We start from the raw sequence: 72,089 nt of genomic DNA, 5'->3' as shown, positions 1-72,089 counted from the left end.
ATGACCCAGTAAGCTATATAAGACCCATTCCCCTCTTCCATTCCTTCTCCCCTGATCCAGTTTCCACTTGTCTCAGACAGTTCCCTCATCTTGAATGGTGCATCTCCATTCCTTGGTATTGGCTATCAATCCCAGTCATACTTGTCAGAATAGCCACATTCACTCTCCCTCTTGTTCTCTCCACTTGGCTATACCACATCTAAGCTCCAAGCCTTCCCAGGATCCCACATCCTGTGGCCAGGTCCAGTATGGTGAATTCCTTCAACCTAATCCACCTGCACTCCCTTCAATCCTCATTCCTAGCCAGGAATCCACACCCTTTCCACAGGCTCATTCTGATTAGTACTGTCTTGACTGTTCCCAAACCCCCATCTTGTCCCTGGACTCACATACTATATGCCAGCCCATCCTGAGAAGACTTCCTGTCCTTAGCCCACCCATGCCACATTCAACCAACAAACCTAGCACCAGTGGCACAGCTTGCACTTGTTCGTACAGGAAAAGACTTTCTGCAGATGATACCAAGAGCACAGACACTAAGTCTTAACAACTAATAAGTGGGACCGCATAAAACTGAAAAGTTTCCACATGGTAAAGGACACTGTCATTGTATGGCTAGAGGGAACTAGCATTAACATACATAACAAAAGCTATGTAGGAGAAATCCACAGGCAGCATCATCCTAAATGGAAGGAATGAGATAGTGGTGTCCACTATCCCCACCCCATTTCAATGTTGTGCTTGTAGATTGGAGCAATAAGGCAAAAGGAGGAAATTAGAGGGATACAAACAGGGAGAGAAAAGTCAAACCATCCGTATTTGCAGATAACATGATATTATACATCAGCGATCACAAAAATTCTATCATCAGAAAACTCCTGGAAATGATAAACAAGTGTAATAATGTGAAAGGATACAGGATCATCTTCCACAAATAAGCAGCTTTTCAATACCTAGGCAACAAACTTCCAAAGGATATTATGGACACAATCCCACTCACGATATCCTCAAAGAAAATAAAATATCTAGGAATAAGCCTAGCCAAGGAAACACAGGACATCTACCATGAAACCTCTAAGGAAAGAGATGGATAAAGATAGCAGAAAATGGAAAGTTATCCAACACATCCTCATGTATTGGCAGATGTGGGGATGACCATTCTTTTTCTTTTCTTTTTTTTCTTTTTTCTTTTCAAATAAGACTAAATTTATTCAATACCCTAGAGTAAAAGTTTTGATTACAAGTATCCAACAGCATAAAAAGTACAAAATAATCCTGCCCCGGACTTCCCTTCTGGACAAGAGGTGAGTGCCTGGGCTCAGCCTAGATCCCATCCCTGGGCACCAGCCACTCCGGGGAAGACCTGCCCAACTTGGCCCCAGATTCTGGCCACCGGGAAGGTTCCCTTCTACCCCTACCGGGAAGACTCCCCTTCTCCAAGACCCCCGGCAGACCCTGCAATCATGCCCTGCCCCCATGCCCATCATCACCCAAGACCCCAGCCACTTCCTGAGACTTAGAGACCAGCCCCCAGCACCCATTCTGCCCCGGACTTCCCTTCTGGACAAGATGTGAGTGCCTGGGCTCAACCTAGATCCCTTCCCTGGGCACCAGCCACTCCGAGAAAGACCTGCCCAACTTGGCCCCAGGTTCTGGCCACCGGGCAGGATCCCTGCTACCCCCAACCCTACTGAGAAGGCTCCGCTTCTCCAAGACCCACAGCAGACCCTGCAATCTCCACGCCCTGCCCCCACACCCATCATTGCATGAGACCCCAGCTACTTCCTGAGACTTAGAGACCAGCCCCCAGCACCCATCCTGCCCCAGACTTCCCATCTGGACAAGAGAGGTCCCATCTGGACAAGAGAGAGAGACTTCCTGAATCTGTCAGCTCTGTCTGGACCAAGTGTGCTGATAAGACCAAGAACGAACCACAAGGAGATGGGCAGACGTCAAGGCAGAAGTACATACAACAAAATGAAGAGCAATACAGCATCACCAGAACCTAGCCCTCTTCCACCATCTAGACCTGAACATCAAAAATTGGAAGAAGCAGAAGAAAACAGTCTTATGAATAACATCATGAAGAAGGTAGAGGCTTATATAGAGGAAAAGACAAACAAAAAATGGGAAGAATGCTATAAAAAAACTAGAGGAAAGGACAAATAAAGTAGAAGAAAACAATAAAGCCCTGGAAGAAAACAATAAAGCCCTGAAAGAAAATCATGAAAAAGCAATGAAACAGATGAAGGAAACACTCCAAGACCTGAAAAGGGAAAGAGAAAAAATGAAGAAGACACAAACAGAGGGAATGCTGGAAATAGAAAATCTGAGTAAACGAACGGGAACTTCAGATGAAAGTATAACCAACAGAATGCAAGAGATGGAAGAGAGGATCTTCAGCATTGAAGATACAGTAGAAGAAACAGATTCATCAGTCAAAGAAAACACTAAAGCCAACAAAGTCATGACCCAAATTGTCCAAGAAATTTGGGACACTGTGAAAAGACCAAACCTACAAATAATAGGGATAGAAGAAGGAGAAGAATACCAACTCAAAGGCACAGAAAATATATTCAACAAGATCATAGAAGAAAACTTTCCCAACTTAAAAAAGGAAATGCCTATGAAGATACAAGAAGCTTACAGAACACCAAACAGATTAGACCCCCAAAAAAAGTCCCCTCGCCACATAATAATTAAACAACTAAACATACAGAATAAAGAAAGAATATTAAGAGCAGCAAAGGAAAAAGGCCAAGTGACATATAAAGGCAAACCCATTAGAATAACACCTGATTTCTCAATGGAGACTTTGAAAGCCAGAAGGACCTAGACACATGTAATGCAGACACTAAGAGACCATGGATGCCAGCCTAGACTAATATACCCAGCAAAACTTTCAATCACCATAGACGGAGTGAACAAGACATTCCAAGAAAAAGCCAGGTTTAAACAATACTTATCCACAAACCCAGCCCTACAGAAATCACTAGAAGGAAAATTCCAACCTAAGGAAGTCAGATGCACCCTTGAAAACACAGACAATAGATAAAGCCACAGCAGTAAACCCCAAAGAAGAGAAGCACGCACACACACACACACTACCACCAAAAAAATAACAGGAATGAACAATCACTGGTCATTAATATCCCTTAATGTCAATGGACTTAATTCACCTATAAAAAGACATAGGCTTACAGAATGGATATGAAAGCAGGACCCATCTTTCTACTGCATACAAGAAACACACCTCTAATTCAAAGATAGACACTACCTAAGAATAAAAGGCTGGGAAAAGACTTTCCAATCAAACGGTCTTAAGAAACAAGCGGGTATAGCCATCCTGATATCCAGCAAAATAGACTTCAAACTAAAATCAATCAAAAGAGATCAAGAAGGGCATTACACACTCATCACAGGAAAGATCCACCAAGATGAAGTTTCAATTCTGAACATTTATGCCCCAAACACAAGGGCACCCACATATGTAAAAGAAACATTACTAAAGCTTAAACCACATATAAAACCCCACACATTAATAGTGGGAGACTTCAACACCCCATTTTCACCACTGGACAGATCTCCCAAATCAAAACTTAACAGAGAAATAAAGGACTTAATTGATGTCATGACTCAAATGGACTTAATTGATATTCCATCCTAACAAAAAACATTCCATCCTAACAAAAAAGAATATATCTTCTTCTCAGCACCCCATGGAACCTTCTCTAAAATCGACCACATACTTGGCCACAAAACAAATCTCAACAGATACAAAACAATTGGAATAATCTCCTGTGTTTTATCAGACCACCATGGTTTAAAGTTAGATTTCAACAACAACAAAAACTACAGAAAACCTACAATCTCATGGAAACTGAATAATGCTCAACTGAATCACCAACGGGTTAAGGAAGAAATAAAGAAAGAAATTAAAGACTTCCTAGTGATCAACGAAAATGAAGACACCACATACTCAAACTTATGGGACACATCCTCCAAAACTAAAAATGATCTGATTCTTCACAGCAATACCCAACTCCTGGTACCAAAACCTGTATTCATTACGTTTCTGTTTCTGGGTCCTCAGTTCCTCTCTCCATCTCACTCTCACTCTTCTCTCTCTTCAGGGATTTAAAGTGTTCATTGTAGAGGTCTTTCACCTCCTTGGTTAGGTTTATTTCTAAATGTTGTATTTTTTTTGAGACTGTTGTGAATGAGAGTGTATCCATGATCTCTTTATTAGCATGTGTTGTTGTTATATAGAAAGGCTACTGATTTTTGTAAGTTTATTTTAAAGCCCCTAAAGCTCAGAGGACATCTCAGAAGAGGGAGAAGAAAGATTGTAAAAGCCAGAAGAACAATATGTCTGCTGTTAGAGTGTGTCTTCTGTATTAGGCAGGGAAGGTAAAACCATGGAATCTTAATAATAAAGTCACCTAAACAGAACCTACAGAATGGAAATGCCAGTACACATGCCGATGTGCATGCATAAAATTATCAACAAGGCCCCATGTCTAGATGAAAGCTATAAGCAATTAATGATTGCTGAGAGAGGGAAAATCAGTCTTCCTCAAAGGTGAGCCCCCCAACTAGTTATCCAAAACCAAGTGGTCATCCTAAAAAAAAATCCATATAAGTAACACTAATAGACTCAGTAGATTGTATTTATATATTCATATATATGTATATAGGTAACAATAATAATTTAAGGAAAATATAGGTAGGGATGTAAAGATAGATCTGGAAGGAAGTATGGGAAGGAGTGGGGCATGGGTGAATATGATAAAATAAAAATATTAAATTCTCAAATAATTAGTAAAAAATATTGCATTCTTTGAAAAGAAAATAGAACAGGTTGCCTTAGTGTCAGACAAGCACCAACAAATCTGAAGCCCATCTGTGAGTGTTAAATGAATGCAATTTTTCCTTTCAAGGTGGAAGGATTTTTTTCATTGACTATATAAGAAGCACACTTACAGGAGTTAGAAACAGTGTTGTTAGATGACTAATCAACCAATCATTAGATTATTCATTTGTTTTTAATTAAACTTCTGTAAGATGCTTGAAATACACAAAATATATCACCTTGTACACACACACACACACACACACACACACACACACACACACACACAAACACACACACACAAAAAGAAGAAGCAGAAATTAAGGCACGACCCTAAGGAAAGTAAGTAACAAGCATAGAGCTGTCCCCTGACACCTCTCTTCAAGAATCAGTAAATGGATCCTCGAGGACCTGGAGAAATGATCAACAGACAGGTTCTGCTTATAACTCTGCACCCCCAGAGAAGAAGCTTCAGCGTCCTCCTCACCATTGCCATATCTCCCTCTTCTCTGGTTATTACCAAAACAAAGAAGAAGAAAAAGAAAAAAATCATTCCCATACTCTAAGAAATAGGAATAAAAAGGCAAACGTCTAAGACACTTCCACTTGGATTCCCTTTTCTGATACAGGTAATAAGATAATATAGGCTTAGAAAAATAAAATAGTAATACAGTTGTAGAATCTAATAGCCTCTATCCATGGCTTTCTGAATTGCAGATATACAACCAATGTTCCTTAAGCTTCTATTGGTCATGAATCTGGTCAAGATGCTTCCATAGCCCTTCAGATTGGCATAATTATGCCAATGTCATAGCTAAAGACACTGACAGCATTGTTTTCTTTTGGCCAGTAAAGAAAACCTTTAACTTCAAGGTTTTTTTCTACTAAATACAACTGTGTACTATTTGTCTCAATATGAATAATCATCCTTTTTAAACATCATTTTTACAAATAGATACCCAGTATTACAGACATGGTATCCCCTGTGGTATCTGTACAAATGAACATGAGGACAGCATTATTATTCTGTGACATGATTCTGGACTGGCTGTGGAGACAATAGACTTTGGCACTAAGACTTTGAAACAAATTAAAATATCCGGGCAATGTCTTTCCTTTACACTGTGTGACAGCCTGACTCACTCATTCAGACTTCACTTCTTTTCTGTGGTTGACTAATTAACAAAGAAATAAATCCCCCAAAGAAATACCTAATGTTCCAAATACCCTGGGTTCTTAAACATGATGTCATATCTGTGCTCACAGCATCTACAGTTGGTGGACGGGAATCTGCTAGACTTGTGAGAAGAGTGGGGGAGCATTTGTGTGTCTCTCTCTCTCTCTCTCTCTCTCTCTGTCTCTCTCTGTCTCTGTCTCTCTCTGTCTCTCTCTCTGTGTCTCTCTGTCTCTCTGTCTCTCTCTCTGTCTCTCTCTCTGTCTGTCTCTCTCTCTCTCTCTCTCTCTCTCTCTCTCTCTCTCTCTCTCTCTCTCTCTCTCTCTCTCTCAGTTTATGTGTGTGTGTGTGTATGTTGCTAAGGATGCAGACCAGTGCCTTGCATAACCTAGGCAGGTACCCTCCACCAAGCTAATCTTCCCCAACCCTAGTCTTTTTTTTTAATTAGTTCAACATGTATTTGATTACTCCAGCTCAGATCTGTGGTGAGTAAACATCTTCTTCATAGAAAACCTAAGCAATACAAGGTGGGTAACAATGCAGGCTGGCTGAATGTGATACTCTGAGTAAAATCAGTGTTAACTAATACAGAATCACTTTCACATCCCATTTTTAAGAAATCTCTGTGAGAACTAACAGTCTTGTTCTGAAACGGCATGCTTTTACGCGAAGTTCTAACATGTTTGAGCTTTGGGTTTTTAAATATTGTGATGTTATTTAGAAAAATGAAATACAGAAAGGCAAACACAGAAGTAAGGGTGCTACTGAAGAAACTTGAGTGAAGGGTGAGAATGAGTTTAGGAGATGACAGAGGGGAAAAAAGAGAAGTACATGAGTGTGTTTTCACAGCAGGGCATTGACAGATTTGCTGTGAGAGTCAATATGGAGAAAGATGTGCAACGTTAAAATAAGCATGGAAACGGGGTTCTTGACCACTAAACTATTAAAAGAAATACTGAAAATATTTTTAAAGAGTTAGCAAAGCAATCCACAAAACTACAACTTTTAGAATATGCTGGAAAAATATGCTGCAAGTTCCTTGACTAAATATCCAATCATTTGACTTTCAAAGTATTGAATGACTTGTTTCTGAATTAATGTTAAACCTGTAAGCTTAAGAAAAATTTTGTTTTAACCTTATGAAATTCAAAATCAGGAAGTCCTCTTCATACGTTATAGCAAGTTTCCTCTTAAATCAGTTCTCTGTTCATTAACAGTCCCATGAAAGGAGCAGAGTGTGCTACTTAAATTTAATAGCTTAAAAAATAGCTACAATTTTAATATTTTTCATCCTGGATAAAAATGGTGTAATACAAAATATATTAGAAATTTTATGCCTATTTTAAATTTACCTTCAAAAGTGATACATTTTGACAGCTGAACCGTTATCTCAGTCCCTAGTTATGTGTCCTTAAAATCTGAATGAAAAAGACATTTACCAAATGTAACGTTATGATACAAGGAACAGAATCTGTTTTCCCCACAACAAAAGCATTAAAATGATTAAAGACATAAATTAGGATACAAACTAATAAAATATTGGAAAATTTTATTAGCCACAGGAGTCCCACTGTCACTGAAGTCAGATAAAATCTGGAAGTGGATAAAGATCAGAGAAAGAAGCTTTCATGCTAATTTTATAAGTTCCAAAGTATTGATAAGCTTACTAATCCCATTTTCAAAAATTACATTGACTTCCTGATACTCTGCCTTTCATCTGAAAAGGCTTACTGTTTTGAAAATTTCATATAGATTATTGTCAGACTCCTTGTCAACATTATATCAACATTCAAAGAAAACTTAAGATTAGATGATATTATATGACAGACGATCAAAAAGAAAGAGGTATTTTCATATTCCTTATGCATGTTCTATTTACAAAGGATTACAAAAACTAAGTTCAGTATCTAAGTATAGTATTACTAGGCAAAGAGAGTTGAAGTCATTTAATTGATAAAACCATAAAGCCATTTTGTGGAAGTATAACCATCCATAGTCATTCTGCCTTGAGGTACTCCCAAGCACTGAGTGGGAGAGAAAGAAGGAAGGGGAAGATGAAGAAGAGAAGAAAGAGGAGGAGGAGAGGAAGAAGAGGAAGAAGACACCTTTTCAAGTTTCCTTCCAAAATTACTTAATCTAATATTATACCAACAATTAAAGAATCCACCTTTCACATGACTGGATTGGGAGCTAGAACTTTGGTGACTTGTATTCATAACACAGAGTCAAATATCTACTTCAGAAAATATAACTAATGTTGATTCTATACTTCAGTTACATCTACTCTTGATGGTTGGAAGCATGCTTAACAGAAGTAAAATACTGCTATTTTGCACAATTAATCTAAATGTCTTACTCCCAAAATTGATTGATTGCATTATCATATAGCATGAATCAACATACCAGAAAAGAATATTCCTCAAAAAGTTTCTGTTCCACATCCACACAATGTCAATCACTGTGAATTGTGTTCTCTCTCTCTCTCTCTCTCTCTCTCTCTCTCTCTCTCTCTCTCTCTCTCTCTCTCTGTCTCTCTCTCTCTCTGTCTCTCTCTCTCTCTCTTTCTCTCTCTCTCTCTCTCTGTCTCTCTCTCTCTGTCTCTCTCTCTCTCTCTCTCTCTCTCTCTCTCTCTCTCTCTCTCTCTCTCTCTCTCTCTCACACACACACACACACACACACACACACACACACACACACACACACATTGATTCATTTTCTGAGTTCCTGTTGGAGGTTTTTTACAGGCAAAAGGTAGATGATTCCCAATGACTTAGAAACAAGTAACTTCTCAAGGAAACTGATAAAAAACATGACAAAGGAATCTATCTCTTGGATATATGCCCTTAAGTAATCTTCTTTGCAGAGAAGCATATGGGAAAGCAAGATGTTGAGTTAAGCGGCATCTACTTTAATAAACAGGTACATATGAGCTCACAGATGATGAAGAAGCAAGCACAGGGCCTACATGGGGACCCTCTGTGTATATATTATAGCTATAAGCTTAGTATTATTATGAGATTCCTGAGTTTGAGAATGAGTAGGACTCTGACTCTTTTGCCTGCTCTTGGGACACTTTTCCTCCAGTTGGGTTGCTGTGACAGTTTTTGTTTCATCTTATTACATTTTATTTTGTACTGTTTGGTTGTTGCCTACTAGAAGCCTGTTCTTTTCTAATGAAAGACAGAAAGAGAGAGGGTCTGGAGGGGAGGAAAGGTGGGAGGAATTGAGAAGAAGAGGAAACTATAATCAGGATGTATTATATGAGAAAAGAATCTATTTTTCAATAAAAGAAAAATATTTTAAAGAAATTTTTTAAAAACCTAGTTTAAACCATAATACTACTCACAGGTTGATCTCCATAGATACTGAACTTCCCTAAGAGGCTGTAAGATTTAATCTGCACTAAAGTGGTCCTCTAAAATAGCTTGTGGACAGTTTATTTAGTGAATATTCTCTGTTGAAAGCAAAACATGTTTAATGTGTCCATTTACTCTGAAAAAAAAAAGTATTGCCAAAAGGAGAGCCCCAATGTGACAAAGAAAGAAAAAGAAAAGGTGTTAAAATACATCTATCATTGCTCAGGCTGAGGAAAAGGCCTTCACACTAGAGAAGGACATTGATAGAATTCATATACACCAGTGGGAGTGGTAGAATATCAGTTCAGTGATGAACACTCTATAGATGTATGATAAAAGAGTCATTGGTCCTGGAACTGAACCAATATATTTATCCACAATAGAATGGTGAAAAGTGGGGTTTTATTTCTATAACATATAGATCCATAAAAATACCATAAAGTTACTACTGAGCAAAAGATACCATCCAAATGGGCCAACGGGGTGATTTCATTTGTGGGAAGTACAGAAACAGGAAAAACCAAGAACAATTGTTAAGAAGTACATAATGGCTTTTAATTAACATTAAATTACAAGGAAAGAGGAAGCAATTGTCATAAATAAAGGTGAATGTGATAGTCTGCATACTTAGAGTTGTGTTTTCTTTATGATTTATTAAACAATATACTTACATATTATACTTAATTTCACTCATTACACAAAAAGAAAACTTTTGTGTCTTTGTATTGATCTTCTCTGACATTGGTATTCTACAGAACAAAACTATGCCCAGCATGAGGTTTCAAGATTAAACAAAATAGTGACAATTAATATATAAATGTTTGCATTTCCCGAAGATGACTTAAAAACCTTTCTTGGTTCTAATTTCTCTTTAAACTGTCATTTGACAGGTTCTGGTGCTTTTACAGCTCACAGACAGATGAAAACCCTCAGCAGACCCAGCAACTCCAGCACCATCACTGGCTTCATACTCCTGGGATTCCCCTGCTCCAGGGAAGGGCAGATCCTCCTCTTTGTGCTCTTCTTCATTGTCTACCTCCTCACACTCATGGGCAATGCTTCCATCATCTGTGCTGTGCACTGGGATCAGAGATTGCACACCCCTATGTACCTCCTGCTGGCCAACTTCTCCTTCCTGGAGATATGGTATGTCACCTCCACAGTTCCCAACATGCTGGCCAACTTCCTCTCTGACACCAAGGTCATCTCCTTCTCTGGCTGCTTCCTGCAGTTCTATTTCTTCTTCTCCTTGGGGTCTACAGAATGCTTTTTCCTGGCAATTATGGCCTTTGACCGCTACCTTGCCATCTGCAGACCTCTACACTATCCTGCTCTTATGACTAGGCGCCTCTGTAACATCCTTGTGATCAGTTGCTGGGTGCTTGGTTTCCTCTGGTTCCCTGTCCCCATCATCATCATCTCCCAGATGTCCTTCTGTGGATCCAGGATTATAGACCATTTCCTATGTGACCCAGGCCCTCTGCTGGCCCTCAGCTGTGTGAGAGATCCTTTAATAGAGTTGACTAGTTCCACCTTAAGTTCTCTTCTTTTATTTGTTCCATTTTTCTTTATCATGGGGTCTTACGCTCTGGTTATGAGAGCTGTGTTGAGGGTCCCTTCAGCAACTGGACGAAGAAAGGCCTTCTCCACCTGTGGGTCCCATTTGACTGTGGTTTCTCTTTTCTATGGCTCAGTGATGGTCATGTATGTGAGCCCAACCTCTGAGCATACAGCTGGAATGCAGAAGGTTGTGACTCTGTTTTATTCTGTAGTTACTCCACTCATTAATCCTGTAATCTACAGCCTGAGGAACAAAGATATGAAACATGCAATGAAGAAATTACTGAAAATATAAAACTTGCATTCTTGTTTTAAAAAAGAACCTCATCTTGCTTTATTGACTAAAAAGAAAACTCACCAGTCATGGTGGTACAGATCTGTAATTCCAGCACTCCAGAGACTGAGGTATGCAGACTGCCAGTTTGAGGCCAGTCTGAGGTTTGTAATATAAACTTATCTCAAAAACAAAGCAAACAGGATGAAAAGTGAAAAGAAAAGAAGCTAACTGATTTCACTTGGGAAATTGTTCCTTTTTTAGTATTTTCTAGAATATGTAGAACTATAAGGGGTCACTAGGATGTCCTCCATCTCCATGATTATTAATGATAGAACTATCAATTTTTAAAGCCTGGTGATTTGTTGGGAAAATTAATATATATATATAAATACATAATAATAATATTAATACATATATATGTGTATATGTACATATATATATATATATAAATCATATGACACAGAAAATCTCTCCACAAAGGCAGAAAGAAAATAAAACAATTTTGTTTCCAAATAAGCATTAAACTATAATGTGTGTCACAAACAACTCACTAAATGATTGTAAATGTAGAAGGAATTCTGTACTTTCATATAGCAAGAAGAAATCAATACATTGCATACATATTATCAAGACAAGCAATAATTAGTCCTCGAAGGGATTCGAGAGCACAGTCTGTGAGCAGAGATCAACCTATAGTTAGCTGCAGTAAGGGAGACATCTGTATTTGCTAACTGACTTCATACAAAGGAAACATCAAACCCTCTGTGACAAATTAAGATCCTGCATACACAGAAGCTGAGGGTGATGGCACTATTTTCCTTAATGGCTGTATCTCAAAAACATCTCCCCACAAAAGGGGGATTACAAGTTCTCTAAAGTAAATGTTCTGAGAGAAGAGAGATAAGAAATTCCTCTCCTTCGTTTTCAGTAAGGACAGTTAAGTATACTACCTTTTCCAGTATTTGCCTTTTCCAGTAACTGTAGAACATAACCTTCAGACAAAAACCTCAAGTTTTCCACCACCTTTTCTACATCAGCAATTACTGTTACACCTTTAGTTAAACTTGTATTTCTGTCCTTCAAAAAAACTATCACAATAACATTAAATAATAAACAAAAGATTAATATCTTTGAAATATGTAAATGACCAGAAAAGTAAGAAAAAACAGCACTGGTGCAATGGAAAAACTGCTCAATGTATTAAATACAGCAACAGAAAACATTTATATATCTAAAATGATATTCTATTTTAGTTAAAAGAAAAAGTTAAAAATAAAAACAATAAACTTACCACAGAGCCATAGTAACAAGAATAGCATGGTGCTGGCACAAAGATAGCCTTGGAGATGAATGGCACAAAACAGAATCCAGGTTTGACCTTGAGCCTACAGTCACAATTTTTTTTTCAAATAAGTCAGAAAAGACAGTCTCTTCAACAAATGGTGCTGGGGAAACTGGATTTCCATGTAGGATAATAAAATTGGATCCTATTTTTCACCCTGTATAAAAACCAACTCAAAATCAAAGACCTTAATGTATGTATGACCCAACCCTCTGAAGCAAAGGAAAACATAGGGAAACATTTCACAGTGAAGAAATCGGAAAGGGTTTCCTGGATAAGATTCCAAGAACTCAGGAGACAATGTCAAGAGTTCACCATGTCCCAACCTCCCTATCAAAGCAGATATCAAGTTAGCATTAATCAGAAAAGACAAAATGCTGCTACGTGCTAGTAACAAGGACAATACAATAAAGGTTGGCATACCCAGTATCATAATAGAAACTTTCTAAGCTCATTCTCTGAGGCCTGATACCAAAGCAAGATGGAAAAGAACGCACAAAATGAAGAAAATCACAAACGAATTTCCTTACTGATCATAGACACACCCCCCCAAGCTCATAAACCTGTACTTCAAAAGCTGAAGTTCCATTAGAAAGCTTTTACATCTAAAAAACATTTAAAGTACAGTATCAAGATGCAAAAATGAATACACAGAAATTACTATCTTTTCTGCACACCAACAAATTTGATGAGAAAGAAAATAATAATAATAATAATAATGATAAAATAATTCCATTCACAATATCCTCCCTCAAAAGTACCGTGGAATGAATCTAACCAAAGAGGTGAAAGACCTCTCTAATAAAAATTATAAAATAGTGAAGAAAATATTGAAGAGGATATTATACAAAGAAAAATGTTCTATCTATATGGATAGACAGAATTAATATTATTAAAATTGTAGGATAAAAAGTGGTCTACAGGGTCAGTAAAATCTCCACCAAAATTACAATGACATTTTTCTTTTTTTATTTAACATAATTCTTTTGTTGAATCTTTTGGAATTTCACATTGTACAGCCCAATTCTGCCAACATCTCCGTCCCTCCAGATCCTCCCCAACCCTGCAGTGCCCTCCCAAAAACAAAATTTTTTGAACAAGTAAACAAACAAAGACAAAACAAAAATGAAAAAACAAAACAATAACAAAAAAAAGCACTTTTCACTCCTCCATCTTTCCCACCTCTCCAACACCTCCTCATTCTTTCTAGTGGTATTGGGAGTCATGGTGTGTCACAGTATACCCTTTTGTCCAATCAGCTTTACTTGCAAATGTTCATTGTGATGAGTTACTGGTTCAAGGCCTCTGGTTTCTGGTACACCATCACCACTGGATCCTCACTGAAACTCCTCTTGGATATCCTGCCACCACCCTGAGTAATGGAGATCCTGCAGGTATCGTTCCACAGGAACAGTCCCTTCACAACCTTCAGCAGGTCCTAGATGGGGTAGATGCTAGGGTATGCAAACCCAAGGCCCAGCTGTGGGCCTGGGTGGTAGCTGAGCTGGTCAGTCCAGTTCACTGGGACCACCCTCCTCAGGTAAGGGGGAGAGCCAGCTCCCCTATGCCCATGCCCTCAGGGTCAGTTCTCCCTTGTCTGTGGTGAGAGGTGGAGCCAGCTCTCCCATGAGGGTTGGTTGTTGCAAATATTTGTTTACACTCTAAAGATGTGTCCCTGCCTAAGTTGCCTTCTAATTGGTTTAATAAAGAGCTGAATGATCAATAACTAGGCAGGAGAGAATAGGCAGGACTTCCAGGGAAAGAGAGGAACTGGGAAGAAAGCAGAATGCAGGAGATGCCAGGGAGACACTAAAGAGGTCAGATATATGGTACAGAGTAGAGATAACTGAGCCATGTAGTAGAATGTCGATTAATAAAAGCAGGTTAATTTAAGTTATAAGAGCTGGTGGGACAAGCCTACGCTATTGGCCAAGCTTTCATAATTAATAAGAAGCCTCTGTGTCATTTGTGAGCTGGCAGCTGATAAATAAGCTTACAACCATTGGGGACAGCTCTCTTGCTGCAGTGTCCAGCAAGGGACAGGGCCAGCTATCCCAGGGCCAGTGTAGGGCAGGATCAGATCAGCATAGCCCTCCGATTTCATCATGCATGATTCCTATGGCACCCTGAGGTGACATGGACCACAGGCATTAACACAGACCCCAACCAAGGCAGGACCACAGACCCAGACATGGCCCTTAGTAGCAGCTTGGGCCCAGATGATGTGCTGGCTTCAGGTAGAACAACAGGCCATTCAGATTAGGATTACTTTAGTGGCAGTATGGCCCCCAGACACCAGCAAGGCCACAAGTTGCAGCCCAGACCCTGGGCTTCCACATGGCCCCCAGTGGCAACACGTGCCTTGGACTTCAACCCCAGCTTTGGTAGGACCACAGACCCAAACCTGGTCCTCAGCAGCAGCCCGGTTCTGGATGTTACCATGGCCCCAGGTGGTGGCACAGGCCATCCAGATTAGCATGGCCCCAGCAGCAGCACCGCCCTCAGACAACAACACAGCCCAGGTAACAGGCCCAGACCCTGGGAATCTGCATGGCCCTCATGGCAACAGGAACCACCACAGACATCAGCACAGACCCTAGCTGCAGTATGGCCATGGAAACATTTTCAAATTAATAGCAAAACTAATCCCAAAATTCACATGGAAATACAAAAACATGAGTAACCTAAGCAAGTATGGATAGAAGAGCAATACTGGAGATACCACATTACCTGACTTAAAATTATACTGCAAAACCACAATAACAAAAACAGTATGGAACGTTCAAAAACTAAAGAGACCACTGGAATAGACTAGAAGACACAAAAGTAAATCTTACCAGCTCCGGTGATCTGATTCTCAACAAGAGAGCCCAAAAATTATGCTGCGAAAAGACAAATGATGCTGGGTGACTTGTTCATGTACACATAGAAGAATGGAGCTATATTCCCATCTCCAGTGATCCGCTAAAAACTCAGGGTGGACTAGAGATCTGAAATGTTGAGACCACTAGAGGAGAAAACATGGAAAATTTGCCAGTGTGTAGTCATGAGCCACGGCTTTCTAACCAGAACTCTGACAGTTCAAGAGAAATATCAAGAATTGACAAGTCGGATAACATTGAATTTTAAAAGGTTTGCACAGGAACAAAAGCAGTCAGTAGAATGAAAAAGGCATTCTAGAGAACTGGAAAAAAATCCTGTATAGACATTCATCTAACGAAAGCTTATTAATCAGAATATATACAAAACTCAAAACAAATTAAACAAATATTGAATATAAATTCAATCAACATCTTTCTGTATCTTGTTGTCCTGTTGACTGTCATCTCTAGGAGACCTTTTCTGAAGAGGAAAGAGGCGAAATGGATCTGGGGGAAAGGGGAGGTAGGGGGATACTTGGGAAGGGGGGAGGGAGGGGGAGCTGTGGTCGGGATGTATCGTATGAGCGAAGAATCTATTTTCAATAATAAATAAATAATAGGCATTTTTCAAAATAGGAATACAAATATCCCATAAATACATGAAAAAATGTTGAATTCCTTTAACCCTTGGGAAATGCAAATCAAACTGCATTGAAATTTCATCTTACCCCAATTCAGAATGACTATCATCAAGAAAACAAAAAGTTAAATGTGTGAGTGCAGGCATTTATGTCATATTATCATCTGGGAGTCAGAGACATCTTATGGGAGCTGACTCAGTTCTCCCACTGTGGGCTCCAGGGATGGGACCCAGGTCATCAGGTTTGCATGCTAATTGCTTTTATCTACTGGGCAATCTTCTTGACACAACCTTGTTTTTTTTTTTTAAGTCAATGTCCTTCTCTATAGCTTAGGAACTGTTGATTAGGCTGACTGGCCAGTGAGGTCCCAAAGATCCACTTGCCTTCACCCCTTCAGCACTGGGATTATAGGCATGCTACACCATGCTCACCAGACTGAACTCAGGTTCTCACGCCGGCATTTTTTCAGCCTCCTATTTAAAAAAAAAAAAAACTAGTATATATCATTGATAATAATTATAGGTTTATTATGACATTTGATATGTGTACATCATGTACTTTGTGCTTATACACATCATATCCCCTCTTCTTGCTTCCCTTCATTCTCCTGCTGGCCCCTTTAGTCCCCTGAAATAGTTCCACTTCTACCCCCATGACATATAGAGGTATACATGTATTAACTCTGGATTGCAAATTTTGGAGAAAAAAATGTAAAATTTGTTTGCCTGATTCTGGATAATTTTGTTTAACATTATGATGGTTAGTTCCTTTACTATTTTTCTGTAAATGATTTGATGTTACTCTTATTAATGAGTAAATATGCTCGGGGGTGTGTGTGTGTGTGTGTGTGTGTGTGTGTGTGTGTGTGTGTGTGTCCTTCCCTACCTATGATGGGATGTCAATGGTCCCAGTCCTCCAGTCCTATTCAGGTTTTGTGTAGGTAGCTACTGCTGCTGGGAATTCACAGATACAGAATCCATATCGTGTCTGAAGAAAGTGCATCATTGCATTCCCATTCTCTGGTTCTCTGCCTGGTGTTCCCTGAGCCTTGGAAGGGGGAATATAAATGTTCCACTATGGTAGTTTGACTGATATTGGCTTCAATAGACTCATATGTTATAATACTTGGTCCCAAGTTGATGGAACTGTTTGAGCATGGTTAAGAGGGAAGGCCTTGTCTGAGGAGCTATTTCACAAGGGCCAGATTAGAGGTTTCAAAAGCCCATGTTATTCCCAATTAGCTCTCTCTACCTCAGGACTATGTCACAAAATGTGAGCTCTCAGTTACTTCTCCAGCACTCTGCCTGCCTGCTACCATGCTCCCTGCCATGATTGTTATGGATTCTAACCCTCTGAAACTGTAAGCTCCAAATAAACTTTTACTTATGTAAGTTTCCTTGATCATGGTGTCATATCACAGCAATAGAAAAGTAACTAAGGTAGAAATTGGTGCCAGGGCATGGGCTACTTCTGTGGCAGGATTGGCCATGCTGCTTTTTGATGAATGTGGAAGACTTTCCTACTTTGGACTAGAGAACTGATTAAATGAAGCAAGCGTGGCTTAATGGTCCAACTTAGTAGAAGTTTGGAAGACAGTAGTGTTGATAGCCATATGGACTACGGAGCCCTGGCTCAAGAGGTTCCAAAGGAGAACAATATCAGAAACGGGGCTAGAGACCATTCTTAGGATATATTGGCAAAGAACAGCAAAAACAGAGGCCACAAATTTGAAAAAAAAATATATCAAGAAAGGGTGTGTGGGAGGGTTTGGAGGAAGGAAAGGAATAGAGAGATAATATAACTGTAGTCACAAATAAAAAAAAATGATTTTTTTCTTGTTTGTTTTTTATTTTTAAAAAGTTTTTTTTTCATTTTACATACCAGTCTGGTGAACTTAACAATTGCCTCTCAAAAGACCTCTAAGAGATTAAGACCCAGCAAAATGAATGACTTCCTCTACTCCTGGGAGAAAATAAGAATCAGAAATTAAAACACAATGCCCTGAGGACAGAAGTGAGCAAGGGAATAAGTAGTAGAGAGCTGTGTCCTGACACTGTTCTCTAGAAGAAAAGAATCTTCAAAGAGCAAAGAACATGTGCTGCTTAAAATCCCAGGATCCCACAGAAAAAACTCCACTGATCTTCATGACAACATATTTTTGCACTTTCTCTTCAAGTTGGGTGTTACGAAGTCAGCTACCTCTGCCCTCAGAAAATCCCAGAAGAAGCTGTTTAGGATGCTTCTCTTGATAGTCTCTCTTCTGATTCAAGAAAAAAGGTAACATAGTGGTTAGTTAAGGAAAACGGTAAAATAGAGTTGATGAATCTACGCCCCTAAAATAAGTTCACGCTTCACTTTATCAGAGTGTCTATGATGTGTCAGATACAGACACAGTGCCTCCACCTTGTCTATCCACTTTCTCTCTCAGCACCCTTCATAGTAACCCTTTCTGGAAGGCATTATTATTTCTGCTTGATATTAGAAGAAATTAAGAGAAGTAAATATGTGGTTTGTAGAATTTTCCTTAATTGTGCTACTTAAGTGTCATAATCCACACTGGCTTCTCATCTTCCAAAATATCACAGCTTTTAGAGTACACAGATGGACACTCCTGGGAGTTTAACCTCATGTAAATATAATAGAGAGCACTAACTTACCAGGCACTTGACGTGTGGTATTTACCTACATGGGCAGGACTTCCGCTCTCCATCTTCCTGAAGGGGAAACGAGTGTATGAAGAAATAACAACTTGTCTAGCACGTACAGCACAGAGGCTGGCCTCAAACTCAAATGGTCTAGCTTTCGAAGTTGCGCCTTTTCACACATCCTTCTCAGGCCAGTGGGACCATGGAATATGCTGACATATTTTGTTGTCTGGACTGGCTGGGAAGTTAACTAGTGAAAATGCAAAACTTGATGTTCTACTTTGTTTCTGTGACTTAGCATTAAGGTGAAAGAAAGCAATCATGAAAAACACTCAGGATATTAAATTATCATCCAGAAGTCCACACAGCCCTAAAATCCTGCTTTCATGTCCCGTTTCTTAGGTCACAACACAAAGTGGCTAAGACCAGATGGAACTGGTCCGTTTACAACAATATGTTAGCAGAGGAGATACTTTCTATATTTAAACACTAACAAAAATTAAGTAACAACAGTCTAATGAAAACATTCTTTCCTCAACTCACATCTAATTTTATTAACATTAAAAGCTTTCACAAATTTTCTATTTCCCAGGACAGTTTCTTAAGGTTTTTCCATGGGAAATACCCTGAGAGGGATCTGCTCATACTGCATATTGTCAACATAAAAACAGGGCTCCCAACCTCAATGAAGATAAGAAATAGTCTACTCTACATGGACACCCATAGCCTACAAACACAAATGCAAGTTTCCCAAAACAACATGTTACAATATGAAAACACTTACATGATGTTTTATTGATTGTATCATAAAGAAAGTTATAAATTAAATCATTTACCAAACACATTTTATCAGATGCTATGTGCATGTAAAAGCGAATATATATATTTTTTGTCCCATAGCATTAGAAAATCTCATTCCTAGTGTCTGGTAAATACAAGGCTGAGAAGACAGGAAAACAGTCTTTAGGAGAGAGAAATAAATCCCTTAAGGAATTAGTCCTTCAATTATATCAAATTCACCAGCCTTTTCCATCTGGTTTCGACTTCTCTTTTATTCCACAATGTGAACTTGACATAAAATTTACATGTGACATAATGGGAATATTATATCTAAAGTTAAAATAGTCAAAACATAGTATGGCCTGAAGCAGTAAAGCTAGCAGTGGGGAAAACAGACGTTTTGGCTGACCAATCAGATTCTTTGCTTAGATCGTATATTTTCCCCTTTGTCTACAGTCATCTGCACTGTGTGAAATACTTGGATGTTTAGAGTTTGAAATAATTTGTTATCCTCTAGTTCTAGTTTGCCTTATGAAAAAATTAATCCCATATTTATAAACTCATGAAGAGTGGCCAGTTCTAAGGGAGATTTACAATAATATCTAAATTATTACAATTCTCATTTGCTATTGATAATTTTAAGGATCCTATTATGTCGGTATTATATGAGGTATTAGGGGATATTTCAGAAGACTTCAGATAATAATACACTACAACTTTAAAATACTTGTTAACAAAATTATCTTAACCCATAAAAGAAGGATAGAAACAAAAACAGACATATAAATCATGAATCCATAGGCTTTTGTAACATACTCAAATCTTACTATTTTCTAACTGGAAAAGGAAATTGGACTATAATAGGGGTCATTTTGTATTATTGCTCATTTGCCCATACTAGCAAACATTATTTTTAAAGTTTTTAATAACAAAATTATTAAGTATTTACTTAATCAAGAAATATAGGCTCTTGAGTTATGAACATTGTCAATGAAGACTGCTTTGTACAATTTGTATAGAAAAGAGTCAAGCAAACCTTTGAGTATTTCTAAGAGTCGAAGTTCCTCTGAGATGGCAGAAGTCTGAGTGTGTCACAGTGTTTCTCAGAGCCTTGACTCTGCTGCGTATCTGCTGCATTTATCTCAGACACTTTTAATTCACCTTTCTTGTTTTTAATTATGTGCATGTTGGGAGATGTGCATACAAGTGCAGGTATCTACAGAGGCTAGAAGTGCTGGCTCTTCCTGAAGCTAGAGGTGATGCTGAGCCATCTCTCCTACCCCCACAAATTAACATTTATGACAGTAGTCTAATTGATGGGGCTTAGTTAATATTCTTCCTTCCTTCTTTCTTAATAGGAAGTTTATTTGGTTTTATCTCTAAGAATTTGGATATAAGAAAGAGGTACCCCCAAACTGGATGATATAAGAAAGAGGTACCCCCAAACTGGATGCCTTTTTGGAAGATTTTAAAGTCTTTGTCAATTTTTGTTTGTTTGTTTGTTTGTTTGTTTGTTTGTTTTCCAAGACAGGGTTTCTCTGTGTAGTTTTGGTGCCTGTCCTGGATCTCACTCTGTAAACCAGGCTGGCCTCAAACTCACAGAGATCCACCTGGCTCTGCCTCCCAAGTGTTGGGATTAAAGGCATGCACCACCACTGCCTGGCTGTCTTTGTCAATTTAAAACTAGACTTTTACTCAAGTTATTATGATTAATAAGAGTAGGTAGTGAAAAACTTGAACCTTTTAAAATATTGAAATGGGTTAGGTAGGAGAAAGCACATAATTATGACAAAATATGATTAGTGAAAGAACATTATATCCTCATTTGTAGATTTATTAAATATGAGGTCATATAGGGCTGGTAAGATGGTTCCATGGGAAAAGGTGCTTGCTGCCAAGCCTGGTGACCTGAGTCGGATCCCTGCTGACCTAAATGGTGGAAGGAGAGAGCCAACTCATGTAAGTTGTCCTCTGATCTCCACATGTGCACTGTGGCACGTATGTACTCACACATGAACACATGAATGCACATATGTGTACACACTCATTAAGTAAAAACATAAATGTAAATTTGAAAACAAAATTAGCATCATTTTTAATATTTAGAAGCATGTCAAAGAAAATTCAAAATATTTTAGACAATTTTTGAAAATATAAATATAAGAGTATTTAACAAATGAGAGTCAGTAGAAATGTTGCAAGAGGGGTTTTGACTTTAGCTCCTTGGGATATTGTAATTGTATTAGCTCCTTGTTGGTGTAATTGACGATGAATATCACCCAGCTTTTCAGAAGTTTATGTGTATATGACATGAAGACACTGACACAAGTTTAAGGTAAGGAATACAAATCTAAGAGTTTTTCTCCTGAAATTTTGTAGCATAAGGAACAGTTAGATGAACCATATAGGATTGTTTTCCTATACATTGAAGGAAGCCTTTGGTGTGGGTTTTTTTTCTAATCAATGAAATCACCTTCTGTTAATTCTTGTTCATTTAGTTCTTTGTCTCCCAGGAGCTCACTGTGGAAATTCTGTAACCAATTCTAAACTTTTCAATATGTCTTAAGGCCTCTTATAATAGTACATGTCTCCCTGCAATAGCAATGATAGGTTCTGTACTCCTGTATTTTATTTTTAAGGAACACCAAGTACTTATTTATGAGTAAATATCCAATGTTTTCCAAAAGGGATAGATCTTGGATTCAGTCTAGTTATGGGGCTGTTTTTGGCTCAGGAAGTCAGAAACTTCAGCCAGTTCTGAAAAGTATCATCATTTATTTATTTAACCATAAATCTACAAGTCTGAAGATGAGAGAGATGCTTAAATTTTGTATAATATGCAAAATTTTACAAATATGTTTAAATATTTAAAGTATTTATAAGTTTATTATTTGGGAATTCCACACATGTATATAACGCATTCTGTTCACACTCAATGCCCCACCTGTTTTATTCCCCTTTCTTTTCAACAACCTCCTTCTTATCAACAAGCCCTCCTGCCACTATATCTTTTTGATGTGTGGTTCACTGGGTTTAACCAGAGCCACCAATGTGGGGATGAGTGTAGAGCTATTGACTGGAACATGAGCTCCATCACTGAAGACAAGGTCTTCCCCCTCCTTGATACTGATTTGATGATAAGCAAACTATTCAGTTTCCTATTTGGGCAAAACTTAAAACTCCCTCAGCTATTTCTAGGATATTCAACAATTTTTGGTACCTTTACAGCTCACAGACAGATGAAAACCCTAAGCAGACCCAGCAACTCCAGCACCATCACTGGCTTCATACTCCTGGGATTCCCCTGCTCCAGGGAAGGGCAGATCCTCCTCTTTGTGCTCTTCTTCATTGTCTACCTCCTCACACTCATGGGCAATGCTTCCATCATCTGTGCTGTGCACTGGGATCAGAAACTGCACACCCCCATGTACCTCCTGCTGGCCAACTTCTCCTTCCTGGAGATCTGGTATGTCACCTCCACAGTTCCCAACATGTTGGCCAACTTCCTCTCTGACACCAAGGTCATCTCCTTCTCTGGCTGCTTCCTGCAGTTCTATTTCTTCTTCTCCTTGGGGTCTACAGAATGCTTCTTCCTGGCAGTCATGGCCTTTGACCGCTACCTTGCCATCTGCAGACCTCTACACTATCCTGCTCTTATGACTGGGCGCCTCTGTAACATCCTTGTGATCAGTTGCTGGGTGCTTGGTTTCCTCTGGTTCCCCATTCCCATCACCATCATCTCCCAGATGTCCTTCTGTGGATCCAGGATTATAGACCATTTCCTATGTGACCCAGGCCCTCTGTTGGCCCTCACCTGTTCCAGAGCCCCACTGATGGAATTTTTCTGGACAATAATAAGTTCCCTGCTCCTCTTTATTCCTTTTCTCTGCATCATGGGATCTTATATATTGGTCCTACGAGCAGTGTTTAAAGTCCCTTCAAGAGAGGGACAAAGGAAGGCTTTCTCCACTTGTGGGTCTCATCTGACCGTAGTTTCACTCTTCTATGGCTCAGTGATGATCATGTATCTGAGCCCAACATCTGAGCATGAAGCAGGAATGCAGAAGCTTGTGACTCTGTTTTATTCTGTGGTTACTCCACTCGTTAACCCTGTAATCTACAGTCTGAGAAACAAAGATATGAAACATTCTTTGCAGAAGTTTTTGAAAACATAAAAATTAGAACTTTAATCAAACAAAACACTTACATTCGAGTGTGTATATATATGCTGTAGGATATTACTTAACCACAAGAATGGTTAAATTGTGTAATTTACAGCAACATGGATAAAATGGAAGAACATTGTGTTAAGTAAAATAAGTCAGTCATGGGACTGCATGTTCTCATTTGTGTCTAGAAAGTCAAATAATGAATAGGATAATGGTTATCAGAGACTAGGAAGTGTGAGGAGAAAGAATAAGGTTAATGTTTACAAGGGATGCAGTTGGATAGTTACTCAACATCTGTGTTTAATAGTGGCATAAGATACATATGTCTGACATGTGTTAATTCTGTTTCACACAAGATGGCAGAAATTTTGAATGTTCTCAATATAAAAATTATTATAAACATTTTAAATGTTACTGATGGCAATTACCTTGAGATAATATGCATTGTATTCATATACTGGATGTTACTCTCATAAATATGTACAATTATTGCATCAATTAAAATAAAAATATAGATCCAAGCATATTGGAACATGCTTATAATCCCAGAACTTGGGGAGTTGGGACAGGAGGATCAGAATTTTAAGGGATCGCCGGGCGGTGGTGGCGCACGCCTTTAATCCCAGCACTCGGGAGGCAGAGCCAGGCGGATCTCTGTGAGTTCGAGGCCAGCCTGGGCTACCAAGTGAGTCCCAGGAAAGGCGCAAAGCTACACAGAGAAACCCTGTCTCGAAAAACCAAAAAAAAAAAAAAAAAAAAAAAAAAAAAAAAAAGAATTTTAAGGGATCTTGGCTACAGAGCAAGATCATGTTTCATAAAACATGGTAGCTCATGCCTGTTCATATAAGTATCAGGAAATAATATTTACATTTCCTGTTGCTATCGTAAACAACATGACTAAAAGCAATTTAGAAAGGAAAGAGATTACTTGGTGTACAGATTATAATCCATCATTCAGGAGAGCCAAGACAAGATCTTAAGAAAGGAAACTGGAGGCAGGAACCGAATCAGAGACCAGGAAGAAGTATACTTACTGGCTTGCTTTCCATAATGTGCTCAGCTCACCTTCTTCTGAAACCTACGACCACCTCCCCAGGGGAAACATTACCCACAATGGGATTGGCCCTCCAATATCAATCATTAACCAAGAAAATGACACATAGACATGCCCATAGACCAATCCAATTGCAGCTAATCCTAGGTGACTGTAATTTATGTCAAGTTGACAAAAAACTAACCAATACATATGATCCCTTGTCAACTCCATACAAACACATTACTATTAAATAACATTTCCTTTGTTTATTCCTAAGCCATCATGTTAATATAATAACATAAGATACAGTTCAACTTTTACAACTCCCATATTATTTTATATTTTTCAATATTTTAAAAGTTCAGTGCCTCTTTAAAATATCCAAGGACTCTTGATGATGTGATGATGGTGGGTCCTATAAAATCCAAAATAAGTTACATGCTTCTTTTTTATTTTCCTTTTGGGGATTTTATACATGAGAACTGTATTCATAGTATTTCCATCCTCAGTTTGATCATTTCTCATCATCTACTCCTCTCTAATGCAACTATTTCTTTTTGTTAATGCCAATAATCCTCAAATTATTTCACAAAATAGAAATAGAAAGAACATTGCCCAATTCTTTTTATGAGCTCATAGTTACCCAAACCAAAGAAAGAAGAACAGACCAATTACCCTTAAGAACATAGATGAAAAAATATTCAATAAAATACTTGCAAAGCAAATTAAAGGACACATCAAAAAAATCACATACCAGAATGAAGTAGGCTTCATTCTAGAGATGCAGGGATAGTTCAATATGTGAAAATCACTAAACACAAACCACCATATAAACAAACTGAAAGAAAACACACATGATCATCTCATTAAATGCAGAAAGGGCCTTGACAGAATCCAACACCCCTTCATGATAAAAGTACTGGAGATATTAGGGATACAAGGGACACATCTAAACATAATAAATACAGTGTACAACAATTGTAGCTAGAGTTTTCCTGCCTGGCCCACAGTCAGGACAAATCTCTCTCAGCCGCCAGTCCCACAGCCACTCAGACCCAACCAAGTAAACACAGAGACTTATATTGGTTACAAACTGTATGGCTGGGTCAGGCTTCTTGCTAACTGTTCTTACATCTTAAATTAACCCATTTCTATTCATCTATAAATTGCCACTTGGCTTGTGGCTTACCGGTATCTTAACATCTTCTCATGGTAGCGGCTGGTAGCGTCTCTTCTGACTCAGCCTTCCTGTTACCAGAATTCTCCTCTCTCCTTGTCCCGCCTATAATTCCTACCTGGCTACTGGCCAATCAGTGTTTTATTTATTAACCAATAAGAGCAACACATTTAACATACAGAACATCCCACAGCACTTCCCTTTTTCTTTTTTTCAAAAGGAAGGTTTTAACTTTCACATAGTAAAATTACATATAACAAAACAATTATCAAGCAAGAATTACAGTTACACTATTTAGTCTATTTATAATATCTAGTCTACTTGTATTTGGCAAAATTAAAAAAGATATTCTATCCATCCTATATTTGTGAGTCTAAGGTTTCATATCTAACTTATCTTTTATTATAACTAAGGAAAATTATAACTATCAAGTCTTCAACTATATCAAAGACCTCAGAAGGATATAATATTACCTGAGAAATGGGAGAAGGACACAAGCAACTTTCGGGAGTCTTGCAAGAGTGGACAGAGACAACTGGCAGCCTGGACAGTCATCCAAAGTTCTTTTGTAAAGTTGGGGCATCTGTCTTCAGCCCACAGGCCTAGAGTCTCTCAGTAATTTCTCTCTGTGTCCTGTAGAATGCCTGGCAGTTTCCTCTGAGAAGCAAGAACCTGAAGGACCATTTTGCCAAGCAAAGTTCAGTGGTCACCTTCTTATGGGTCCTGCATGTCCAGTTGATCAAGCAGTCCAGGCAAGAACAGTTTCTTTCCCAAATAGCTATTTTTGCCAAGGTGAAGATAAACTCCATATGGAGTGTCTTTGATGCCCATCCTCCTCTCTGAAGTAAATCAGTGCTGCCAGGAGCAGACATGTCTCACTATCCAGAAAGTCTAAATTTTTAAAACATTTTAAATGCCATATTCTGTAGGTCTTTGAAGTGTTTGAAGATTATCTGTCTATGTGAAATATATCAATGTATACCTAGAAAACTTAACTAACAAGCTACAAGTTTGACTATCATAGAAGACTAATTATTAATCTGTATTTCTTAATTATCCATTACAATCTAAATGAGTTACATAAACAAAGTATCTCAAACAAGAATAGAAATATATATATACAGTATAACAAAATTAAGTTTAAACTTGTATCAATAAACTAACATCTATACCAATGTAAAACATTTCAAACAAGTTGTTGCTCTTTAAAAGTAGGTTCATTAATCTACCCTTTCATCCTATCATATCTAAACTATCCCCTTTTCTTCTTTAGAAAGAGATTGCATTTATAATCAACCTGTTTTAAATAAAAATATTGGTTTTTCTCTGTCCCACACCAGAGGGCTCTTCTGATTTGGGACACAAGAATCTCTTAACCTTTTTTTTTTTTTTTAGCAATATGTTTGGGTTTAGAGAAGGAGTGAGCCAATTCCATCTCCAAAGCCAGCTTGGTATATTTGGGATTTTGTGCATAGCTTCACTTACTACTTCCTGCTGGAGGGGGCACTGTATGTTATGGGGACACAAAGAAAATTTTAGGATTATGGAGTAGTCGTGAGGATGTATCGTCTGAACCAGTTGCCTTGAAACTGTTCTGGATGTTGGATCATCTGAGCCATGGTGTCACTGGAGACCTTTCCAGGGGTCTTGGCTGGTCAAACCTGATGTATCTTAATCTGGAACAAATCCATAGCCTCTGGCTTTCTGTGAAAACAAAAGCAGAGCCTCCTTTCCAAAGCAACATATCCTTACATCCAAATTTTGAAGTCAAGGTATCTTTACAATATACATATTGGCATAACTCAACAGCTTTTACAATCAAATGTCTTTCTGCAGTTAAGAATATCAACAAACTCAAAGAAAAAAACCATATGATCATCTCACTGGATGCAGAAAAGGCATTTGACAAAATCCAACACCCCTTCATGATAAAGGTATTGGAGCGATCAGGAATACAGGGAACATACCTAAACATAATAAAGGCAATTTACAGCAAGCCAACAGCCAACATCAAATTAAATGGAGAGAAACTCAAAGCAATCCCACTAAAATCAGGAACGAGGCAAGGCTGTCCACTCTCCCCATACTTATTCAATATAGTACTTGAAGTTCTAGCCAGAGCAATAAGACAACATAAGGAGATTAAGGGGATACAAATTGGAAAGGAAGAAGTCAAGCTTTCCCTATTTGCAGATGACATGATAGTATACTTGAGCGACCCCAAAGATTCCACCAAGGAACTGATACAGCTTATAAACACCTTCAGCAACATAGCAGGATACAAGATCAACTCAAAAAAATCAGTAGCCCTCCTATATACAATGGACAAAGAAGCGGAGAAGGAAATCAGAGATACATCACCCTTTACTATAGCCACAAATGACATCAAATACCTTGGGGTAACACTAACCAAGCAAGTGAAGGACCTATATGACAAGAACTTTAAGTCCCTGAAAAAAGAAATTGAAGAAGATGTCAGAAAATGGAAAGATCTCCCATGCTCATGGATAGGCAGGACTAACATAGTAAAAATGGCAATCTTACCAAAAGCAATCTACAGATTCAATGCAATCCCCATCAAAATACCAACACAATTCTTCACAGACCTGGAAAAAATAATACTCAACTTCATATGGAAAAACAAAAAACCCAGGATAGCCAAAGGAATCCTGTACAATAACACAACTTCTGGAGGCATCACGATCCCTGACTTCAAGCTCTATTATAGAGCTACAGTAATAAAAACAGTTTGGTACTGGCATAAAAACCGACATGTGGACCAATGGAATCGAATTGAAGACCCTGACATTAATCCGCACACCTATGAACATATAATTTTTGACAAAGAAGCCAAAAGTGCACAATGGAAAAAAGAAAGCATCTTCAACAAATGGTGCTGGCAAAACTGGATATCAACATGTAGAAGGCTGCAAATAGATCCATATCTATCACCATACACAAAACTTAAGTCCAAGTGGATCAAGGACCTCAACATAAATCCAGCTACTCTGAACCTGCTAGAAGAGAAAGTAGGAAGTAGTCTTGAACGCATTGGCATAGGAGACTACTTCCTAAATAGAACACCAGTAGCACAGACTCTGAGAGAAACAATCAATCAATGGGACCTCTTGAAACTGAGAAGCTTTTGTAGAGCAAAGGATACGGTCAACAAGGCAAAGCGACAGCCTACAGAATGGGAAAAGATCTTCACCAACCCCACATCTGACAGAGGACTGATATCCAGAATATATAAGGAATTCAAGAAATTAGACATCAAAATGCCCAACAGTCCAATTAAGAAATGGGCTATAGAACTAAACAGAGAATTCTCAACAGAGGAAACTCAAATGGCCGAAAGACATTTAAGGAACTGCTCAACATCCCTAATCATCAGGGAAATGCAAATCAAAACAACTCTGAGATACCACCTTACGCCTGTCAGAATGGCTAAGATCAAAAACACTGAAGACACCTTATGCTGGAGAGGATGTGGAGCTAGGGGAACTCTCCTCCACTGCTGGTGGGAATGCAAGCTTGTACAACCACTTTGGAAATCAATATGGCACTTTCTTAGAAAATTGGGAATCAATCTCCCCCAAGATCCAGCTATACCACTCTTGGGCGTATACCCAAGAAATGCTCAACCACACCATAAGAGCACTTGTTCAGCTATGTTCATATCAGCATTGTTTGTAATAGCCAGAACATGGAAACAACCCAGATGCCCTTCAACTGAAGAATGGATAAACAAAATGTGGTACATATACACAATGGAATACTACTCAGCAGAGAAAAACAATGGCATCATGAGGTTTGCAGACAAATGGATGGATCTAGAAAAAATCATCCTGAGTGAGGTAACCCAGACTCAGAAAGACAAACATGGTATGTACTCACTCATAGCAGGATACTAGACATGAAACAAGGATGACTTGTCTGCTACTCACATCACCAGGGAGGCTACCTGGAAAACAGGACCCCAAGAAAGACACAGGGATCGCCCAATGACAGAGAAATGGAATGAGATCTACATGAACAGCCTGGACATGAGTGGGGGTAGTGAAAGGCGAGGGTTGAGGGGAAGGGAGCTTAGGGGAGCGGGAGATCCCAGCTGGATCAACAACAGAGAGGGAGAACAAGGAATAGGAGACCAAGGTAAATGAAGACCACATGAGAATAGGAAGAAGCAAAGTGCTAGAGAGGCCCACAGAAATCCACAAAGATACCCACACAACAGACTGCTGGCAATGGTCGAGAGACAGCCCGAACTGACCTACTCTGGTGATGGGATGGCCAAACACCCTAATTGTTGTGCTAGAAACCTCATCCAACTACTGAGGGATCTGGATGCAGAGATCCATGACTAGGCCCCGGGTGGATCTCTGGGAGTCCAATTAGCGAGAATGAGGAGGGTTTATATGAGCGAGAATTGTTGAGACCAAGGTTGGATAAAGCACAGGGACAAATAGCCAAATGAATGGAAACACATGAACTATGAACCAATGGCTGAGGGGTCCCCACTGGATCAGGCCCTCTGAATGGGTGAGACAGTTGATTGGCTTGATCTGTTTGGGAGGCATCCAGGCAGTGGGATCAGATCTTGTGCTCATTGCATGAGTTGGCTGTTTGAAACCTGGGGCCTATGCAGGATTGTTTGGCTCGGCCTGGGAGGAGGGGACTAGACCTACCTGGACTGAGTCTACCAGGTTGACCTCAGTCTGTGGGGAAGGCTTTGCCCTGGAGGAGATGGGAATGGGGGGGGGGGGTTTGGGGGGAAGGTGAGGGGGACGGGAGGGGGGGAAAAAAAAGAATATCAAAGACAATATAATCCAGATTCTCTGTGTGATATCCATCTTTATGTGACTTATTTTTTTATATTAATTTTACTGTCTCTTTAAAGACTTTATTTTTTAAAACTCTGTATTTCTTTATATAACTGTATACATCACTTTTTTTGTCTCTTTCAAGCCTACGTATATTTTACACACATTGTAAACTATTCCATCTGAATCTGTCTTATTGTGAACCTATTGCTTTAAACTGCAGCATTCTAAGACTGAAATGGTGCTGTGGCTGCTGGCTCCACCCACCTCAGCTTCCCAACATGGTGGTGGTACATTTATTGCCAGGTCTCAGAGCCATCAACTCTCAGAAACAGTGGGCCTATGCTTCTACCAAAGCAGCGTGTAGCTCAGAAACCTCTTTTTTTTTTTAACTAGCAAAAACTATATCCAACACACAGCATAGTGCACAGCTTTGAGACACCTCTGTGTAACGTAGCATAGGTCAAGCCGGCACGCACACCACAAACCCGCCACAGAGTAGCTCAAACCTGCAGGCTGCCACTAACTTGAGAGAGACAACAAGGAAGCTGTTTTTAGCTCCGTTTTAGAATCTTTTTTCTCAGGTTTTAGGTGGAAACTCTTGCCACCACGTTGGGTGCCATTTGTAGCTAGAGTTTTCCTGCCTGGCCCACAGTCAGGACAAATCTCTTTCACCCGCCAGTCCCACAGCCGCTCAGACCCAACCAAGTAAACACACAGAGACTTATATTGTTTACAAACTGTATGGTCGGGGCAGGCTTCTTGCTCACTGTTCTTATATCAGTTAATTAACCCATTTCTATTCATCTATAAATTGCCACGTGGCTCGTGGCTTACCGGTATCTTAACATCTTCTCATGGTAGCGGCTGGTAGCGTCTCTTCTGACTCAGCCTTCCTGTTCCCAGAATTTTCCTCTCTCCTTGTCCTGCCTATACTTCCTGCCTGGCTACTGGCCAATTAGCGTTTTATTTATTAACCAATCAGAGCAACACATTTAACATACAGAACATCCCACAGCAAACAATCTCATAGCCAACATCAAATTAAGTGGAGAAATCAAACCAATTTTACTAAAATCAGAACAAGAAAAAGCTGTCCACTCTCCCCACACCTGTTCAGGATAGATAGTACTTGAAGTCTTAGCTCTATCAATAAAACAACTGAGAAGATCAAGGGGGTACGAACTGGAAAGAAAGAAGTCAAAGTATCTTTATTTGAAGATGATATGATAATATACGTAAGTCACCCTAAATACTCCATCTGGGAACTCCTATCGCTGAATAACTCTTTCAACAAAGTAGCTGGACACAAAATTAACTCACAAAAACCAACAGCCCTCTTACATACAAATGCCAATTAGACTTAGAAAGAAATCAGAGAAACAACACATTTCACAATAGCCTCAAATAATATAAAATGCCTTAGAGTAACTCTATCCAAGCAAATGAAAGACTTGTAAATTGAAGAATATATCAGAAAATAGAAATATCTCTGATGATCACAGATCAGGAGGATTAACATAATAAAAATGCCCATTCTACCAAAAAAAAAATCTACAGAGTCAATACAATCACTGTCAAAATTCCAACACAATTTTTCAAAGATCTTGGAAAGATAAATTTCAGCTTTATATGGACAAAAAGTCTCACTGGGTATATTAAGCAAATTAAGGGTATGTCCTAAGCCCAGAAGTAGATGGCCAACACAAATTGAGCTTAGTGGTATTTGTGTAGATTGGTTTCATCCATATTGCTGTGTTGGACATTTTTTTTGTCTTACTAGTCTTTGGTTTACTAGTATGGTTTCTAGTTTTGTGTTTCTATGGGTTTTGTGTGTGTGTGTGTGTGTGTGTGTGTGTGTGTGTGTGTGTGTGTGTGTTTCTCTTGTGATTTTTCTTTGTTTTTGTTTGTTTAATCATTTGTGTGGTTCTTGGTTTTTTTGTTTGCTTGTTTTGTTTTTGTTTGCCTTTTTTTCTAGAGAGAGAGAAAGAAGGCATGTAGCTTGGTGAGCTGGAAGCTAGAAAGAATATAGAGGAGTTGAGGGGAGGGGAGTTGTGATCAGAATATATTATGAAGATAATTTGTTTTCAATAGGAGAACAATAATTTTTTAATTTAAAAAGGGAAGAAAAGAGGGCATTTCATATCTCCATGAGTGAATGGATTTCCTAGGTGTCTTACTCCAAAGTGCTCACCTCTCTTTTTGCACATTCTCTTCTGCTTTTCTGGGGGAGAAGGAATAAGATCATTCACCCAATAAACATACTGGTCTTCCATTGCTTTGCTAAGCAGTGCAATGTAGTTTTGACATAAGGACATCTGCCACAAATGAAGGGGCTATAAAGTCACCACAACAATCCTGATAATCATAGATTAGGATCCTTGATGCCAACTTTGAATCTTACATTGTTGAAAGAGGACAAATCAACAAAGACATTAAATGAACTCATGCCTTGATAAGATTCCTTGTGCTGTTAGGAAAAAAGGAATAACCAGTAACAAGTGCTTGAAGAGCTGTGTGTACCTCTATCAAGGGGAAGGAAACCTAGAGAGCAACTCTGATGTAAGACCAGAGAAAAACTGATGAGTGTCTCAGATCAAGGATAGATGTTCCCAAGATTAATGCCTTGAAACTCATAGAACTCAATATTAAACAAAAAAAAGGAAAGCTCTTTAAAAAATAATAATAATAATTGGTGCTCCTGGGGAAAGACTGATTCCTGCTGTGACTACTCAGATGTCTATGAATGAGGTCTCATCTCACCTACAGCTCTTCCTTCTCTCTAACTCTGTCCTCAATGCCAATCACTTGCACCAGTCATTAGAGACAGCAATCATAGGCCCAACATGGGAGGGAGGCCTCTGATTAACTTCCACTTGTGTACTTAGTAGGTGTTCTGAGCAGGATTAAATATTAATTATATCTTATGTCATCCCACATCAATATGGGAATAAAGTGATAATATTTTACTCTACTGTAAATAAGGGCAGGTGGCACAAAGTGTCTCCCGAGAATTCAGGCCCCAGTGGATGCGAGAGCAGCACAAAACAGCCTCCTGCAACTCTTCTTCTGGATGTGATGAATTTGAAGGAACAGAGCTCATTCCCAGAGGCAATATTTATAAACCCTGTATGTTCCAGTAAACATTCAGATCTCTTCATTCTACTCTCTCACTCTTGACTGCTAGTATAGAGGAGAACATCTTTCCTCTCTAGGAAAACTAGACATTGTCCAAGAAACTCTAGCTTTGGATTCCTTCTAGTCAATAATGGGAGATGATGTTAATGCTTAGAGAAGACATTGAGCAAAAGAGCTAGAAAAGTGACCATCTCAACAAGGCTTTCTTTTGCTTTTGTTTCAGCTACCTGTTCCACAGCCAATAATCTGTTGCTGTGTCAGGCCCCAGACAGAGTGCTTTTGTATACATCAGCTTATTCAGAGCCCTCAACCCTTCTGTAAGAGTGATATTTTGCAGCTGAAGACACTAGAAAGTAGTGTCTGCATTTGAGTAAATAGAACATCTGCTATTAGTAAAAAATGGATTATAATTCAAATGATAGGCTTCTTACTACAAATCAATTGCTTTCCTCCAATGCCTTAACTTCCCACCACCTCTCAAATCTCCATGGGAAAGTTGTTTTACAAATGGAGCAGGTATGGCAATTTCCTCTCCTATCAAATGAAATGGATATGCTGGAGAGATAAATCCAATGATGGTTTCACAGGATTGTGACTTCTTGGATTCAACTTGAAACAAAAAGACATTATCAGAAAATGGAAGCTTCTGTTCCCCTACATGTCATGGCCTAGGATCTGACTAATTGAAGTTCTCTATCTCAACTTTCCTAAGATAGAATTGGGGTGATGGTGCTGAAGTGTTTTGCTTTCAATGTTATTTAACTAGATTATTCATCCTGTACATATGAACACTGAAGCCATTGTAGCCATCCATATCACAGTCCCTTCTTCAGCCAACTCTGAATAATCTGCTTGCCATTTGCACAGGTCAAAAATAGCCTGTGTCGGGAAAACCACATTGCTGCTCTCTGAACATAGAAGCTGAGTAGTAAAAGGTGAGTAACAACACACTCCTGTTAGGAATATCTCCCAGCATGTGCCAATTAGCTTTGCCCAGGCATAAAATGTTGCTGGCCCACACAGACTGTTCTTGTTTTCAAAACTGAAGGAATCCAGTGTTATCTAACTCGAGCATCGTATAGGAAAGATATGTAGGACATCAGTATGTAAGCATGTGTGCTCATGTATGTGTGTAAACATAGAGACAAGCTAATCCTAATGGCTCAAGGTTGTCCCAGAATGGCTGTGGTCACACAGCAGAGCAGAATAGTTTCAGCTGGAAGCCCCTCCTTTTCTAACAAGAGAAGCATCCTTTATTATAAGCCAATTTGTTAGTTCTCTCTTTTTTTCCTGCAACTGTTAAGAGAAAGAGTCCATGAACCACATCTGGCCTCCTGCTGCTTTGACTATGGGTCCAAGATGAGCATTTGTTTTTGAATATTATTAAGTTTTATAATGGATGGAAGAGTATGGTTTTGTAACACATGAAAACTGCATGAAATTCAATTCTTACCAGACTTAATGTTTTACTGGAGTATGGCCACATGCATTCTTCTAAAGCTTGCTAGAGCCTGTTTTGGCCTTACTTCACCAGAGCTGTGTGGCTTTGACAGAAATTATGTGACCCACAAGCATAAACTAACAAAATATTTGCCAACCCCTACTAGAAAACATTACAGAGGTAGGAAGGTGGGATCTCTTTCTACTGAAATGTGACCAGGATGTATGTGGTCCCAAAATGCACACTCTTCATTGGGATGAGGAAAGCTCATCAGATAACGTACAGTGTTACTCTCTTCTGGCCAGTGTTACATCCAATAATTCTTGTTTTATATTTGTCTATGGAGTGTATATGATTGCCCCACATACAAAAAAAGGAGAAAAATGGAGAGAGGGACAGAGGGAGGAAAAGATAGTCAGAGATGTTAAGGGAATCAAATCAAAATCCACAGCTTGGAAATTTATTCCAAGTATGTTGGGAAGCTAACTGACACCTATACATGAGGGCATTCCCATAGTTAATCTGATTTCAATTTTTTAAAGCCAATATGGATATAACACGAATAATAATTACAGATGGTAAGATATTCTACACCAGGAGATACAGGGATTTCACTTCTCAAAAAAAAAAATTGGGAGGAAATCTTATTTTGTGCGAATATATCTACACATACTTGATTACACACATGTATAAGATCTTGAACAAAAATGTAAACATATTTAAAAATTAGATTAGAATTTAACTTACTAGAATAGACAGAAGTAGGAAGATGATGATGAAGAGGAGGAGGAGTACTTGTCAATTATGACCAATAGTTTTCTCTTGCCAACAGCAGAAAGTGCAGGGAAGCAAAGAATGGGAGTGAATAATCACTTTAGGTCAATATATGTCTAGAGTAGCTAATACATATACATAATTTCTCATGATGATTTAAATATAAATCTGAATCTTCAGCTGGCTTTATCCATTTGATAATTTCTGGTGCTTTTACAGCTCACAGACAGATGAAAACCCTCAGCAGACCCAGCAACTCCAGCACCATCACTGGCTTCATACTCCTGGGATTCCCCTGCTCCAGGGAAGGGCAGATCCTCCTCTTTGTGCTCTTCTTCATTGTCTACCTCCTCACACTCATGGGCAATGCTTCCATCATCTGTGCTGTGCGCTGGGATCAGAAACTGCACACCCCCATGTACCTCCTGCTGGCCAACTTCTCCTTCCTGGAGATCTGGTATGTCACCTCCACAGTTCCCAACATGTTGGCCAACTTCCTCTCTGACACCAAGGTCATCTCCTTCTCTGGCTGCTTCCTGCAGTTCTATTTCTTCTTTTCCTTGGGGTCTACAGAATGCTTCTTCCTGGCAGTCATGGCCTTTGACCGCTACCTTGCCATCTGCAGACCTCTACACTATCCTGCTCTTATGACTGGGCGCCTCTGTAACATCCTTGTGATCAGTTGCTGGGTGCTTGGTTTCCTCTGGTTCCCTGTCCCCATCATCATCATCTCCCAGATGTCCTTTTGTGGATCCAGGATTATAGACCATTTCCTATGTGACCCAGGCCCTCTGTTAGCACTGACTTGCAAAAAAGTTCCCCTAATAGAGCTGGTCTTGTCCATCTTAAGTCCTCTGCCTCTCATTATTCCTTTTCTCTTTATCATGGGGTCATATGCTCTGGTCCTAATAGCTGTATTGAAGGTCCCTTCAGCCTCTGGGAAAAGAAAAGCTTTCTCAACCTGTGGGTCTCATTTGGCTGTGGTTGCATTATTCTATGGCTCAGTACTTGTCATGTATGGGAGCCCAACATCTGAGCATGAAGCGGGAATGCAGAAACTTGTGACTCTGTTTTATTCCGTCTTGACCCCACTTCTTAATCCTGTGATATACAGTCTTAGGAACAAACATATGAAGACAGCCCTGAAAGCAATTCTGGGGGAAATTAAAAATTGGTTGTCAAAAAAGATCTTGGGCAATTAAATTTACATTTAATTTATTTTCAGTTTTTAACTGGTTTAAGTAATTAATCAAAATCTGAAGCATCTAGGAGAATGGTTACACTGCTTTTATTTCTTGGTTCTTGAACATCTATCCTGCTGATTGTCATGGTTCAGTTATATTAATTTAATGTTAATCATATTTTAAAAGTTAAGACAATAGATATAGGAGGAGATCAATATAAATTTTCCTGTAGCACATAGATAAAGGCAGATTATTTTGTTCCTATATGTTATTTTGGGTGATTTAAAATTCCTGGTAGTTGGTAAGGTTTTCAGTGCCAGGTACTATTTCCCTCTTCTTGAAGTAGACTTAAATCCAATTGAAGAGATGTTAATTTATTACCAAGATATGGGTGCTACTGCTGCACCCTTGGGATTATTGTTCAATGCTGGCCTTAAGTGCACAGCTTCCAAAAGCAACTTTAAATATTGATAACCTCAACTCCCCACTTAAAGGACACAAGCTAGCTGAATAGAAATATCCATCTCTCTGTCGTCTAAAAGAAGCTCTTCATACCCTTAAGGATAGAAATGACCTTAAAGTCAAAGTACAGAGAGGTGCTGCAAACAAATAAGCCCAGGAAGCAAGCAGGTATTGTTATCCCAACTTTTGACAAAATAGACATTGAACTAAAATGAATCCAAGGAGATATAGAAGGAAGCTTCATTCTAAATAAGGGAACAACCAACAAAGAATAAAATACAATTCTAAACATATACACAGCAAACATTCACAGCAATGTCATGAAAAGTGTACTACTGAAATTAAAGACACAGATTAACTACAACTTAATAATACTAGATGACTCTGCTAGCCTGCTTTTTCCAATAGACATAGCATCTAATCTGAAAGTCAACAGAGAAACGTCAAAGTTAAATGAAGAGATACAAATAGCCAATAAATTCAAGAAAAAACATTAAGCATCTTCAGCCACTAAATCAAGTCAAAAATAAATCAAAACTGCATCGTGGGCTGATTAGATGGCTCAGCAAATAAGGACACTTGCTACAAGCCTGAATAGCTAACCTACATAAAAAGAGGACCAACCCCCTCCAGACCTGCATAAAAGGAGAACCAACCCCCAAAGACTTTTCACTGACCTCCACACAGACATTTGGACACACATGCAAATAGATAGATAGATAGATAGATAGATAGATAGATAGATAGATAGATAGATAGATAGATAGATAGATAGATAGATAGATGTAAAACACAAATTTTAATTAGCCAGGCACAATAGCACACACCTTTAAACTCAGAATTCTGTGACTTTAAAGTCCACCTAGTCTACACAGTACATTCCAGATCAGGTTGATCAGGGATATGTAGTGAGATCCTGTTTCAAAAAAAAGAAGGCTTTTAATCAAGAAAAAAATATTGGTTGGCAACATTGCAGGAAAAAGGGAACCTTTGCACACTTAGGATATGAATGTAAATTAATCCACTCGCTGTGGAACTAAGTATGGAGCTTCCTCAACGTAGAATACCATATGATGCAGCCATACCACTTCTGTCTATCTGAAGGAATCAGTTGGCATGCTACAAGGATGCCGACATAACCATGTTCATGCCAGTATAATGTACAACAGCCAAATCCTTGGTGCCCATCAATATACGAATGGAAAAGGAACCAAGAAATATGTACACTAAAGCATCATTACTGTCATAAAGGAAAACAAAATCATATCATTTGTAGGACAGTGGACTAGATTAGAAGTCATTGTGTTGAGTAAATTAAACCAGACTCAGAAAAACAACTTTTGCATGTTTTCTCTCCTATGCAGAATCTTTTCTTTTGTTGAAAGTGGATTTTTTTCATGCAATATATTCTTATTACTGTTTCAGCCTCCTCCAACTCCTCTAAGATTGTTCCCATCACTCCATCCATCAGAATGCATACCTGTTCTGTCTCATGTTAGAAAACAAACAAGCACACAAATAATAATAACAAGATAAAACAGAAACAAACAATCATAAGACAAAACAAACAAACAGAGGAAAAGGGGCCAAAAAAAGCACAAAGAAGAACATATAGATGCAGAGAAACAGAGAAACACGTGTTCTTACACACAAGAGTCCCCTAAAATACAAAACCAAAAGCCATGACATATGTGCAAATGACCTATAAGGAGGAAAATGCCCTGGCAAAACATTATGAGACAAAGAACCTTCAAAGATGCCATTGAGTTCTGTGTTGTGTTGTCCATCTACTGCTGGGCATGGAGCTTGGCGTTAACATGGTTTGTATCCGCAGTGAGACTGCTTTGGATAAAACTAATTTTTCATCTGCAAGTGATTATCAATTGGAGATAGATTCTAAGGTTAGGGATGTGGGCTTGTGTCCACTTCCCCTGGCAGTGCTGGGACCCCATCTGGCACAAACTTGTGCTGCCAGTCTCTGTGAGTACATATGTGTGTCAGTCTTACTATGTTTAGAGGATCTTGTTTCCTTGGTGTTCTCCATCCTCTCTGATTCTTACATTCTTCCTGCCTCCTCTTCCACAGAGGTCCCTAAGCCATGAGGGGAGAGAGTTGATGAAGACATCTGGTTTAGGGCTAAATGTTCCAAGGTTTTTTACCTGCTGCACATTGTCCACTTGTGGGTCTCTGTATTTGTTCCCTCTACTGTAGGAGGAAGCTTCTTTGACAATTGCTGAGCAAAAACTGATCTATAAATATGACAGAATGGCATTAGGAGTCATCTCCTGGCTACATTCCCTTACCAGAACAGTAGTATTTGGTTTTCCCCTAGTCCTTAGCCTATCTGGTCTCAGGTTCTTGCCATTTGAGTTTGTCAGAAATGTATTCCATCTGATTGACTGGACCTTAAATCCAACCAGATACTGGTTGGTTACACCCACAAGATTGTGTCACTATTACAGTAGAGCATTTTGCAGTAGGTCATCATTATAGATTAATGACTTGGTAACTGAGTTGGTGTTTACTTTTCTTCTTTGTTAGTGTTCAGAGTACCTTACAGTACTGTAAACATTAGTCTAAATGGGTGAAGGCTCTAGATAGACACCCCCTTGACTTCTCCTTGTTCAATGAGTTGTAAAGGTGCTGTCTTCATCAAAAGGGTCTTACCATTAGTTTGTGAGAAACAACCAAGAGTCTTGATAACAGCATGGGTTGTTTGGAGATACTCATGGGGCCCCTTTAACCAACAATTCAATTATATGTAACCCATTCCTGGAACTGGAAGCTAAATTTGATCATGAGAGATATCCACTTGGGGCTCTGTCTTCCCAATTATTTGGCAATTTCATTTTAATGGACTTCATACAAGTATATATTTTAGGAAGCCTCTCCTATATGAGTTTTTCATGTGATGCCTCAAATGGCCCTTAGTATTAGCTGCTCCTCCCTGTATTCCTTCCCTCCCTCACCCTCTGCACTTCTTCCCCTCCCCATCTGTTCCTCCTGTTCCTGCCACATCATCTATCCATAACCATCTATTCTATTTCCTCTTACTAGGGAAATACATTACTCTCACCTTTCTCTTATTGTATTCCTGTTCTATGTGGTTATAAAGGCTGCAGCTTGATTATCAAAGACTTAACAACTAGCATCTACATATAAGCAAATATGTACAATATTTGTCTTTCTGGGTATGGGTTACCTAACTCAGGATGATTTTTTTCTAACTATATCCATTTAAAAATTTCATGGCTTTATATTTTAATAGCTGAGCAATGCTCTATCATGTAAATATGCCACATTTTCTTTATCCATTCGTCTATTGATGCTGGGCCCTCACTGGGATTCCTCTCAGATATCCTGTTGTTGTCCTGTGTCACAGAATCCCAGTGAGGGCCCAGCATCAATAGAGTAGCAGAAACCAGAGGCCCCAATCCAGACCAATGACTCTTTGCAATTAACACGTGCAAAAAAAGATATATACATATAAGGGTTTACTTCGTGGCTCACTACATCACCCTACAATTTCCATGATGAGATGAGATTTTTCCTTTTTTTTTTTTCCTGTTTTTCTCTTAAATTTTATTTATTTTATTTTTGGGGACAATTTGCAAGGGCAGAGGGTGGATATGAAGGAACAGGAAATGAATGGGCTTGAGATGCATGATGTGAAAGACATAAAGAATAAATAAAGAGGAAGTTTAATAAAATAAAAGACAATAAGAATTCATTTTCAATTTTAAAAATTTTGATGGTATATGTCACAGATTTAGAAAAAAAAATCCAGTAATCCATATGGAACCACAAAAGACCATTAAAAAGAGCCAAAGCAATCCTAAGAAGTAAGAACACAGCTGGAAGGATCATAACACATGAATTCAAACTATACTACAGAGCTATAGTGATAAAAACAGCCTGGCATAAAAACAGGCAGGTAGACCAATGTAATAAAATAGAGGTTGTGGGAATAAACCAACAAAGCTATGCCTATCTAATACTTTACAAAGAGGACAAAAACAGTTAGTGGGGGAAAAAATAGCCTATTCAATGGTGCTGGCAAAATAGCATACCCAATCTGTAGAATGAAATTAGAGTCACACCTTTCACCTTAAACAAAAACCAATTCAAATGTATCAAAGACTTTAAGACATGAACATTCAAACTTCTAGATGAAAATATAAAGAAGAATCTTCAAGACACAGGGGTAGGCGAGGATTTTCTTAACCGAAGAACATCACTAGCACAGAGACCGGCACCAAGTGTCAACAGATGGGACTACGTGAGATTAAAAGGTTTGTGTACAACAAGGGAAGCTGTCAGGAGAACACAGGTGAAAATCTTTACCAAGTACACTTTAAACAAGGGACAAATACCAGAACTTACAAAGGACTACATAAATTCAATACCAAGGAAATAAAACTAACAATCAACTATTGAGCCAAAGAATGGAGTAGACATCTCAAAAAAAGGGAGGGGGGCCAATAATATTTTTTAAGTATTAAAAATCCCTAGTCATCAGGAAAATGCAAACTAAAACCACTTTTAGATACTGCCCCACCTCAATCAGAATAGCTCTTATCAAATCTGACAAATGCAGTGCCTACTTCTGGCCTCCATGAGCACCAGGCATACACATAGAACACAGACACACACACAGGCAAAATACCCATATACACAAAATAATAAAATAAAATATTTTTTCAAAAGATCAACAGACCATTGGCCTAACTAACCAAAAGAAGGGGGACCCAAATTAACAGAACCAGGAATAAACAAGGAAACACTACAATAGACACAAAAAAAACAATAATATTATAAGGGAATACTTTTTTTAAGGATAACTAATTCATTTTATTTGTATTTTTTTCATTTTTCTTTATTAAGAAATTTTCTACTCACTTCACATACCACCCACAGATCCCCCCCTCCTCCCTCCTCCCTCCTCCCACCCTCCAGCCCTCCCTCCCAAGCCACCCTGCATCTCCACGTCCCCCAAATCAAGGTCTCCCATAGGGAGTCAGCAGAGCCCAGCACACTGAGCCTAAGCAGGTCCAAGCCCCTTCCCACTGCACCAAGGCTGTGCAAGGTGTCACACTACAGGCACCAGATTCCAAGAAGCCTGCTCATGCACCAGGGATGGATCACGATCCCCCTGCTTGGGTGCCCCCCAAACAGTTCGAGCCAAACAACCATCTTCCATATCCAGAGGGCCTAGTATAAGGGAATACTTTTAAAGTTTGTACTCCATTAAATTGGAAAATCTGAAAGAAATGGATAAATTTCTAGATTCATCCAAATCATCAAAATTAAACTAAGAAGATATCAACATCCTAAACAGACTCATAACAAATTTGGAGATGGAGAAAGCAATAATATACATAAAACCTTCCAACTAAAACAAAAGCCCAAGCCCAGATGGATTCACTGCATAATTCTATCAGACTTTCAAAGACAGGTCTACAACCAGTACTTCCTGAATTGGTCATGAAAATAGAAATAGGAGAAGCACTTCCAAACTCACTCTATGAAGCCAGTGTTTACTCAACCACCAAGTAAAGACACAACCAAAAACAAAACAAAGCAAACAAACCCTACAAACCAATATCCCTGATGAGATATGTGCAACAATCCTCAATAAAACACTAATAAACAACAAGTTGTCTTTATCATGGAAATGTGGGGATGGTTCAGCATACGTAAGTAGATAAACACAACAATCATATAAATGGAATTAAAGACAAAAAACATATGATCTCAATGGACACAGAAAAAGTCTTTAACAAATCCAACATGCTTTTATGATAAAGGTCCTAGAGAAAGCAGGACTGGAGGAATAATGCTTCAACATAATAAAGGCTGCATATAATGAAACAACAGCCAATGTTGTCCCAAATGGAGAAAAACTCAAAGCAAACAATTGAAATCAGGAAGAAGACAGGGCTGTCCACTATCTCCACTCCCTTTCAGTACAGTGATGGACACACGAGCTGGCACAATAAGGCAAGATGAAAAGATTAAAGGGATATGAAAAAAAGTGAAATTATCTCTATTTGCAGATGATGTGCTATACATAAGACATCCCAAAATTACATAAGAACACTTCTAGGAACAAGGACCAATTCAGTCAAGGTGTTAGAGTGTAAATCATTTACATAAATCAGTAGTCTTTCTACATTTCCACAACAAACCTTCTAACTAAAACAAAAGCCCCAGCCCAGATGGATTCACTGCATAATTCTACCAGACTTTCAAAGACAGGTCTACAACCAGTACTTCCTGAATTAGTCATGAAAATAGAAATAGGAGAAGGAGATCATAAACACTCTCATTTACAATGGAATCAAAGAAAAGAAGTCTGTGAATAAACCTAACCAAGGAGACAAAAGACCTCTATAATGAAAACAACAAATCTCTGGAAGGAGAGACATTGAGGAAGACATTAGAAAAAGGAAAGAGCTCCCATGTTTATGGATTGGTAGAATTACTACTGTGAGGACCACTTTACAAAAAAAGCAATTTACCAACTCAATGAAATCCCAATCAAAATATCCACAATGTTCTTCAAAGAAATAGACAAAAACCATCCTAAAATTTGTATGGAACCAGAAAAAGACCTTGAATAGCCAAAGTAATGTTGGGCTAAAAGAACAACACTGGAGGGATTACCAGTCTAGATTTCAAGATATAGTATAGAGCTATAGTAATGAAAACAGGATGGTACTGGCACAAAAAAAAATGGACACATAGGCCGATGAAACTAAATAGGACACACAAACATGAATACACATTAAAAACAGCCATTTGATATTTGCCAAAGAGGCAAAAGACATACATTAAATAAGAGACAGCATCTTCAACAAATGGTTCTGGGAAAACATGATGCTCACATACAAAAGGTTGAAACTAGATTCATATCTAACACCTTCCATGAAAATTACCTAAAGTGGACTGAGATTTAAATTTGAAACCTGAAACAACTGCTTAAAGAAAACATAGGCAATACTCCATGTGATATAGGTGTAGGAAAGGACATTTGAATAGGAATTTGCCCAAGAATTAAGGCCAACGATTGACAAGTGGACTGCATAAGACAGAAATGTCCACACAGCTGAGGAAACAATTAACAGAATTCAGAGGAAGCTCACACAGTGGAAGAGAATCTTTTCCAACTGTACATCCAACAGATGATTAATATCTAGACTGTGTAAAGAATTCAAAATACAAAGAGTCAAGAAAACATATGACCCAATTTTAAAGTGGGCTATGGTAGATAATTAATGGTATGATTCCTTATGTCTGTTTTCAGACATCCTTACTATTATTTTACCCTTCTCCCTCCTTCTTCCATGTTTATCTCCCTCCCATTGCTAAAGATGCCTCTCTCTCTCTTCCCATTTCCCTTTTCAAATCACTTGTACCTGGTACTCTCTCTATTGCTCCCTGTACCCCCTACCCTAACAATGGTTCCATTTTACTTCCTGTTCTCTGCAGTTACTTGAGAATATTTACTTATATCTAAATATTTAGAGCTAGGAGTCCCTGGTGAGAGAAAACATGCAACATTTGTCTTTCTGGGTCTGGATTACCTCACTGAGTATGACCTTTTCTTGTTCCATTTACCTCTAAAGTTCATGATTTCATTTTTCTTTATAGCTGAATAATATTCCACAGTGTATATGTACCATATTTTCATTATCCACTCATCTTTTCCACAGACTCGTTCTGCTGCCTGTGGATCAAGATGTAGAACTGTAGTTCCTTCTCTGGCACCATGTCTGTCTGCATACACCATGTCCCACAGTGATGATAATAGACGAAGCCTCTGAAACTAGCTCAAATTAAATGTTTTCCTTCATAAGAGTTGCTGTGATCATGGTATCTCTTCACAGCAATAAAACCCTAAGACAGTGACCCTAGAGAGGACTTCTAGTAATGTAGGATACGGAGTCTGAACTGGCCAGCTTTTGTAGCTAGGCAAGGCTTCCAGTGGTGGGACTAGGTTGTATTCAGTCAGGCTGTTGGCTGAGGGGGTCCCATAAAGATCTCAAAACAACCCAGGCTGAGGCTATAACAGAGGATCACTCTTTGAAAACTGATAGTGGGGTCCCATTGCTTAGGGCAACATCCACACAGTTCAGTGAACACAGGTCAAGCTGGTGCCCGCCTGTGTGGAGCCTTCACCCCTACATTCTAGTCTCTTTGGTACAGGAAGGTACCTTCAGTCTACAGTATGGAAAACCTGGACACCAACCCAGTCGTGAAACTCTTGACCTTCAATCTGTTCTTCCTGTAAGATTTGCTGGGGCAATGGTAGCACAGAACTTGTGGGAGTGGCCATCCAATGTTCGGTTTAACTTGAGGTCCACACCATGAGAGGGACCCCATGCCCTACACTGCCTAGATGGCCAGGAACTGGATACTCCAGAGACCTAGGGTAGAACCAAACACAACAGGCATAGATAGATAGATAGATAGATAGATAGATAGATAGATAGATAGATAGATAGACAAAGAGATAAAATGATACCTAATGATGTTCTGCTATACTCATAGATTGGTGCATCGTCCAGTCGTCATCAGAAAGGCTTCCTCTGACAGCAGATGGGAGCAGATGCAGACCCACAGCCAGACACTATGTAGAGAAAGAGTCTAAATTGGAAGTTACCATCAGATCCCTCTCCTAGGAGATCGAAAAACCCCATGGAAGGGGGAAGGGTAGACTGTAAGAGTCAGAGGTGATAGAGGACACCAGGAGAACATGGCACACCAAATCAACTAATCAGGACTCACATGGGCTCACAGAGAGTAAAGAGGCAAGCATGGGGTCTGCATGGGTCTATACCAGGTCCTCTGTGTATGTTACGTTATTAGCTTGGTATTTTTGTGGGACTCCTAACAGTGGGATCTTTTGCCTGCTCTTAGGACTCTTTTCCTCCTATTGGGTTCCTTGTCCAGCCTTGACATGAGGTGTCTTGCCTCGTCTTATTGAGCCTTGTTTTGTCCTGTTTGGCTGTCTTCTCTTGGAGGCCTGCTCTTTTCTGAAGAGGAAACGGAGGAGGAATGGCTCTAGAGAAGAGGGAGGTGGGGGTAGCTGGGAGGAGTGGAGGGAGGGGAAACTGTGGTTAGGATGTATTGTAGGAGAGAAGACTCTGTTCTCAATCAAAAAAGGGAAGTGAAAATAGGGAAGGAAAAGGAGTGAGACAAAGAAGAAAGGACAGAAAGAGGAGGAACATGTGAGATGGGGCTAAATAAACTAGTTAAAATGCCTCATAGTAAATTGGATGAAGAAACACAACCAACAGTCCAAAAGCCTAACTGAGGAATATGCAAGCAAAAGGAATACTTATCTTGAAATAAGTGTGCAGCACTTAGTAATAGAAAATAAGAGATAACAAGAATACTTATGGAGTGAATTGCTGGCTCTGCTGCGCTGAGTTGAGAACTGAAGTTCTCAGATCCCTCTCCCTCTGGTGGGTTCCATGTGGTGAAGAAAAGAATGGAAGCTCTTGGTTTCTGCAGCATTGATGTTCTAACTGTTGAAATTCAAATAGTCCATTTCATATCTTATATTGATATCCTTATTTAATTCAGCTGTTTGTATTCTCTTGAAACTCATTTAGGAGTTTATTTGTGTCCTCTCTGATGTCTTTGAATATACTTATAAACATGGACTCTCCCAAAGGGGCTATGGGCAATTGAGCTCTTCTGAAGGGGAGGTCATTGCCTTCAATAGTGTAACCACCACTAGTGTGTTGCCTATGCTCCTGTGGACATCTTTATACCTGTGTCCATGTGGGTAGCCCTAGTTAAACTCAGTGGGTCAGAAAGCAAATACAAAAACAGAAAGATACGAACGTGAAAGGGGGACTTGTTGGAAGGATGAGGATTGGTGGAGGAAAAAAGGAGAAAAGAGGGTGAGGGGATAAGTGTTACATAATGTATTATATGCATGTATGGAAGAAGAATAAATTAATTTTAAAATCAAAAAAGACATTTTAATGGTGGTCAATTTATAGTATTCAAATATAAATACTTTTAAAGGAATTGAGAAGATAAGCTCTGTCTTTTTTTTAATTTGTGTATTTTATTTTTAAGTATATGAATGTTTTGGCCACAAACTCTAGTTCATGTCAATCTAAACTCATTCTCCCATTACCCTTGGCAAAGCTTATTTCTAGTGAAGAACTTATTTTTGGTGAAGATATTTTTCCTTTCTGAGATGAGTGGCCAGTACAGGATCACCTGAATTAGCTTTCCAATAGTATTATTTACTTTAGCACATTTATCAGTGACTCTGGAATTTTTTTATGTTGGTGCAACAGAAAGAAAATAAAACTTTAAATCATACTTGTCTAAGTTCAGCAAGCCTTAGTACATTTATATTTGAAGACCAAAACAGCATGTCATCTCCATGAAATTTATACCTTGTTTGTTCTCATCACCAATATGTTTTCAGTGTTTACCTGATAGTCTGATAGCTAGTAGGTGCATAATAAATGTTTTTCAATCGATGATTTTTTAAAAAAGAATTAAGCAAGTCTCTTCTGAAGAATCTAAATTAAGTAATCGCAAAGACACATGAGTATGTGTTTACACACTTAGATGCACATGTGGGATTTCTTCTCCTCTCTTGTGAGCCTCCCCACTGTGCTCAGGTACATCATTTCCTCAGGACACCGCTGGGGAAAATATAAAGCGATATAGGTAGAATTAAATGTATGCACAGAGACAGAGGTGCAGGGAAGGGATTAGGTACCTCCCAGCAAGCGCACCAGAGAGCTATGGACTTTATTCAGAAGAGATTTGCAAACTCTTACTAATCACTGACTTGAAAGATGTGTTTCATTTGGTTCAGAGTACCAAAGGATATAAGCCTCTGAAGCCACAAATAATAATTTCCATCCATAACTCCGATTTTAGACTGTGTAAAGAGATTCTTATGGCAGCGGCTTCTCTAAGTTGTTCCTTGTGGAGCCAGAAGTACCAGCAGGTATGTGCAAAAGCCTGCATGCACAGCACTGTGGCTGCAGCACCTTCACCCCTGAGAGCTCCTCGGAGTGGGATCCTGTAACTCTGCTTACCTTTGAGGAGGAAAACATGCTGGGTTCTTCATTTCTCTCAACACAGACTTAGAGCGTGTGTAGGGCAATATATTCACACCGGTGTTTCCCTGGGCATTATTATAGCAGTGTCCTTGCCATAAAATTTACAGGAAAAATGGTGTTCAGAGGTATTGATCCTGGGAAACAGTCCATTAAATCCCTGTGAAAACATAGCCTCGGACTTGGAGTGTTTTGTAAAATAGTGATGCCTTGGTTAACAGATTGTCTTTCTGGGAGGAGGAACTAAGGAGGGCTGTTGTTCTTTCAGCTCTGTTAGCTAGTGACAAACAACTAAACGCAAGCTGAGAAAGAAGTAACCCACAGGCTCTCCTGTCCTTTAGAGTCCATCACAGACTGACCTTAAAACATGGCATTTTAGAAGAAGAGCCCCTGCTCTTCTTTTGTTAATCACTTCCCTGGACAAGTTGCTTAAGTGTTTGCAAGTGGTCAGGGTAACAGAGGAGAGTCTGGCTCCCTTCTGAGCTTCACAGGACAGGGTTCCTTATCTCCTTGTCTCCCTCCAGCTGCCCATTTACACCTTAAAGATGATCACAAAGACCAAAGAGGTGAGTGGAAACTGCTAATCACTGTGGGGGTTTTGTTTGTTTGTTTGTTTGTTTTTTGAGGTCATATCAACAGAAAAAAAAATGGAGTGATACTTCAAATTTCTGTGAAGTTTATCGTCCTCTGATTCCATAGATAATTATAATTCCCCTTCAGCACAAACAATGTCAACAAAATCTGGTGCATCATAAAGTCAAACCATTAGAAAGGTAAGAGTTAAGACACAAGAAGTCTATTCCAAGGCCACACACTGTGACTTGGAATTCGATTTCTTTTTTTTTTTTTTTTTTTTTTTTGGTGCCAAGAATTTCCTGGGCTGTGAACAGGGTCAGTTAATTGTCTCATACTGCTGTCTACTGTAAGCCCAACGTATCTATTTTATGCAAAATTAAATTTATCATGTGGCTTATGCTACACAGATTTATTTAACCTATTCCTCACTGGAAAAAAAATGTCATTTCTGGCCCAAGCACACAGAGAGCTGTAGAGTTAAACAGCTGAAGGAACTGTGTGCATATGAGTAAACAGATGTAATGGTACTCTCCCTTGATTTGATAAAGCAGAGAAACTTTATTTTTCATGTCAATGCTTATACCCAGAACTTAACATACTGACAGGATGGACATTGCTAAATGGCTGACTAAGTAAGTAAGTGGATGGAGTACTACAATTTAAATTCAGTATGCAAATTTTTATTTCTGTTGCGAACCTAGAAACTGTATTTCCAGACAAGAGTGACACAGTGTGTGGTCTCATAAGTATAAGAACAATTGTGAGGGGGCTGGAGAGATGGCTGGGCACTTAAAAGCACTGGTTGCTCTTCCAAAGGACCCGAGTTCAATTCCCAATACCCACATGGCAGTTTACAACTGTCTGTAACTCCAGTTCCAGGGGATCTGGCATCCTCACACAGACATGCCGTCAAAAGCCCAGGGTAGATAAAAAATAAATAAATCTTAAAAGGAAAAAAATGATTATGAAAATATATCTGAAATTGTAATTCCCTTAGAAACTTTACTATATGCCCATTGTAATTAGATTACATTGAACTAAATCACTTGAATAGATGTACATTTTCATAAAATCCATGTAAGTTAGGGCTGAAAATGTAGCTTTGTTAGCAGGGTGGTTAGCCTAAAGTGCATGAAGCCCTGGTTTGATTTCCCATCACCACATAAAGCTGAGCATGATGGCACATCCCTATAATCTTTGTAATCTATTCAGGAAGTGGAGGCAGGAGGATCAGGGACTCAAAGTCATTCTTGTATGCATAATCGAGTTTGAGGTCAAGGTAATCTACTTGAGACCCTACCTCTAAAAATAACCTTGAAAACAAAAGATTTTTTTTCATTCTAAAAAATGTTGTCATTACTATGTCCAAATTTACCCTGGCAATAAAATATTTCAATATTGTTCTGAGTTTGTTCCAGGTTTGACTAGCATTAAGAAGCTGACCTCTTGCTCTCTGCAAAGTGCATAAATGAGCATAAAGATGGAATTCTGTGAGTATCCTAGTAGTGATTTATATATAGTCAATTATTTTATTTTGAAGACAATACTGGTCAATTTAAAATATTGGATGCATGGGTCTGTACCAGATACTATATTATAGCTTTCAGTTTAATGTTTTAATGGGACTCTGGAGTGTGTGGGTCTCTGATACTTGTGCCTTTTCTTGGGCTCTTTTACTTCTGTAGGTTTGCCTTGTCTTACTTCTATGTGATGGTTTTTGTTTTATCTTATTTATTTTATTTTGTTTGGTTGTTATCTCTTAGAAGCCTGTCCTTTCCTAATGAGAGACTGAAAGGGGGTTGATCTGGATAGGAGGGAAAGTGGGGAGGAATTGGAAGGAGTAGAGGGAGGTGAAACTGTAATCATGATCTGTGGTATGAGAAAATAATCTACTTTCAATAAAAGGGGGGAAAGGAGAAAATAAATAAATAAAATATTGATGGTGGTTTACCCAGCAAGCCTAGACCAATATTTTCCAGAAGATTGTCAGCAAAATATTCCACTGTTTAGTCTGATAGCAACTACTGATTCATCCAAGAGCAGAAAGAACTTTCCAGTCTCAGCACATCCTAAAATAATCCTTCTGTTCATTATTTTAATTAACTGTACTTTAACTTAAAAAATAATAATAATAAGTAAAGCAAGATTGTGAAGGAATAAATTACACAGTTGAGAGCTTAATTCATGCCAAAAATGAAGGAAGTTATATTATATATTAGAGAATCTGACTTACCCAAACATCAAGGTACCTTAAAAATCAAGCCATACTAATGAATAGCACAACTTAGGGGATGGGAGATGGAGAGAAAAGCCAGGAAAAATCATGACCTGCAGAAGAAATCTAAATGCCTGTCTGTAATTAATTTTAGACTTTAACATGATTGTCATAGGAGACATAACTGACTTATTTTATGTAGATCCAGCAAAGATAAAATTGACTTGGGGAGTGACAGGATTATGTATAGAAGCAATTTTAAAAAGATAAAGTTTGCTCAATATAAAAGAAAAAAAGTGCTTTAAGAAAACCAGCACTCACGAGGGGGACTGGATTGTTGAGCAAATCCAGACGCTACCAGAGAGGATGTTATCATGAAGAAACTAGGCAGGTTGTTCCCAAAACATTGCACAGATGCCTGGGTACTGTGCAGCAGCCTAAGAATGGAAATGCAACAGGGCTCAAGTCTACCCCACAGTTTCATTTTTATCTGTTTTTATTGGATTTCTATATATAGAACTGACTATGAAGGCAATTTAGCACTATTTTCCTTCAGATTTATAACTATTTGTGCTCCAAAATGAAAAATAATGGCAATGAGTTCTTATCATATGACCAAAGCCCAAATGAGCTGATGTGTATAAGAATTAATATTTCTGCACATACCTTTAAGTTCATTCTTTCAGTCTCTCTGAACATCATTTTTCTTCAATGTAAACAAGAAAAATAAAGAGTTCCCCTGCTACTCAAAGGGTGGTCAGGAGGAGACAATGAAGCAATGAAAAGTACTTGGTACATTTTCTGGCAATGTGTCTGAGAAGCCTGGAAATACTCATTATCATTCACTTCTTGGTTGTTTCTGTTTTTCTAACAGCGTTGGGATCCCAGAACAATACAATACACTTTGTGACTGAGTTCATCCTCTTGGGTTTCAGTAACCAGGGGGAGATGCAAGCTTTCTTCTTCTCCTCAATTCTGATACTCTACCTCCTGACCTTGCTGGGGAATGGAGCTATTGTTTGTGCTGTGAAATGGGATCGGAGACTCCACACACCCATGTACATCTTCCTGGGAAACTTTGCCTTTTTAGAGATATGGTATGTTTCTTCCACCATCCCAAATATGCTGGTCAATATCCTCTCTGAGAATAAGGCCATCTCCTTCTCTGCCTGCTTCCTCCAATTCTATTTCTTTTTTTCACTTGGTACAACAGAGTGTTTCTTCTTATCAGTTATGGCTTATGATCGATACCTGGCTATCTGTCGACCATTGCACTACCCTTCCATCATGACTAGGAAGTTCTGTGTAACCCTGATCTGTGTCTGCTGGGTGAGTGGATTCCTCTGCTATCCAGTCCCAATTGTCCTCATCTCCCAACTTCCTTTCTGTGGACCGAACATCATTGACCACTTTGTGTGTGACCCAGGACCGTTGTTTGCGCTGTCCTGCGTCCCTGCTCCTTCCACCGAGCTGCTCTGTTATACCTTCAATTCAATGATCATCTTCGGGCCTTTCCTCTCCATCTTGGGATCCTACACTCTAGTTCTCAGAGCTGTGCTTCGTGTTCCTTCTGGTGCAGGACGAACTAAAGCTTTCTCTACATGTGGATCCCACTTAGTGGTGGTGTCTTTATTCTATGGGACTCTTATGGTGATGTATGTGAGCCCAACATCAGGGAATCCAGCAGGGATGCAGAAGATTGTCACGCTGATTTACTCAGCCTTGACCCCCCTCTTAAATCCCCTCATCTATAGTCTCCGAAACAAAGACATGAAAAACGCCCTAAAGAAAGTCCTGGGACTAACAACTATCCAAAACTGAGACAGTTTTGAAGAAGAAGTCATGGGTTGCTTTTTATATTAACATGTTTAAAGTTATTTTTATTATACAGGTTAGCACTTTAGTTTAGTTTAGTTTCCACATAAGTGATGAACTTGGCTTTCTGTGTCTGGCTCGTTTATCTTAACATGATATTCCCCAATGACAATTCCCCAATTTGTCCATTTGTTGTAAGTGATAGGATTTTATTCTTCATCATGGAGAAATCATCTTGTATAATTTTTTTTCTATTCATCCATTGACATTGACAGGCGCCTAGGCTGATTCCATACCTTAGCTGTCATAGATAGTGCCACCAGCATCTCTTTCGTACATTGGCTTTCATTCTTTTGGGTATTTATCTAGTAGTGGTGTAGCTGGATCTTATGGTAGTTCTAGTTTGTTTGTTTGTTTAAGAATTTCCACGCTGTTTTCTATGCTGAGTATACCAATACGTTCCAAATGGGTTACTTGTAACTTATGTGTAATAGCAATAAAAAACTGCTTCTTGTAAGTGTACGCTGACCCACATTGAAACAGAGGAAGAGACTCATCTTTCACAGTTCCTTAAACAGTTCAAGTTCAGCTCGTTGATGACAAATGCTCAGTAATAAAGCTTTGTAAGTATGTGTGGCCTTACTGAGTAATTACATGATGTTAACATATACCTAAACAGTATGTGTATTTATGTGATATTCTTACTCTATGATATATATTTGAACCTTCACTGCATCAATTGCATGCTTATCTGAAGCTTTTTACTGCAATCTTTCAGTCATAAAATAAAATTTTTAGATGAGTAAAAAACACCACATGTGTGCACACACATGCAGCACTATATATGTGTATGTGTACTATGTATACTTATATTGTGTATATATGTGTATATATGTATACACACACACACACACACACACACACACACACACACATATATATATATATATATATATACACATATGCCACAGTTTGAGGTAGCCTTTCTCACCAAGGTCACAAGATAGCCATGCCTCTATTCTTTTTTTTTAACCTCTATTCTTTATACCTCCTTCTCTTAGAGATAAAATAAAAACTTTTCTTCCTGTCACAACTCACAAGACTGCATCATTCCTCATCTCTCCCGCTGATCACCACAGAAGCCTTGCACTTCATGATCAGGCTTCTCATTTTATCTCAACACATTTGCTTCCAATTGGAGTGGTCTGATGATTTATTATTTTATTTTATTCTATGTGTATGAGTGTTTTGCCTACATGTATATGTTATACTACATGAGGGCCTGGTGTCCAAGGAGGAGAGAAGAGGGCATTGGATACCATGAAACTGGAATTGCAGATGGTTCTGAGCTGCCGTGTGGATGTTGGGAATCAAACCCTGGTCCTCTGCAAGAACATCAAGTGCTTTTAACTGCTGAGCCATCTGTCCAGCCCCCGCAACTGGGGTCTATATTTGTAGTGCTTCCTCCCCATGTCAATTTGACAATTCCAATATAACAAGTAACAGGAAATAAAATAAGGTATAATACTTTCATTTAATTCCCAAATCAGACAGAGAGAAGCCTGTGCCTCCCAAAAATATACAGTGAAAAGCTTCAGGTAAAAGTATTCAAAGAAAATTAGGCCAAGAACAAGTTTCAGTTTTGTACCCAAAACTTATACTAAATCAGAAAGGTTATCAGCTGAAGTGGTTTACCTGAAATCAGAGGGTAGAACTTAGTTATGGTACAATCCAGAGCACAAAAAGTCAGGCCTCCATCACTGAGAAAGGAGATACCTAGCATTTCCATTAAAACATATCTGGCAGCAGTGCTCAGGGGGGCATGGTCATTTAAGGATAATATTCTTTTAATTCTGAGTTTTATATTTAAAATTGCAAATTGTATTTCATTTTTTTTGTATTGGTTGAGGAACAGAGTTCAGACATTTCAGTTCTTAACACATGTGCCCAGACTCTGAAGAGTCATACATTGTGTTCCTGTATTCAAATGAAGAGCTACATATTGATTCTCTTTGAACTTATCCCAGTGATGTTCCAGCCTCAAACTTGGCAAGTTTTTCTTAAGCCCTCAAATAACAATCAAATACTCATGATACTCAATTCCACCAAGTCACAATTTTATGCCACATGCAGTACATACTCAAAATTCCTATCATTCACAGCTCATTATTACAAGTGTTAGGAAAATGGTCTGCCATGACCAAAGACATTACAGTTCTGACAGGACAAGGACCACAGAGTGGTTTTTCAGAAAACGGTTCTACTAGAAACATGAGACCAGCTATAACTGAAAGTATTCCAGACACAAATACAGGACTGAAACTCCAAGTTGCTGTTTGGTATGCTTTGCATTGTAGGATATAAAACTAGCCCCCTCTACAGAATGCTGTGGTGACCCCCAAGACGGTCTCAGCGTCTCCTGATTCAGTATTCTGCTATTCTCTGGTTTACAAAAAAAATAAATAAATAAATAAAAATAAAAAAAAAACAGCAAATGTTTTACTTTTTTAAAAACTCATATACACTTAAAAAGGGGTGAGGGGACTCCCCCACTTTTTAAAAATGTTTCTAGAGCTACTAAAAACTCGAATTTAAAAAAATGTTAATAAAAATGTTCCTCTGCCATGAACTGTGGACTGGTGGCTGTGGAGCCCCCTTGGGACTGGACTAGGCCCTCTGGACACGGAAGACGGTTGTTTGGCATGAACTGTTTGGGGGGCACCCAGGCAGGGGGATCGAGATCTGTCCCTGGTGCATGGGCAGGCTTCTGGGAATCTGGTGCCTGTGGTGTGACACCTTTGACAGACTTGGTGCAGCGGGAAGGGGCTTGGACCTGCCTAGGCTCAGTGTGCTGGGCTCTGCTGACTCCCCATGGGAGACCTCGATTTGGGGGATGTGGGGATGCGGGGTGGCTCGGGAAAGAGGGCTGGAGGGTGGGAGGAGGGGGGTCTGTGGATAGCATGAGGAGTGAGTAGAAAATTTCTTAATAAAGGGGGAAAAAAGACTTAAAAAAAAAAAGTGTTCCTCTGAATTGTACAAGAAGAGAGGCAGGAATCGCCGACAGACGCGGTGATGGTTAGTGGAACCTGGCTCCTTTCTCTTCAGGGGCTGGACTCTGGTTTTCAGTCTCTCCATTTTTTGCAGGCAGATCTGTAGTTCGCTGTCAGCCGCTTCAGCCTGTTTGCCCTTTCTTTGCTCCTCTCATTCTTTTGTTTGCACGTTTTAGTCTGATAATCTATCCTCCCCCACGACCCTTTTCGGCTTCTCGTCCACCTTGGCAGGGGTGTGCTTGACTGACAGCCATGCAGAGCAATGCTTGGGCTCCCCCTTCAGCACTCCATCAGCGCTGACCTTCCCCTCGGGTATTGTGGCACCGGTGCGGGGTGGGAGGTGCATGAGATGCTGAACCTGTCACTGAGCTGCCCTGTCTAGCTGCCACAGTACCAACTACTGCTACAAATTATACTTCTAATCCACCATACTGAACCTTGCCTTTCAGTGTAAAATAGGCTCTTCAGAATGACATTAGGGGTCAGTAAGTACCTCAGTGGGTAAAGGTGCATGCTGGTAAGTCTGACAACCTGAGTTTGATCCATGGGGTGGATCTACATGGTGAAAGGAGAGGACCAACTCCCACAAGTGTCACCTGACGTCTACATCACACCGTGGCCCATACACATATATATAAACGCAACAACCAAAAAATAAAAGTTGAAATAGAATATTTAGAGAGAGAGAGAGAGAGAGAGAGAGAGAGAGAGAGAGAGAGAGAAAGGAAGGAAGGAAGGAAGGAAGGAAGGAAGGAAGGAAGGAAGGAAGGAAGGAAGGAAGGAAGAAAAAAAAAGAAAGAAAGAAAGAAAGAAAGAAAGAAAGAAAGAAAGAAAGAAAGAAAGAAAGAAAGAAAGAAAGAAAGAAAGAAAGAAAGAAAGAAAGAAAGAAGAAAGAAAGAAAGATGATGATGGTCTCTATCTGTTGCAAAGGGAAGTCTCCTTGATGAGGAGCAAGGACTACTCTTAACAGTGGGTATAAGGACAGATATTTAGAATGTAGTTAGGGATGATACTGGTTTAGTAATATAGTGGTAGTTGCAGGTTCTTCCCTAAGATCCATGATTTCACTAGCCCTGGGTGGTTGGCTGGGTTTCCTATACCAGGTATGATTGCCCCTCTTGTTGAGCAGATCTGAAGTACAATCAGAGAGCTGTCGGTTCCCAACAAGGTATGTGTGCCGCTACCGCACCCTTAGGGTTGTTGTGCCACGCTGGTTGTTGTGGTTCATAGGCATCAGAGCTGGGTGGGGCTGTTGGTTGTTTCCTTCCTTTGGAAGCTCGAGTTGTACCTTCTGGTAGTATAAAAGTACAAGCCTCTAAGGAATGCTGAGAGTGGAAGAAGCAGTGTTCCCCCAGGAAGAGGGCACCACTGAGTTACATGAAATCAAATGATCATCCCTAAAACCATACATAAAAGTAAACGACAGAGACTAATCAGATTGTATTTATGTACTTAGGAGTGCATATGTGCATGTGTGTGTGCATGTGTGTAACAACATTTAATGAAAAATGAGGCCATGAATTTGAGAAAGAGCAAGGAAGGATATATGGAAAGGTTTGAAGGGAGGAAAGGCAAGAAGCAAATGATATAATCTTAAAAACTAAAAGAAACAATTTTTTTAAAAATAAAATATTATAAAGAAATGTTTTAAAAGAAAGGCAATTTAATTGGACATGCTACATATCTCATGACAAACTTAAGGAGGCCATGGATCTGTGGCACATTAGCTTTAATAATCCCTGTAGATCAATTTATCAAAAACATTAATGAAACTCCATGACAAGAAGCAAAGAGGTCCCTAAGGACAACAGGAAAAATAATAGGTTCATTTGAAGAGAGAGCTGAGAAATCTCAACAGTGGACAACATAGGGCATAAATTGGGACCAACATATAATCTTCACACAGTGAGAGACAGAACACTACAATCTTGTAGTGCAGAAGAAGCAAAATCAGGAGTGTATGAAGTGCTTATGCACAGCCTCCGTGTTTGATCCAGGAAAGGAGAGAGACTTGGTGGCCTTATACAGACTCCAGGATGACCTCGTGCCTGGCAGGTATTAATGCCGTTGTGCGTGGCAGGTGAGCCTGCTCACTACTGCGTCTGTCCATTCAATATGCTCAAAAGGCTGTCAGAGAATATCAGCTTGTCTTTCTGCTCAAAACTAAAAGAAAAAAAATTATTTAGAATGTTTAGGTCATCATGGAATGTGCCCACTCCAAAGCCAATGTGCTGAACAGTAGCAGTCATTCACTGGTCTTCCCCTCATGTGGCCAAGGCAGAAGGGAAGAAAAGCCTTTTAACTATGTCTGTGCAGAATAGTGAGGGCAGAGCTCCACGCACTCAAAGGGAAACCGTAGGGATCAGGATTTGGTGTTACTGATTTCCTTTCTCAGTTCTCCCTCATCTGTTGCACTGCTCAAGAGGAAAGGATCAGGGTGTGGTGGGGCATCCTTCTAATCCTAGCACTGGAAAAGGAACAAAGGGCTCTTGAGTTTAAGGCCAGTCTAAGCTATATGGGGGGGGGGGGCGCATTTGGAAATAGAGACCATTTCCTTGAGGGGAGACGCAAACAAGGAAGAAAATGAAGATGAGGAGAAGGAAGAGAAGGTGCTTGTGGCGGTAAGGTCAAATCAGTGTTGATGAAGACTAAGAATTCACATAGAACTTCCTGATAAGCATGGGCGGGGGGAGCCTTTTGCATTAACATTGGCAGTTATCTGTGAAGTTTCTCTGCCATCCTTTCCTATGACTAACATTTTATCTGCACATGTTGGTCTGTTATTTCTAACGTCAACAAAAGTAGTCTATAGCTGATATTCACGATTATAATATATATTCATGCTTATTCAGACTTACATATTTTGATTGGAGATCAAAATCTATGACCCTGAGTTCAGGGCCATTTTGCTGCTGCATCATTCCAGGTAAAGGGACTACTCGGAGTTCTGTTGAGGAGAGGTTTCTCACAGGGAAAGGTGCAGAATGGGTAGTGTTTCTGTAGTGGGGAGCCATCCTTTCTTGATGTCTTACCGAAATGAGCATCAATATAGGTTGGTTTAATTCTTAATAATTATCTTAGTTTTAAAAACTTGAAATTTCTTCATTCATCTTTCTCTTCATAGCTTCTTGTCCAAAACTAGGGCAGCTATGTTGCTCAGCTGGGACCACTCACTCACTTGGGCTGTTACTAATTTGTTGCTCCTGTGACAGCTACAATCACAATTATATTCAGCTTTACCTAATATCATTTCAGCAATAGTCTTATTCTATTTTATTATGTTCAACTATAAATGCCATATACACCACTTCTATTTAAAAATGTATAATGCAAACTCTGCTTTTATTAATCAAAAAGTTAAAAGTATTTTGTTCAGCCAGGCATGGTGCTCTTGACTGTATCTACCACTCAGAAAGCTAAAACAGGAAGACTGAAGGCTCAAAAGATTGCCTAGGAGGTTACATAGAGAGTTTCAGGCCAGCCAGGACCATACATAATAAAACCTTAGCTTTAAAATGTAATTTTAAAAGATTCTATTTCTATGCTAAGGCTGCCCTTGTGCTCCCTCTCCCTCTCCCCCTTCCTCCCTCCCTCCCTCCCTCCCTCTCTCTCTCTCTCTCTCTCTCTCTCTCTCTCTCTCTCTCTCTCTCTCTCTTTCTCTCTCTGCGCTTTGATTCTTTTTCTTTCTTTCTTTTTTCGGTTTCTTTGTTTGACTTTGTTAGCACAGTACAGATAAGGAAATCCAGGGCCTCCCACACATTAGACAAACACTTGGCTATCTGCATCCCCAGCTTGATTCTTAAAATTATTTTTCCTGGAAACTATGACAATAGAGAAGGGTTCAGAGGATGAACTGAGAAAGGGAAGTAAAAAACCACGGAAGTCTATTATCTGTGCATATAACTGTGTCATAATAAAACATCTTATTTTGTATAATTAACTTATAAAAAAAGAAGGCAAATATGTTCTGGAGAAAATGGGTACATTTTGGAATGTGTTTCTAAATTATATTTAGAAACAACTATTTTCATTTTTGTACCCTATTTTTTTATATTGGACATATTTTAAGTGAACTGAGGTAAGCTCTGAATAATAAACTTTAAGAAAAATTCTGGAACTAATAAAAAGTGCTATAGGGGAAAAATCACATAAATGTTCCCATATACTCTCAAATACTATGTTCATTTTTAATATAACACTTTTAAATGTATAAGAAGAATGATAAATTGCCATGTGAAATTAAATAAAGTAAATAATAGTGGCTTTTTATTGCTAAAAACAAAGAATTACTTATACAATTGTAAATTGTCTATCATAATACAAATATCTTTAAGCAGGAAAAAGCAAACTGCATAAAAATTATTTATGATTGTTGACTTTCTTCTCCTGTTACTATTTTTTTTTTTTTTTTTTTTTTTTTTGGTTTTTCGAGACAGGGTTTCTCTGTGTAGCTTTGCGCCTTTTCCTGGAACTCACTTGGTAGCCCAGGCTGGCCTCGAACTCACAGAGATCCGCCTGGCTCTGCCTCCCGAGTGCTGGGATTAAAGGCGTGCGCCACCACCGCCCGGCTACTATTTAACATAGTCAAAAATAAATTCTCCTAATGGAAGGAGCTCCAAAAGTAATCTGAATTAATGTCAAATTATAAACCATTTAAATTTATACAAAATTGAAAATAATGGCATGTATGTCCTCATATATGGAGGTGATGGCACTTTGGTTGCCTCTGAACAACTTTCACTGAAAACCAAGCCAGCATAAAGCAAATCATTTTTACCCTTATTTCAATATTCTTATTTTGTTTATTTGTACCTATTTTTCTGGTGCTGGGGATCAAACCTGGGGCCTTTTGCTAAGAAAGTTTTATGTCACTAAGCTAGCAAAGATTAAATTTAATTGATCTTTCTCTACTGCTACAGAAAACTCACAAAACTTAGACTTTATTTTTGGAGCCAAAGAGCACATTTGGAAATAGGAGAAGATTTGTTCAAGGCTTATTTTTAAATCTCCAATGTATTTGCTTGCATGAGTCAAACTCTTAAGTCCCAAGAAGAGCTTCAAGATGTTTCAGGAACAAAGTAAATCATTACTATCTATCTTCTCCCCACAGTCCGGCGATCATGAATAAGTCACAGGCATCCACAGTGACATATTTTGTCCTATTGGGATTTCCTGGTCCCTGGAAGATTCAAATCACACTTTTTTCACTGATTCTGATAGTCTACATGATAACTTTGACTGGGAATATGGCCATCATTTGTGCAGTAAAGTGGAACCACAAACTCCATACCCCTATGTATATGTTCCTGGCCAACTTCTCCTTCCTAGAAATCTGGTATGTGACCTGCACAGTCCCCAACATGCTGGTCGTCTTTCTTTCCAAAACTAAGATTATGTCCTTCTCTGGCTGCTTTACTCAGTTCTACTTCTTCTTCTCCCTGGGCACAACGGAATGTTTCTTCCTCTGTGCCATGGCATATGATCGGTATCTAGCCATCTGCTACCCATTGCACTATCCTTCCGTCATGACTAGGCAATTCTGCAGTGTTCTGGTTTCCCTCTGTTGGATCATTGGTTTCTCTGGATATTTGATTCCCATTTTTTTCATTTCTCAATTGTCTTTCTGTGGCCCCAATATCATTGATCATTTTCTGTGTGATGTGGACCCGCTAATGGCACTGTCTTGTACACCTACACCCATCATAAAACATATATTCTATTCTATAAGTACTCTTATCATTGTCCTAACCGGTTTGTACATCCTTGGATCCTATACCCTGGTGCTCAGAGCTGTTCTTCAGTTCCCTTCTTCAGACGGACGACAAAAGGCCTTCTCAACCTGTGGATCCCACCTGCTGGTAGTGTCTCTGTTCTATGGAACCATAATGGTGATGTATGTGATTCCCACATCCAGCAACTCAGTTGCTATGCAAAAAATTACCACACTGATATACTCTGTGGTGACACCTGCTTTAAATCCTTTTATCTATAGCCTCCGTAACAAGGACATGAAATATGCCCTCCATCATGTCTTCTGTGGGAAGAGGATCATGCAAAACTCATAAATAGTGTTTCTATACCCAACTCTGGGGAACCCAATGCTTCCAAGGAAACCTTCACACATGTGACATATACTCACACAAACACACATATATATAAATAAAAATAAAAATGAATCTTGTGTCTTTAATCTGAGCAGGGTATAGTGCTGCATACCTTTAATTTCAGTGGCTTGGGAGGCAGAGATAGGTAGATCTCCGTGAGTTCAAGGCCAGCTGATGCTAGATAGTGAAGCCCTGTCTCAAAAGAACAACAAAAATGTCAAGGCTGGAGAGGCAGCTCATCAGGTGTGGAGTGGAGGCAGCCCGAGTCTAAAAGACAAATCCCCGTGGGCTACAAAGGGTGGAGTCAGAGAAGTGACTCAAGCACGTTGTTGAGCCCAGAGGATCGTGGGTGATTCCCAGATATTGGACATTGAGTTATTTACACTTTTGGAGTTTGGTTTTGCTTTGTTCAGATTGTGACTGTGCCCTGGTCCTTCCTTCTTGAAGTAAGAAAGTATTCACTTATTTTTTTTATTTTACAGAAGCCCACAGTTGAGAAGCTGAATTTTTAAGGAGATTTTAGATTTTAAAGGAGACTTTGGATTTTTAAAGAGACTGAATTTTGAAGTGTTTGAATTTGTAAAGACTGTGGGACTTCTAAAGTTTGTAAAATATTTTGTATTGTGATATTGATATTAATTGTGATCTTGGGGATGAACAAGAAAGCAAAGGTTATGACTTAACAGCGATATGTTTGTGTGTCAAGTTAAGAAGTCAGTTGAACTGACTAGTTTTATGTCAACTTGACACAAGCTACAGTCATCTGAAAGAAGGGAACTTCAATTAAGAAACTGCTTCCATAAGATCCAGCTGTAGGTCATTTTCATAATTAGTGATTGATGGAGGAGGGCCCAGCTGATTGTGGGTGGTGTCACCCCTGGGCTGGTGGTCCTGTACTATAAAAAACAAGTTGAGCAAGCCATGATAAACAAGCCAGTAAGCATCACCACTCTATGGCCTCTGCACCAGCTCCTTCCTCCAGGTTCCTGCCCTGTTTGAGTCCTTGTCCTGACTTCCTTCAGTGATAAACAACAATGTAGAAGGGTAAGCCAAATACACCCTTTCCTCCCCAAGTTGCTTTTGGTCATGGTATTTCATTGCAGCAATAGTAATCTTAACTAAGACAAACATCATTCTTGGATTCATTAAAGGATTGTGAATAAGCCAGGAAGTGGTGGTGCATGCCTTTAATCCCAGAACCCAGGAGGCAAGAGGCAGGCAGATGTCTGTGAGTTTGAGGCCAGCACGGTCTACAAATCAAGTTCCAGGACATCCAGAGCTGTTACACAGAGAAACCCTGTGTCAAAAAAATTATGAATATAATTTCACATGTGTTAGTTCATTATCCTAATCAACAGTAAATAAGAGGAACTCATCATTAGACTGAAACCATGAATGAGATTACCTTTAGTGAAAGATGTTAAGTGTATGATTCCCCAGTGAAAGAAGAGTACATTCAAAGGACCTCTGTGGTGGTTTGAATGAGAATGCCCCCACCCCCTTAGTTTCTCAGATGTTTCAACACCAATACAACCACTCATGTGATTTAACCTTGTTCTCCATAGTTTGAAGGACAGCTGTACAGTCCATGGCTCATCAGGAGTTGGGGGGAGATGAGCTGTCTCTAAGAGCAAAGCAAGAAAGAATTGGCCACATTTCCACAACATATAAAGTACCCATATTTGACCTAGTTACACTCTGTGAAAGGTAACTCATTTTGACCATCTTGAAAGGGATTCTACCCAGAAGTATTACTTAAAGAAGTAAAGCAATCCACCCCCCTAAAAACGCCTATGCAGAGTAGGTCACCAGAGAAGAGGGATGAAAGAAGCAATTAGCAACCAGCCAACCAGCCAGTAAAGCACTGTCCCTGTCTGAGAAACCCACCTCAAGTGTGTGTGTGTGTGTGTGTGTGTGTGTGTGTGTGTGTGTGTGTGTGTGTGTGTGTGTTTTAAGAAAAAAACTCACATTCAGACACTGTTAAACTTACAAGGCAACAGCACCTAATTACATCACTATTCCAGCCTAGGAAACACCTTTTCCACCTCCATCCTAGAGTAACCAGGAGCAGCATAATAAAGAAGGGGAAGCATAATTAAGTCAGATGGAAAGTAGATCTTAAACCAGATCCAATCATCAGAACAAGTTGATTTGGGTCTAAAAATGAAAGTTCTGGCTTTAGACTGTACTGAACTTTCTAATTTCTAGATAAGAAAACTGTGTATTAACAGTAAACAAATGAGTAAAAGCTATCATTTTGGCCAGGACATTAACCATAGGTAGAGATAAATATAGAATGAAAGAATGAATAAATAAATAAATAAATAAATGGTTTTTAATAGATGTGTTAGGGAAAGAATAATGTTCCTTTATATCCTTCCATGTACAGAACATCAAACCAAGTAGTTATAGGTACAAATATTTTAATACCACTGAGTCAAGGTGGGTGAGACCTTACTTGAAAGATCAAGTGGAAACTCTTGGAAATACTCTTGGGAAATTAAGAGTGCACACACACACAAAAAAAAAAAAATTAAGAACACTATGCTTCAAGATGGGTAGAATGACCCAAAAGTGATGGAGAAGGAGTTAGAACATGAGAGGATGGTACTAAAGGTAAGCTTGAATACCCATCACTTTTGCCTTAATGAGTCCTCACCTTTAGGTGATGTAGCTGGTTGGACTAGCTGAAAGAAAGACAGTAAATGTTATATATGAAACTCAATAATTTACAACTATCTTGCTACTGTATCTGAGGAAATGTTGAATATGTAGCTTTACATGTCCAAAACCTATTCTTTTGTTAATATTCAACTCAGATATCAACTTCTAGAAAAAAAATTCATCAATCTGGTATATCACTCCATGGTGCATTAAGGATACACTGTAATGTTGTATTCCAATCTTAATCATTTCTTTGAGGTAAGACTCTTCTGTATGTGTCTTCCAAACTGAAAATTCTTGGTTAGCAAAAATAGCATTTCTAATGATTTAAACAAAATGTCCCCCATAGTTTGGGGCAGTTGAACACTTGGACTCCATTGGAGGTGTAGTGGGGGAGCTTTAGAAGGAGATGTGCCTTTCTAGAAGTAGTGTGTCACTGTGGGCAGGCTTTGAGAGCTTAGAGCCTCACCCTACTCCATTTCCTCTCATTTTGTGCTTGTGATGCAAGATGTGATCACTCAGCTTCCTGATCCACCGCCATGTCTGCTGCTTGCTGCTGCACTTCCCAACAAGGACAGACACTTCTTCCTCTGGAACCATAAAACCCAAATGAACATTTTATTCCATACGTTTTGGCAGTCGTGGTGGGGATTTTGTTGTTGTTGTTGTTCTCTTTTCCCTTGTATTGAAAATAGATTATTTTTTTCATACGATATATCCTGGTTACAGTTTCCTCTCCCTCTGTCTCTCCTGGATCCTCACCATCTCCCTTACCTCTGGATCTGCTCCCTCTCGGTCTCTCATTAGAAAACAACAGGCATCTAAAAGATAACAACCTAACATAAAAATAAAATATAAGATAAAACAAAAACCATTACACTGAAGTTGGGCAAGGCAAGTCAACTGAAGGAAAAGAGCCCCAAGAGAAGGCACAGGAATCAGAGACCCACTCACTCATTCACATACTTGGAAGTCCCACAAAAACACTAAATTGAAAGCTATAATACATGTGCAGAGGACCTGGTGCAGACCCATGTAGGCCCTGTGCTTACTGCTTTATCCTGTAAGTTCGTATGAACTTTGCTCAATTGATTTAGAGGGTCTTGTTCCCCTGGTGTCTGCCATCCCTTCCAGCTCTTGTACTCTTTCTACCTCCTCTTCCACAGGGTTCCCTGATCTCTGGGGAGAGGGATTTGATGAAGACACTTTGTTTAGAGCTGTGTATGTCATGGTCTCTCTCTTCCTTTGCATAATGTCTATCTGTGGGTCTCTGTATTTGTTCCCACCTGCTGTGGGAGGAAGCTTCTCTGATGATGTTGATCTATGAGCATAACAGAATTTCAATAGGAGTCATTTTATCACTACCTTTTTTAAGACTAGTAATATTTGGTTTTACCCTAGGTCCCTGAGCTATCTAGTCTCTAGTTCTTGGTCAACCAAGCAGTGTTGGGTATAGGTTCTATCTCTTGGAGTGGGCCTTAAATCAAATCAGACATAGATAACTTCCACAAGCTTTGTGTCACCATTGTCCTAGCATATTTTTCAGACAGGACAGCATTGTAAATCAAAGGTTTTATGGATGGATTGTTGTTTTTTTTCTCTTTGGGTAGCCTACAGAGTACCTTCCCATACCAAAGACACTAGAACATAGGAGTAAAGGGTCTATGTAGGCACCAGCTAGACCTCTGTATGTTCAATGAGTTGTGTGGATATTTTCTTCAGAAATGGGACCTTGATGTCAGTTTTTGGAAAGTAGCCTATGGTATCTTAGCAACAGCCTGGATCATTTTGGGATTTCCATGGGACTCTTTTGGCCAACAACTCAATTGGATGTAACCTAGTCCCAGTATTAGAAGCTTCAATTGATGACAAGAGATGACCAGTTGGGACTCTGTCTCCCTCATTATTTGGAGACTTAATTAGGATCACCTTCATATATTTTGGGAAGTTTCCACTGCTCTAGATTTCCATACCATCCCAATTCCCCTCACTTCTAGCTGTCTGTCTCCACATTCCCTCCCTCAACTCCATCTCTCCACCTGCTCCTCCTGTTCCCATCACCTCTGCCCCCAGTCCACCCATAAAATCTGTTCTGTTTCCCCCTCCCAGAGAGATTCATGTGTGTCCCCCTCCAAGTCCCTTCCTCCATACCTAACTGCCATTGTCCATGTCAGAGGAGCAGCAGGTGGCAATTCAGGAAACCAATCCACCAAGAAGCAAAGCAAGATTGACGGGTGAATCTTGGATAGGCCAGGCCCCAAGAGCCTCAGCCCCAGAATGTCTCTTGCTAATGCTGTGTCTTTGCATGTTTTCCACTACCATTTTTCTCTGGTATCTTGTATGGTGTGAATGGGCATGGGGAGATCCCCACTGCCCTTAATGTAGTCTTGGAAATACCCTGTTCTACTGGGCATTTTTACCTGTGGATAATTATGAAGATGATTTTCTCCTAAACTGTACTGTTTAACTGAAACAATGATTTTATACAATAATAGTGTCAATTTAGTAGAATTTTGATGATTGAGAGTTTTTAATAAACATAGTAAGGAATTATGATAGAGATTAGTTTGGTGGGAAAATTAACACATGTAAAGGTAGGATAAAATGTTGTCCGTGCCTCTGATAAAGCAGAGGCTGCAAAGGATAAAAAATAAAACAAGGAAGTGTCACACAGCTAGAACACACAAGTTTCTACTGAGGAGCCATATAAATTGTGGCTTAGGATAATGATTAAGGAAAACAATTGTGTCCCATTAGCACAACTAGCTTAAATTCTTTTAATATTAATATTGGGAGATGTGTTCACAGGTTGCAAAGTGCATCATAGCTGAAACAAAGCTTTGAAAATGACTTAAGGTTAGATTAAGATGTTTTTGTTAATAACTTTGAGGTAAAAAACCCAAGGAAATAATCTAAAGTTTTAGAAAGGCACATAGCTGAGTGAGGGACTCAGTGAGGTCAGGGAACAAGAACAATGACAGCCTGACTACTGATGGCTGAAGTACCAGTTAGGGTTGGTTGATGATCAAAGGTGATGATTAATTCCTTGCACCCATTTCTGCCCTCAGCTTCCTTATACAAAAAAAAAATGTTGATGATGATTTAAAGTGGAGATGATTGGTTGTTTTTCATATAGAAAAGTTTAGATCTGGGGTCCTTTTAAGATAAGTAATTTAAGATAAGTAATTAAGTGATTTATTCTTTTTTTGTAACTGCAAAATGCAGCCTGCCAATAAAAGCACTGGCTGAGAAAAATATCCTGCTTGCTCACATTCTGTTAATCCATAACAAGTTACTTAGATGTGAATGTATGTAGGTAGGTTCTTGGGATGACTTTGTTTAATCATGTAAGGAAAATGGGAAACATGTTTTCGACCTGTATCCACTGCAATCACTCACTTGAAAAATAGAATGTAACCACATTGTAATTTTTACATTACCTGAAAGATTTTGCTGGGATATATAAGCTATAAGGGAAAAAATAAAGTTAGTTAGAAGGAAAACATCTAGTGGAGGAAAGAAAAGAAATAAAGAACTGAGACAGAAGATGATAGAAAGACCTGTGTATGTGTCTGTGTTTGTGTCTGTATGTGTGCCTGTGTGTGTGTGTGTGTGTGTGTGTGTGTGTGTGTGTGTGTGTGTGTTTTCCCTTTTTCACCAGCCCTAGAGAGTTAAGGCCCATCACCCCTGCACCTGCTGGCCCCAGAGAATTAAGTTTTACTCCCTCGGATAGAAAAGTCAAAGGTCTGCCAACTCCGTTGGCTCCCCCTCAAGTCCTGTGCTTCTAGAAGCTGCTCCTCATGGCTACAATACCTAACCTCTCTGGGTCTATGGATTGTAACTTGATTATCATTTATTTAATGGCTAATACCCACATATAAGCGAATACAGAGCATATTTATCTTTGTGTCCAAGTTACCTCACTCAAGATGATTTTTACAGTTCCATTCATTTGCCTACAAATTTCATAATGTCATTTTTTAACATCTGAGTAATAATACTGCATTGTGCAAATGTAGCACATTTTTTATCCATTCTTCTATGGAGGGACAGCTAGGGTGTTTCCACTTCTGGCTACTATGAATAGAACAGCAATGAACATGGTTGAGCAAGTATCCTTGTGGTAAAATGAGGCATCCTTTGGATATATGTCCACAAATGGTATAGCTGAATCTTGAAGTAAATAAATTCCCATCCTTCTGAGGACTTGTCACACTGATTTTAATAGAGACTTACGAATTTGCACTTCCACCAGCAATGGAGGAGTGTTCCCCTTATTTCACATCCTCTACAGCATGAGCTGTCACTTGTTTATTGATCACAGCCATTCTGACAGGTGTAAAATGAAATCTCAGAGTAGTTTTAATTTGCATTTCCCTAATGGCTTAGGATGTTGAACATTTAAGTGTTTCTCAGCCATTTGAGTTTCTCCTATTGAGAATTCTCTGTTTAGATCTCTACCCCATTTTTTTTCATTTTTCTTTATTAAGAAATTTTCTACTCACCCTACATACCACTCACAGATTCCCCCCTCCTCCCTCCTCCCACCCCCCAGCCCTCTTTCTCAAGCCACTCCACATCACCACATCCCCCAAATCAAGGTCTCCCATGGGGAGTCAGCAAAACCTGGCACACTGAGCCTAGGCAGGTCCAAGCCCCTTCCCACTGTACCAAGGCTGCGCAAGGCGCCACACCACAGGCACCGGATTCCCAAAAGCCTGCCTATGCACCAGGGACGGATCCGATTCCCCTGCCTGGGTGTTTCCCAAACAGTTCAAGCCAAACAACCATCTTCCGTATCCAGAGGACCTAGTCCAGTCCCGTGGGGGCTTCACAGCCACTAGTCTACAGTTCATGGGCTTCCACTAGTGTGGCCAGTCATCTCTGCACTTCTTCCTATCGTGATCTCGACGTTCCCACCTGCAGAATCCCTCCTCTCTCTTATCAGTTGTATTCCCGGAGCTTATCCTGGTGCCCGGCCATGGATCTCTGCATCTGCCTCCATCAGTCACTAAACAAAGGCTCTATGATGATAGTTAGGGTATTCCCTAGACCGGTCACCAGAGTAGACCACTGCCAGCAGTCTAAGGTGGGGTCATCCTTGTGGATTCCTCAGAGACTCCCCGGCACCCTGCCTCTTCCTTCTTCCATGATGTCCTCATCTATCACGGTATCTCCCTCCCTGCCCTCCCACTCTGTCCCTGTTCCAGCTCGACCCTCCCATTTCCCTGTGTTCTCATTACCCACTCCTCGCCCTCTGCCAACCCCTGACACCCAGTCTGCTCATGTAGATCTCATCCACTTCTCCTTCACTGGCTGTACCCCATTTTTAATTACATTATTTGTTTTATGATATCTAGTTTCTTCTACCAGATGTGGAATTGGTAAAAATCATTCCATTCTGTAGGCTACCTCTTTGTTCAAATGATGCTTTCCTTTGCCGCACTTGTCCTAAGAACTTTCCTGAAGATAAATTTTAAAGTAACGGACTGATTTCTTTGGAGGAGAGCATTTTGCAACAGTATAATATTGATTCTATTGAATGGTTATTAGTAATCATGCTTTTCTTATTTATTTTTGAAATTGTAATTTAATCACATTTCTCCCTTACCTTTACTCAACCAAAATTCACCTGTGCATTTCTCCCCATCTCCTTTAATTCATGACCTCTTTTTTCATTAATTGTTCTTACACGCACATACATATTTATATATACATATACATTAATAATTATAATCTGTTGAATTCATATAATGTTATTTGTATGTATGTTTTTAGGGTTGAACATTTAGCACTGGACAACCAATTGGTGTGCTCTTCCCTGGGGAGGACCACCTCTCCCACTTCCAGCTCTCCTCATAATTCTTTGCCTGTATTTCTGTGTAGAGGAGGTGTGTCTCTTTCTCTCTTTCTCTCTCTCTCTCTCTCTCTCTCTCTCTCTCTCTCTCTCTCTCTCTCTCTCTCTCTCTGCCTACTCCCTGTAGATCATTATGTAAAGCTCTCAACTACTGCTCTAGTGCTTTGTCTATCTTCTTTTCACCATGATGATCAAGAACTAGTCCTTTAATTCTGTAAGTAAGCCCCAATTAATTAAGTACTTTCTTTTATAAGAGTTGTCTTGGCCATGGTATCTCTATATAACAAAATAACAGTAACTAAGACACCCTCCTCCCAACTTCTTCTTTATTACTTACCTCCTTTTTGTTCCCTCAGGCATTCCCCTTTTCCCCAAGTCCCCTGTCAGAACACTTGTATCCTGCTATTCTATTCCTCTTTGCCCTCATCCTACCTTATTTTGTATTTACCTCCTTTGATAATGACCCCTCCCTTCCCATTTTCCCTGATCATATCACTTGTATCCTGCCATTCTCCTTTACCCTGTTCCTACCTTCTTCTGTATTTACTTTCCTACCCTTCCCTAAAGAGTCCCCCCTCCCCATTTTCCTTGATCAGAATATATGTAGCCTGCTAGTCCCCTCTCTATTACTCCCCAACACCCCCACACACACTCCTGGCATTGATCCCATTTTACTTTCCTGGGTTTTGTAGTTAATACAGGTTGTGTACCTACATCTGAAGATTGGTGGCTAGAAACCTCTAATAAGAGAAAACACTCAATGTTTATCTTTCTGGACCTGGGTTAACTCACTGAATATAATCTTTTCTAGTTCCATCCATGTACTTACAAAGTATATGATTTCATTTTCCTTTGCAGCTGAATAGTATTCCATAGTGTAGATGTACCACATTTTCATTATCTATTTAACAGTGGTAGGATATTTAGGTTGTTTCCATTTCCTAGGTATTGTAAATGAAACAGCAATAAATGTGGCTGAGCAAGTATCTGGGTATCTTGTGGGATATTGAGTTG

At 39.3% G+C, this 72,089-nt stretch overlaps 5 protein-coding genes across 5 annotated transcripts; all 5 read left to right on the top strand.

Annotated features, from left to right (window-relative positions):
* The first annotated feature begins 10,286 nt into the window (after positions 1-10,286).
* On the top strand, positions 10,287-11,237 carry LOC128107991 (olfactory receptor 11G2-like). The gene has a single exon (XM_052734317.1). The coding sequence runs from the start codon at positions 10,302-10,304 to the stop codon at positions 11,235-11,237; it is 936 nt and encodes a 311-aa protein (XP_052590277.1). The 5' UTR covers positions 10,287-10,301.
* An 11,475-nt stretch (positions 11,238-22,712) lies between these two features.
* On the top strand, positions 22,713-23,663 carry LOC128107990 (olfactory receptor 11G2-like). The gene has a single exon (XM_052734316.1). The coding sequence runs from the start codon at positions 22,728-22,730 to the stop codon at positions 23,661-23,663; it is 936 nt and encodes a 311-aa protein (XP_052590276.1). The 5' UTR covers positions 22,713-22,727.
* Positions 23,664-36,276: 12,613 nt separating this feature from the next.
* LOC128107989 (olfactory receptor 11G2-like) lies at positions 36,277-37,248 on the top strand. Its single transcript, XM_052734315.1, has one exon. The coding sequence runs from the start codon at positions 36,277-36,279 to the stop codon at positions 37,246-37,248; it is 972 nt and encodes a 323-aa protein (XP_052590275.1).
* A 15,144-nt stretch (positions 37,249-52,392) lies between these two features.
* Positions 52,393-53,406, top strand: LOC128106955 (olfactory receptor 11H6). The gene has a single exon (XM_052732326.1). The coding sequence runs from the start codon at positions 52,393-52,395 to the stop codon at positions 53,404-53,406; it is 1,014 nt and encodes a 337-aa protein (XP_052588286.1).
* Positions 53,407-61,570: 8,164 nt separating this feature from the next.
* LOC128107988 (olfactory receptor 11H7-like) lies at positions 61,571-62,515 on the top strand. Its single transcript, XM_052734314.1, has one exon. It carries the CDS (start codon positions 61,571-61,573, stop codon positions 62,513-62,515), a length of 945 nt encoding a protein of 314 aa, XP_052590274.1.
* Positions 62,516-72,089: the final 9,574 nt, after the last annotated feature.

Source organism: Peromyscus californicus, unplaced genomic scaffold (genome assembly GCF_007827085.1).
Source record: "Peromyscus californicus insignis strain IS unplaced genomic scaffold, ASM782708v3 Scaffold_12__1_contigs__length_115047231, whole genome shotgun sequence".
In the NCBI taxonomy this organism is placed as follows: domain Eukaryota; kingdom Metazoa; phylum Chordata; class Mammalia; order Rodentia; family Cricetidae; genus Peromyscus; species Peromyscus californicus.
This window is presented reverse-complemented; position numbering and strand designations above follow the sequence as displayed.

What these genes read in the sequence shown, in the direction of transcription:
- LOC128107991 (XM_052734317.1), top strand. Translation starts at nt 10,302, where the DNA reads ATGAAAACCCTCAGCAGACCCAGCAACTCCAGCACCATCACTGGCTTC.
- LOC128107990 (XM_052734316.1), top strand. Translation starts at nt 22,728, where the DNA reads ATGAAAACCCTAAGCAGACCCAGCAACTCCAGCACCATCACTGGCTTC.
- LOC128107989 (XM_052734315.1), top strand. Translation starts at nt 36,277, where the DNA reads ATGAAAACCCTCAGCAGACCCAGCAACTCCAGCACCATCACTGGCTTC.
- LOC128106955 (XM_052732326.1), top strand. Translation starts at nt 52,393, where the DNA reads ATGTGTCTGAGAAGCCTGGAAATACTCATTATCATTCACTTCTTGGTT.
- LOC128107988 (XM_052734314.1), top strand. Translation starts at nt 61,571, where the DNA reads ATGAATAAGTCACAGGCATCCACAGTGACATATTTTGTCCTATTGGGA.